Here is a 72,089-nt window from a genome sequence, read left to right as displayed (position 1 = left end):
GAGATCGAGGTGACCCCAGGAAAGCAATTCTATAAGCTTAATGCATCTCTTGCTATGTCCATACAAAATGATTAATAATATGAATACTTATATGTTAGTTGGTCAAGGAGAGGAGAAACACACCCATGGGACTCTGCTCTTGGGTGGGTTGTCCTGCTGAAAGAGAATCTGTCCTAGAACAAGCATCCCCTGAGAAAGAACTTTACCCCTATTGATTTTGACCACACCTATGTGTAAGTCCCAACCCCTCATGCTTGGGGATTTAACTAGGTTGAAACAGTGGGTTGGGGGCCAGTCCCAGCGCCCGATATGAAGAAGCTAGATCGAGATCCAGATCCAGAGGAGAAGGAGAATGCAGTAGGATGGGGGAGGAAGAAGCAGGAGGAGAATCAGAGGAGAATGGAGATGGGAATGGAATAAACTGCAACTGAAACCAACCAACCTGGCCCTCATTCCTTCCTTCACCTTCCTCATCATTGCTATCAACCTCCCCAGGGTGGGGGAAGTGGCTGGAGACTACCGAAAGTGGGCGGCAGGAAAGATAGAGCCCTACTGCCCTTGCCCGGTGTGGTGCCCCCTCCCCTCTCTTTTGTGTGTGTTTACACAGCTTTCACTGGAAACTAATGTCTTAGCAACTAAACTGAAAAGGGACAATTTGAAAATGTCAAAAATATTGGAAATGTAACCATTTTAAATTGAATTTTTGAAATATTAACTTTAAAATATGAATAAGTAATAAATTATAATCAGAATCTTTGGGGTGACTGATAAATAATGCTGATCAAAACAGTGGAGAGAAAAATGCTAATTAAGAGCATCTAGTTATTAAAATAGGTTAATGAAGTCAATGAATTCCAAAGGTCAATCTAGATATATGGAATTTTGACAATACTATATAGAAATCATTTAAATATATTTTATCAGATATATCTTACCAGATATATTTTAAACATATAAGCACATATAGATATCTCTATATAAAAACATATAAATACATGTATATGTATGTCTGTCATTCAGCCAAATGTTTGGAATGAAATTTGTTAAAATCTTAGGGTTCTTTCAAAAATTGTAGAGCATTCATCTGACTAGATAGTTGAAGTATATAAAAAAATATTTTACAAGCTTGCATTATACAAACTGTTTTTTTAACAGTATTAACCGAGACATTTCAAAATATGGTTCAAAGACAAATTTATCCAACACAACAGACGAGAATGATTTTACATTATTTACAAATATTTTCTATATTTGTGGGTTACATATTAGCTCATTAATTGGACTAATTTGAAGTGTAAATTGGGTGGCAGGGATTTAGGCCACCCCCTGCTGTACTTAGGGGCTTTTCCTGACTCTTTGCTCTGGAGCATGCCCCAGTGTTGCACAGGAGAACATACATTGGTGCAGAGAACCAGATACATTGGCATGGTTGCCATCAAACACGTTAAGCCTGGCATTATAGCTTAGACCCTGAATTACAAAGGTTTTATTTATTTTTTCTTTTTGGGTCACACCCAGTGATGCTCAGGGGTTACTCCTGGCTCTGCACTCAGGAATTACTCCTTGGCGGTGCTCGAGGGACCATATGGGATGCTGGGAATCGAACCCAGGTCAGCCTCATGGAAGGCAAATGCCCTACCACTGTGCTATCGCTCCAGCCCCAAGTTTGAATTTTTGATGTAACTTACCTCTTGTCTGTGATTTTAATGTTATATTAAAAAAAAAACTTATTGTTATATTCTATGTCATTAATGTTAATCTGTTTCTTGTGAGCATTTTATAGGTTTAACTCAAATTTTTTGTATGGTCTACACATTTTGGGTTGGTTTTGCATAAAGTTCTTGGTAAGGGTTTAGCTTCAGTCTATTTCCTACGGAGATTCTGTTTTCTAACACCATTTGTTGAAAAGACTCTGTTCTTTCCATTAAATAAACTTGGTAATCTTGTTGAAAACATTTTGCTATATATGTGAGAGTCTATTACAAGGCTCTCTATTGGTTCAACCTCTGTTTTCCTCTGTTTTTATGCAAATATTGACAGTCTGATTACTGTACCTTTCCAGTAAGTTTTGAAAACATTAAAGTTGAGCCCACTGGCTTTGTTCAAGACTGGGTTTGTTATCTGGAACCATTCGTAATTCCATATGAATTTTAGGACAGATTTTTTCCAATTCTAAAAAAAATTATTTGTAATCCAGGTGGAGACCCTATTAAATAGATATATCTCTTGGAGTACTGTTTATAAGTCACTAATATTAAGACTTCTATGTAATAAACTTAGGATATCTTTGGATTGATGGATGTTTGCTTATTCAACAATGTACTATGTCTGTGTATACATTTTTATCTTAAGTTTTATTTCTAGAATTTTATTCTTTTATGCCATAATCGTACATTAATTTTTTACATCAAGTATTTTAATGATAATTATTGCAGAGGTCACTGAAAAGCCTTATATTCTGTCTTCTGCTTTGTCCTAGACTTCCCATTTCCTACTAGAATCAATCTTTACCTTGTTTGATACTTATAGTCTTAAAATGGAATGGTAATAATTTACATTAATAATATATCTTGGGTTAATTATTTGTTAAAATTCAGCATAATGCATTCCAGATTTATTCATTCTAATACAAACAGATTGAGTTCATTATTTAATCACTGTAATAAATTTTAGCATATGACTCATAATTTATATATTTATTTTTCTACCATTATTTATTTACATTTTTCATTTCATAAATTGAACACTTATTTGTGTCAGTCTTGTTCTTAGAGTTTGTATAGTTTAAATATGGTTTTTGAAAATGCATGCTTCCTAAGAAAATCAGTATGTAAACTTATTTGGAAATAAAATCTTTCTATCTAAATGAAGGGTCTTGAAATGAGATCATTCCAGATTTAGGGTCAACTACACATCCAGTTACTAGTATCTTTATACTAAGAAAGATGACCAAAAAAACATATGGAAAAATGCCTTATGAAGACAGAGGAAAAGACTAGATATGTGTACATAAGACAAATAATGGCAAGTTTACTGCTTACCCCCAGAACCAATATGCCTATTCTCAGGCATAGCTTCTAGAAAAACAATGCAGGTGACATTTTCAATTTAGACTTTAGGTAATGATATTGCCAAAAAAATCTCATGTGTTACTTTTAGTCAATTTTATAGTAATTTGTCCCATTATTCTTGGTAATATAGTATATTATTTTATAGCATTATCTCCTTTATTCATTGTAAATATCCTGGAAAATATTTATCAATATTATTCATTTATTTTTTAAATTTATTTCACCTTTTTAATCAAGAAACTATGATTTACACTACTTTGAAAGATAGTTTCATGCATGCATTGTTTCAAAGTCACTAGTCTACCAGGGAGTTGATAAATCCAGACATGGGAGCTACTAAGTAAAGGATAGAATTATATAGTAAAAGATCAAATTGGACTTTTAGTGAGGAACTTAATAAATAAATTGTGTACTTTACAATGAGCATTCATTGATCATTAATAATGTACACCTAAAACTTATATGGTATAATCATGTTACTTAAATTTTAAAAATAAAAAATAAAAAAATTAACAAAATAAATAATGTTTCCATCATAAAGTTGTATTCTTGAATAGGAATATGTCTCTTTTGTGAAAACTTAAGTCATAGCATGAATCAATAAAGTTTAAAAAAATTGGGACAAGAGAATGATTGAAACATCTTTTCTTCTGCCTCACACATCACAAAAAGATTACTAGTTATGTTTCCATACTTAATAAGTATTTCCATAAGTTTATATAAAGGACATTTTTTCTATCACTAAGATTTAAAACTTGTCACATAATTTAGTGGAAGTTTACTCCAGCATGTTTTGATTATATATATATTTGGACTTTGCTTTTTAAAGAGTACTACAAGAATTTGAAAAACTGAAGCAAATGCTAAAAATCATTCAGGCAGGAAGTATCAGAGGAGTGAAAGCTGGTTTTCATTGTCCAAATAATCATTCTACAATTCTTTAACATTTCACAGTGGCATGTTACATGTGTCATTTTATTTATGTGATGGAAAAGTACATGGCAGTACAACCTATTTAGTAAATCCAGATTTTCACAGAGCAATTATCAAGAATAAAATCTATTATAATATGTACTTTGAACCTATCATAAATTATTAAGCTATTCCTAATAAGATTTAGAGGAAAGTCATCTAAGTTTAGATAAGTTAAAAAAAATCAATGCCTTAGATTGTCTATAAATGATTTTTTCTTTTTTTCTTTCTTTGCATTTTCTTCTGCATTTATTCCCTATAATCCTAGAATTTGAACCTTCACCACTTTTACACATTAAATATTGCAGGTTTAGCTTCAGTATCACTGTAAAATTAATCTTGCACTTTGTTGTTACATTAGGAATCAAAGTTAGTTTTCCAACAAACAGTTTCTTTGAAAGAAAAACTTTGGGCCAGAGAGAGAGTTGGGTCAAGAACTCTTGCCTTGCATGTGGTCAGCACCACATATGGTTCCCCAAGCACAGCATATGTTTTCTGAGCACTGCTGAGAGTGATCCTGGAGCACAAAAACTGAGATAACTCCTGCTAAGTGTGGTCTAAAATCTCCCCTAATTAATAAATAATAAAAATAAAGAATAAAGAACAGAAATCACATTGCCTATGCTTTGATATCATTCTATTTTTTTTCCTTCACTTGTTTTTACACTTTGCAATACTGCCATGCTGCCAATGTACCAGGGTAGTACTTACTGGGATCTGTATAAACACAACAACACTTTATGTTTTTCTTGTTCTCTCTTTTTGCTCTCTGCACAGTTTTGTATGATAATGAAATGGAGTTAGAAATGTATATCTTATATTCTTATATTAACAATTTTAGAATTCTTCACTCAACAGATTTTAACTATTATATGCAAAACTTTTATGTGCAGTGGATAAACATATATTGAAGTGTTATTAGTGTTCATAAAAGAAAAGTAAATTATTTTTGTTTGTTTGTTTTTTGGGTCACACCCAGCGATGCACAGGGCTTACTCAGGGCTCTACACTCAGAAATTACTCCTGGTGGTGCTGGGGAACCATATAGGATGCTGGGAATCAAACGCAGGTCGGCCGCGTGCAAGGCAAACGCCCTACCCACTGTGCTATCACTCCAGCCCAGAAAAGTAAATTATTCTTAATTTACTACTAAACAACTATATTTTCATTTCTAAAAATAAAACTTAACAAAGCTTCTTCAGAATGTCTAAACTTTTAAACATATTAAGTAATAACTTTAAGTATGCCTTTGATTTCCTTTCCCTGTCTGATTATTGTTTTTAGGACTTCTAATAAAGTACACACAGATAAGTGGATCATGAAGACATGGTATATGTACACAACAAAATATTATACAACTATAAGGGCCAATGCAATAATGCAACTTGATACAACATGATTAGAACTGGATGCCATTGTGCTAAAATGAAACAAGCCAGAGGAAGAAGGATAAACACAGGATAGTCTCACTTATATGTAATATTTAGAATAACTGGATTTGGGAATGTAATAGTTTAAAATGGGGAATGCCCAGACCCACCTAGGTCTCAGAGTATAGGGAGGAGAAGGAAAGAAATAGAGTAGAAAGAAAGGGGAGAAAGACAGATGAGAAAAAATGGGGAGCATGCCAAGGGGATTTAGGAAAATCAGTGGTTTAAGAAGTGACAGAGCCAACTATTGCCAAATATTCAAAGCACAGAGTCAACAGCACTGAAATCATGGACCCAAACTTAAAAAGACTTCTGCCAAGAGGGAAGGCTGGAGTAGAATGGGTATGAAAGGGAACCTGGGAACATTGGTGAAGGGAAGTCGACTGTGGTGTTGGGATCAGTGCTGGAACACTGTTTGTCTAAAGTCCACAAATAACTTTGTATATAACAGTGCTTTTAAAAATAATAAATATTTTAACAAGTAATCCAAACATAAAAATTCATTGCACTTAGGGCTCTATTTCTGATTTAATGTACTGTTCCAAAGTTGCTAATAATTTTTAGCAAATACACAGTAGCATGCAAATTCAGTACTAATAAATATTGATTGGCATAACATAGAGAATGTATGTAACCAGTTACAAGTGCAAACTACTTTTACAGGTAAACTTCCCAGAAAAAGCAGTGAACTGTGAATAATAGATTGGGAAAGAAAAGCAGTTCAAGGCCAGAGAGATAGGACAGTTGGTAAAATGCTTTTCTTGCTCACTGTCAGTCCCAGCTTAACCCTGTGTCCCATCATGGGCACAGAGCAAAGGTAAGGACTGAGCACAACTTGGTGTGGCCCCCAAACAAAAAAGGAAACCATCAGGGGCTGGAGCGATAGCACAGCGGGTAGGGCATTTGCCTTGCACGCAGCCGACCCGGGTTCTAATCCCAGCATCCCATATGGTCCCCTGAGCACCGCCAGGAGTAATTCCTGAGTGTAGAACCAGGAGTAACCCCTGTGCATCGCCGGGTGTGACCCAGAAAGCAAAAAAAAAAAAAAAAAAAAAAAAAGGAAACCATCAAATTAAACAGGAGGGCAGGTGAAAAATAATTGTACTACTAAGAAACTTCACTGTAAATTATTATTAAACATAATTATAAAATTTTAATGATTATTATTGATATTACACTGATAACCATGTTTGCTTATCAAGTCATTAAACAGGAACTGAGCTTAAAATGTTGGTACATAATATAGTAAATGTTAACACTATTGTAACAGTATTACCTAAATTATAAAAAAGTTTCAAATGAAATTTGTATAATATAAAACTAGAGTGTAAAAGCTAACAAGGGCAATTTTATGATTCAAGGTACTTTTGGATCCTCAGACCAAGAATCATGAAATAACAAAAGATTTCATAAGTTGTTTACCTCTGAGGTCATCACAAGATTTTAGAAGTAAAATTATTGTCAGTTAAATTATTTAATTTTTTAGTAGTTTGGCTAGAGGTAGTGATGGATGGAGCTCAATCTCTACTTATAAAAACAGAATAAAGGGAAGTTCTAAGGAATAGTATGATGAAATGGTAATTACTAAAACACAGAAGACAGAATAAACTACAAAAGAGACTTTTTGGTCACAAAACAAGTGTTCAACTTTGGCTGGCTAATCACTGTTCTTAGTGTGACATTGTACACTTAACGGCACATGCAAAAATATGAAGCTCCTTGTTCAAAAGATTTCATTTTTAAATACCTTCACCCTCTTTTCTGCCTCATCTTAGAAGCAGAAGGCAAAATGCATTTCTGAATGCTTTTGCTGCTCTGCTGCTTTGTGCCAACAACAGTCAGTGAGCTGACTGGCCATCCATACTCAGGAAAAGGTTACAGATGAATCAGTGTCAGCCTCTGGAGACATAACAAGTGATGTTTGGAAGGGGTCACCTTTGGCTCCAGGGCTGTTTAAGTGTTTCTTCAATGACCTGGAAAATGGAATAGTGAATAGGATCATCAAATTTGTAGATGAGTTCAATCTTCTGAAGAGAATAAAGATAGGGCCACTCATGAAAGATAGATTTGGAACTCAAAATGAACTTGGCAAATTGAAAAAGCAGTGAGAAATGAACTGAATAAAGTTCAAGTGGGTCAAATTCAAGGTAGCGTGATAGAAAAGAAGGCCCAACCTGAAGAATGCACAATAAAATCTCTAGGATAATGGAGAAAGGGTGATTTAGCATTGTACTGAGAATATTCTCTAAAACAGTGCCCAAAGGGTGGAGAATGGTAAGTATATGCCAACAGGACACACCAAAGCTACTCACCACATGTGCTTTCTGTGATTTTAATTAAGAGCTCAACATAAACTCACAGTTTTCTACTTAGCACTACAGCAACAACTATATCTTCACTTGTGGGGTCCCATCCTGTCCCGCAGGGAGGACCCTTCGTGGGGCTAAGGAGGGGACGTAACCGAATGAACAGACGCAGCGCCAGAAGGAGGAGGAGAAAGAGAGAGAGAGTTTATTCACAGCAGTTACAATACTTATACCTCTTGGTGGGAGGGGGCGGTATGCATGCTTGGACCCCCATGGAACAATAGTAAAATGCAGATCAGGCATGGGCGTTGGGCAGATCAGGCATGGGCGTTGGCTAGTGAGAGGAATGGCCAACTGATAAGATCAGTAAGGTCAGCAGTGGTGACCTTGTTACAGAAATCCCAAGTAAGCCTCCACTTGACTAGAGGATAAGAGCCGGGCTTGTAAAATGGCTCCCTACATTCACTATTATATATTTATATATTTTTTAAATGCTACAAATTCAAATAATGTTAAGTCTCATTCAGCAAGCAGTTGGAGAAGAATAAAAAAGAATAAAAAATATTGGGCATTTTGTATATAGTGCTCACTGTAAAAGAACAACTAACTTCAAGGGCCTATCATCTTGGACAAGAAACAGCAACGTTTCAACAGAGACCAGATACTAAATATCCTTACCAAACATCTTATCAATGTAGTAGAGATTTATTTCTACTGCTATAGTGCAAAACCCCATAGACAAAACAATGTAACAGGTCTCAGTTCCCACAAGGTTTATTTACAAAATACAGAAAGTGGGATAATGGGTAGTTTTTCAACCTCTATGCTAGTAGTTAAAAAAAGGCGTTTAAATACATAAATACATGATATTAAATATAACAGAGTACTATGTTAAAGCATTTCCATAGGTGAGCAAGGAAATCTTTTTAGAATGGTTTCTTTGGAGTGGGTTGTTACTGAGAAAATGACACTTTAGATAAGAGCTAAAGAATGGTTCCTATTTTGTCACTAAGCCCCAAGGGAGCAGTGGTACAATTTTTCCAGATTTGAAAAGTGTTTTCTAGGCACCTCTGAGGGAATGCCTAGAAAAATTCCCGGCAGCAAAAGATATCAGAGGACCTATTGTCTTGGATCTTTTTAAAGTTAGTAAAATGCAATATCAAAGAAAAAAGGTCTCTACCCTCCTGGATACCGTATTCCAAATGAAAGAATTGGTTTATAATATTATGATCATACAAATTATTCGAAGACTACAGATACTGAAAAGTGCTCTGAAGACAATAAAACATATTGCTATGATTGAGTTTGCAACTAAAGAAAAAGCGGAAGGCATCAATTATTAGACCTGAAATTAACAGAGACAGGTTTTAAAACTGAATGAAGAGAGTTTCAAAGGAATGAGTATACGGTCAAGATTTAGAGATGAGAACAGCAAGATAGGCATAAAAAATTTTAGAAAGACAGCTGAGGTGACCTGAACAGGGCTTCGGTGACATTACAAGGGTCAACACTAAGGAAGTCACAGACCTGGAAAATAAGTTATGAATTCTGCTTTGGCTGAGTAAAGCTTGAGCTAGACATTAAACCAGGGATTTTAATATGGAATTGGACGTGAGTGTGGCTCAGAGTTAAGGAATATATTCTGACTGGAAAAATATATCTGGTGGGATTCATTAACATAAAGTCTTTGTGTTTGGGAGGTGGTTGGTGAAGAAGACTCTGTCGTTAGAAGTTGAAAAGGTAGCAGGGTGACATTACATAAACTACTGTTCAGCGAATTCTGAGATGCCAAATACATGATGCTATCATCACATGATTTTTAAGAAGAGTGCCATGGTTAACTTTATAACCTAAGCCATGCTAGTTGTAAATTCCTAATTATATATGGATTCTGTGTTTGCAAGACTGTCCACTCCCTTAAATTATACTTGCAATTCCAAGTCAATATCATGATGTGTCCATAGCCACTGCCACTTGAGAAAGACTGGACGTTTGAATTTCTAGAAGCACAGATTCCACGCTGAGGTGAATATGGAAAACAAGAATAATTTTTTTAATGGTCTAGTTAGCATATAGTTTACAATTTCCTGGTGTTGTGTCCCTGATTAATGATCCACAAATGAAATGTTGATCTGAAGAGCAAGGCGACATTTTTTGTTACTGTTTCAAATGTTGGGCCATACCCAGAGGTGCTCAGGCCTTACTCCAGGCTCTGCACCCAGGGATCACTCCTGGCAGTCCTGGGGGAGGGGGACACATGCACAGAGTGGGGTGCATGGAAGACAAGCACCGCCCCCACTGTGCAGTACTCTCTCTGGGTCTAGACTGTTTTTCTAAATTCAAAAAGCTATGTGTTTCGATAAACTGCCAGGCATGTGTTACATTAACTCCGGCAATACATTTAATGTTAATCAAGCAATAATAATTTCTACATAAGATTTTTTAAAAATCAGAAATACTCCTAAAACAAGATTATACATTGATCTGTTTTTGACAATTTTATGACGAGACATTCAGAGGAACATAATCCTGTATTTTCCCTTTGAAACAAAGGCTTACTATTCATTAATTCAGTAGTTACAGTAAGTGGTAGAACATAAACTACCATGAATAATGAGAATTGACTGTGTGTCTCAAAAAGGCTACATTGAATTGCACTGTGAGACAGTTAGGTTTATTATAAGGAAGTTTTTCCTGTAGTTTTATAAAACATTGGCAGGATTTCTTTAGGGGAAAAAGAAGCAATTCCTTTTTCAAGTTTATAGTATATATACATACTACACGCATACTCAACAATTTCAACCAGTAATTGAGAAACCTTAGCCCTCAGATTATATAGAATGTTTGGCTTACTTCATCTGCCATTAGATAAAATGTAAAGTGAAGTTTCAGTTGGCTTTTTCTACCCTGACCTTGAAATCAACAAATGCAATTATGTGCATATGTGAGACTAAAGCCAAATGCTTAGCACAGTGCATGGCAAATAATCCTTTTTCCAATAAGTGTTAGCTGTTGAAGCTGCTGTTGCTGCTGCTGTTCCAAGTGCCCTGAGTTAAAAAAATATCCTCTTGTAACTCTAAACTATACTCTCAAGGAAAGGGGATGACAATAACTAAATGCTTTAACCAGAATATTTTACCAAAAGATTAAGTGTGACCCAGGAAAATTCCCTACTCATGCCTATTCTTCTAGTCACTGTCCCCTTCTTTTTGATGATGACTTTAGGTACAATACATTACAGGCTCAGGATACCCAGAGTACATTCTCAGCAATGGAGAGCCATCAAATGCTTCCTTGACAGTGGGACTGTCTTCTCTTTTTTGGGGGGACACCCTAGCAACAATAGTGAGTTATGTGTTGAAACATGGACTGTAACCAAGATAAAGTGTAAACGAAGTGAAACTTATCACTTACAAGGGCGGGGACTGGGGGGGCGGGAGGGGGCGGGAGGTATAATGGGGTGGTTGGTGATGGAATATGGGCACGGGTGAAGGGAAGGGTGTTTGAGTATTGTATAACTGACATAATCCTGAGAACTATGTAACCCTCCACATGGTGATTCAATAAAATTTAAATTATAAAAAAAAAACTAAAAAAAAAAAAAGGATACCCAGAGTCAGCTTGTAAATCCAAACATAATAGTCTGCACCTAGTGCAGGAGCTACCACTTAGAAGTCAGAGTTAGACTAAGTAGTAATGGATATGAGCGTGTTCTAAACTCCTGAATTCTAAAAATGAAGTGAGCTAATGGATGACAGAAGAGTCAGAAGAGATGTTGGAGCTAAAATTTTGGCAGAGATAGAAGCCATTAGATGTTGTAGTAGGGTATGGAGGTCTGTGTTTCTGATGACAGCCTGAAGAAAAAGTGGTAATAGGAAATATTAGAGAGGGCTAGAAACTCACAAAGTGTTGGGGCCTGAACGATAGTACAACAGGTAGAGCACCTATCTTGCATGTGGCACATACGATTTCCCAAGAACATCAGGAGTGATCTCTAAGTGCATAGCCCGTGAGCATCACTGAATGTTGCCCTGAGACCAAAATACATGAATGAATGAATAAAGTCACAAAATGTAGAAAAAAGATATTAAATAGAATGTAAGGAGAAAATGAAATATAAAATAGTGTCATTCTTAAGGTTTTTTTTTCTTAACCCTCTCTATTTCCTTCTGTTCCATTTTTTTCTTCTTTATAATATCTACTATTTCAAGAACTATGCTGAGCTCACAGACTGGAGCGATAGCACAGCGGGTATAGCCTTCACCTTGCATGTGGCTGACCCAGTTTCAATATCTCCATCCCTCTTGGAGAGCCCAGCAAGCTACCAAGAGTATCCCGCTTGCATGGCAGAGCCGTGACGTATTTGATATGCCCAGTAACAACAAGTCTTACAATGGAGGCATTACTGGTGCCTGCTCAAGTAAATCGATGAACAACAGGACGACAGTGTGGCAACAGTGCAATACTGAGCTCACAATCCTCTATTCCAGGGTTCCTCAATGTTTTACAATAAAAACTTACTGAAATTCTGCAGCTTACAATGATATTAAAATTATTTTTTATGCACGTAATACAAACCTGCACCAGCAGTTCTCATCCTGCAGAAAGTCATTGTTTTTCAACCTCCCTACACCTGAATTCCAGCACTCATGCACTGGAGGTAGAAGACAGCAGAACTCTCTCTATATCACTGTATCACCGTCATCCTATTGCTCATTGATTTACTTGAGCAGGCACCAGTAATGTCTCCATTGTGAAACTTGTTGCTACTGTTTTTGGCATATCGAATATGCCATGGCTAGCTTGTCAGCCTCTGCCATGCAGGTGAGATACTCTTGGTAGCTTGCCAGGCTCTCCAAGAGGGGCAGAGGAATCAAACCCAGGTTGGCTGCATGCAAGGCAAATGCCCTACTGGCTGTGCTATCACTCCAGCCCGATCTCTCTCTCTCTCTACCCCTTGTATTTCATTCTCTTTCCTTCTCTATGTCTTATCTTATTTTTGAGGGGTACTTATCTCTTTTGTTTCAATGTGTTAAAATACAATATATAGTAGTATTTCATTTTTTCTTCCAAAATGTTTTCTTAATTTATTTTATTGAATCACCATGCGGAAAGTTACAAAGCTTTCAGGCTTAAGTCTCAGTTATACAATGATCGAACAACTATCCCTTCACCAGTGCACATATTCCACCACCAAGAAGCACAGTAAACGTTCCCCCTACCCCCACCCCCCTCAGCCCCCCACCCTGACTGTGTAGCTGATAAATTTCACTTCACTTTCCCTTTACTTTGATTACATTCATTTTTTCAACAAAAAACTCACTATGAACTGCATTCCTTACAAAGACATACACTCAGAGTAATTGCACAAGCATGTGTGTGCACAAGCACACACACACACATACACATAAACACACACAATTCTTTGCTAAATCAAGCATTTTGCATGTTAAATCTTTCTGGCAATACCCACTTCTGCTACACCTAAGGCCATTCTCCTTAAATTGTAGCCCCCAGGAGTTATTTTAGTTGCCCATTAGACCCAGGTTTTGTTAGTTCAAGGAATTTTGCATGCAATTCATTTATCTTTGAACAAATTTCCCCAATCTTCATATTGTCCCTATCTTTATTTTTCTTTTTTTCATGTGATTTCTTCAGACACATCTTCCTTCACTAAACCTATCAGCTCATATTCATGATGACCTGTTATGCAGCTGTCATTGTCCTGGACAATGAGACTTTAGTAGTGGAAAAGGCAAAAGCCTAAGATCTCCTGGTTTTTACAATTAAATGGGAAGAGAGGCAGAAAAAGATTACAGAAATTAATATGAAGTTAAATAATCAGAATCATTGGGACAAAGAAGGAATGGTGAGTTCCTTCACTTTTCTTTACCTTCCACAACTCCTTACTAAAGTTTGAAGTTTAAACATATTCAAGGAAGTCTTTTCTGGAAATATACTTTTGGCACACAACCCTAAAGTCTAAGAAAAGGAAAATTGCCATATAGAAATTCAGGGAGTAAAGATCAGGCTGAAGAATAGTTAAATCAAAAGGTTCTCAAAGGCAACAGCAAGGAAAAGGTAGCTGAAGGACAGTGAGCTAGGGCTTTAGAGAGTCAAGAAGGAAACTGGCAGTAGATTGTAGATAAGCACTGCCTCCACTGTCTCTTACCCTGATGTGCTGTCTTAACATTTAAACTTAACTATCCTGGCATTTGAATTTGGACTACACTCAGGGAATCCAGGAGGCATTTAAAGAAGCACTCTATTCCACTTGTCCATCATAATTTTCATTTCATGGATACACAATTATCTTCCCAGAGAACATATTAAAATATACCATTATGTATTTAACTTGATTTTAGTTGTTGAACATCATATTAGATGCTATCCATTGGCATCGATGATTTAAAAGCATATGGAAGTCAGGGCAATATTAATTCCACTTAAAACAAAAGAAATGGGCCACACTTAGTAGTGACCAGGACTGAATCTTGGATCTGTGCTCAGGGGTCACTCCTGGTAGGGCTCCAGCAACTGCCTGCAGTTCTGGGAATAGTATTTGGGTTTACTGCATGAAATACAAGCATTCTACCCACTGTATGCTAACTCTGTAACCCTCCATTTTGTTGATTAGTGGCATTGTTAACAAAGTTTTCCTTTTCTTTCTTTCTTTCTTTCTTTCTTTCTTTCTTTCTTTCTTTCTTTCTTTCTTTCTTTCTTTCTTTCTTTCTTTCTTTCTTTCTTTCTTCCTTCCTTCCTTCCTTCCTTCCTTCCTTCCTTCTTTTCTTTCTTTCTTTCTTTCTTTCTTTCTTTCTTTCTTTCTTTCTTTCTTTCTTTCTTTCTTTCTTTCTTTCTTTCTTTCTTTCTTTCTTTCTTTCTTTCTTTCTTCTTTCTTTCTTTCTTTTGTGGTAATGGAGATTAAATTCAAGCTTTTCACACATAGAAGGCAATAATGACACAAATCCTTGGCCCAACAAATGTTTTTATATTGACTAATGTTGATCCTAGCTTAGCAGCAGTACTGTTTAAGTAGCCAAGGAATAGGTACTTGATGAATAATTGTTGGAAAAGTTTTAACAACCCTATGATGCATTATCTTCACTATGGAAATGAATTAGTGGACCTCTGTAGAGTTGGATAGCTTGTTCAAATGTCAAGAAGCAGTAATAATTAAATTGAGGTACTTTCCTAATTCCAAACCCAAAGTGGTTTTAGTCAAATCAGTTCTCTGATAATATACTTTTCTCTAAAACTGTAAATCAAAATTTGAATCATGACTTACCTTAGAATACATTCAAATTCAATTGTATGTTATACTACTAACTCTACTTCTCTCGCTATATGTGTATATATATTCATATGAGATAGGGTGGGGTCAAACTTATCTAAAGAAATATAAAAACGTTTCAAAAATAATTGTGGTTTTTGTTTTGTTTTGTTTATAGCAGCAAGCAAATCTCCTGGGATTGAATCTTGCAGTGTATCTTAGAGAAGGTAGTGTAAAATCACATTTCCAGGAGGTTACCTAATATTATAAAAGGCTCTTGCTAAATCTCAAGTGATCTGTAGTAACATTTTACTGCCTGTTGCTATAGCTTTCCACATGTAAGTATATACAAGCTGTCTGAAACTCTTGAAAAGTGAACTTTGACTGATAATACATCATTGCTACATCTGTCCCATTAAAAAAAAAGCGTATTTTTTTACAGATCCTAAAAATTCCTAACTGTGTATTTTTTCGATTTTTTAAAAATACTGCAAAATCGGCCACACCACTAATTTTAAAGTTATTTAAAAAATATCAATCCTTTCAGTAATAATTTCCATGCTTGAAATTACCAAAAAAATAAAAACCCTCTTGATTACACAGCTTTATTTAAGTAAATAAAATAATAGGGAGGAGAGCTTTGATATCCAGAATTCAGTAAGAAATATACACTTAGAATATGGAAACTCATAAAAATGGTATAATTTGTACCAGAAAGTTCACATATTCAGTTGACAAACAATTTTATAAGGAGAGATAATATAATCAGGAGTGGAAATAAGTATTCTATTAGCAAAATTTTTCTGATTGAGAGTCTTGAAACTATGACTAAATACTTTTTACTTCAAACTGCAAAATTTGTTAGACATATTCCTTTATTTGAGTCATCAAATAGTGTAATTTTATGTATTTCTTTTTACTTAAACGTGTTAGTTGCTAGTCAGACACAGTTTTCAGGAGAATAATATTTATTTCTGAAAGATTGTTTATAATTTTACCTCTTCTTTGTTTCTTCCACAAAACTTATTAAAATCTATATACATAGTACAGATAATATCTGTGAAGCTCTCTGAAAAATATCTCATGTTCTCATTACCGTGAACCAAACTCCTAAACATACTGTTAATCAATCCTAGCAATTCAGTCATCAATTTTGTTAGCAATTTAATTAACCCAGATGTTGTTTTTTATTATAACAAGATCCATCCAGATAGCTAATTGCATTTTAAATTAAATTTTTATTTTCTGTAGACATACTCTAAGTTTATTTTAAAGACAGTAGTGATCATTTTAAAATTTCAGAGTTTAGTCTTTCTATAAAAAAATAAAGTGAAATATGAGTTAGGAATTTTACCTAGAAACACATTGTTCATAGAATTCCTTAAGACATAGTTGTTCCCTAAAAGAGTCTTTCTCTGTTACCTATAATTTCTCTTCCAATCAAATACTGCCTCAATGCTATAGGCACATCATCATTTTTATAGCTTCTGATATCCGGGATCTGGTATCTACTTCAGTCACAGTTCTAGTTATTTCTTCTTGATGTCTTTCCATTTAGGAAGAAAATCTATTTTATGAAAAATACTTGTTCTTCCCTCTGGGAGCCTCAAAGAAAGAACCAAGAGATTGAGCTGGCCCGCAGCATATTGTTTATGACAATATCCTACGTGCAGGATTTTGTGTCTACATATGGTGCAAGTCTTGTTTTAATTCAACCCTTGGGACCTTGATACAAATATTCTGCCAAAATACACTCTTCTAAGTTTAGTGATGATCAAACCTGAGGAAAATACTTCCATGATTTTAACTTATAGGTGGCTTAAAATAAAAAATATATATGTGTGTGTGAATTTAAATTTATGTATATATTAGTTGAGACTTTTATGATTGTCTGACTTCTGGTGTCACAAGAAATGTCAGTTTACATTTTAGTCATAATACAAAAGTATGTCCTTACTATCTTAGGGTATTTTTCCTTTGTTTATAGTGTATACAAATACATGTGACATCTGTTCTTCTGTTAGGTGTTTGAAGCCTTGTAAATAAAGGTACACAATCTCTTTTTAACTGAATGCGTCTTATACACAATGAAATATGAAATGTCCAAACATATTGTAATCTCCCATCAGAATTGTTGCTTTCTCTGGATCAGTTTCAGGGTTTTTTGGCCTAAGCATAGAGGTGTTCGTTGATTTTACAAGCCAAGCCTGACATACATTTTTCAGAACTATAGAATGAAGTAAAGAAAGTTATTCATATGTAGGTCAAAGTGATGCTCAAGGGAACAGTAAGTGCATTCGCTACATGTGTACACATGATATATTAGACTGTACATCAAGAATTTTAGTTTATGATTTTCTAGATTATGGGTATTATTACCACAATTGAAACATGCCGTTATCTTTATATCCAGAATACTGTGATCCAAGTAGCCCACAGTTCAAGATAGTTCCTACGAAACGACAAATGGTGTATTTTTTTTCCTTTTCAATGCCATAATTAAATTGAAGAAAATAACTATAAATACCCAAATGGCATTTTTCCCTATAATTTTTAGTGTTGAATAAATGAAGGAATGACTTGGAATTATATATCCCTGTCTGTAATTTCTTATCCTCAGTACACACTAGAACTAGAGAGATAGCACAATTAATTGAGGACATACTTTGCATATTTGAGGACAAACCCAACCAAGTTCAATTCTAGTACCAAATAGTCCCATGAGTATCACTGCAGCAACCCCTAAGCACAGAGCTGGGAATTCTCCTGCTTACCACTAGGTGCAGCCCCCAAACAAATAAAAAGACTTGAAGGAACTAGAGAGTGTTTTTATACTTCATTACTTATATAGCATGTCAAATAAAATTTAATAACAAAAATATTTTTATGAAAATTTGATATTTTAAAAAATTTCATATAGTGTCATCACAATCTTACGAGAAGTTCACTCACACAACCTTTCACACATACATTAAACAGAGCAATATTTGTAGAACCTGAGTATTAGAATCTAATATTCTTTTCTTCACTAACTTACATCATATAATTAATTTCTGAAAATCAATAGTTCTAGGTAAGTGAAAACTGATAATCTTATCCAAATGGGAAAAATTATGATATATTACATATCTGTGTAAAAACACAAAAAAGAAAAAAGAAAGGGCACCACACCAGGGAGGTTGATGGCGATGATGAGGCAGATGAAGGAAGGAACGGAGCCAGGCTGGTTCGTCTCAGTTGCAGTTTATTCCATTCCCATCTCCATTCTCCTCTGATTCTCCTCCTGCTTCTTCCTCCCCCATCCTACTTCATTCTTCTTCTCCTCTGGATCTGGATGTGGATCTAGCTTCTCCAGATCTCGCTCTGGGCTCGCACTGGGAAAGGCTGGGGACAGGAACTCGACCCTAGCCCACTCTTTCAGCCTAGTTAAATCCCCAAGAATCAGGGGTTGGGGCTTACACATAGGCGTGGTTACAATCAATAGGGGGTAAAGTTCTATTCCTCAGGGGATGCTCCTTCTAGGACAGATACTCTTTCAGCAGGACACCTGCCCAAGAGCGGAATCCCATGGGTGTGTTTCTCCTCTCCTTGACCAACTACATATAAATATTCATATTATTAATCATTTTGTATGGACATAGAAAGAAATCCATTAAGCTTATAGAATTGCTCTCCTGGGATCACCTCAATCTCAGACTAGAGTGCTCAGGCCAGATTAGTCTTTCCTATCCCTAGCAGGGTCCTAGTCTCGTCGTTGCTTTTGGATCATGACATGACATGTCAATGACCAATCTCTTAACATATAGTTAAGCATTAGGCACTTTGGCCAGGCCCATCTCGATGCCAGGGTAGCACATAACTCACCGCTTGCCCTGGGTCCGTCCCGTTGTCGGGACCCTGCTTTTGGGGGTGCTAGGAACTGAGGGCAACTAAGGCTTAAGTCAAGAAAGCAGATGCCCGGGAGTGAATAATATTTGAAGCCAATTAAATCCCATGTTACCAAAGCATATTAACAACTGCCTTTCTTTGTCCATATAAAAGGGATATTGCTTTAAAGTAAACTCTTCAAAAGACATAAGGAGTGAAGAAAGGCAATATTAACTTACAATACAAGTACACTGTCCTAGCAAGTCTGACCTTACAAATTAACAGAGTTTGATTAGAGGAAGAGCAGATAAACTGGTAGAAGTGGTTACAGATAAACAAAGGAATGGTTTCCTTTTATTTGTATGGTGTACCACATAAATTGATTTTCACATATTGAACTATTCTTGCATTCTGGGGTGGAAGCCTATCTGAATCACAATATATAATTGCTTTAATATGTTATGGCATTCAGTTAATTTTGATTTTTTGAGTATTTTTATAATGTACATTAGTGATTTGTCTGTAATTTTCTTTTAAATAGTATACCTTTTTCTCCTTTTAGTAGTAAGGTCATGTTTGCTTCACAGAAGCTACCTAGAAGCTTGCCTGTTTCAATGCTTTGGGAGAGTTAAGGGAGTACAAATAGTATGTTTTACTGAAGATTATGTAGAAATTACTAGTGAAACTGTCTGGATCAGAGATTTTGTTCTTAGGGAAAGTTTTTATTATTATTATTTTTTGAATTTCCTTACCTGTGATTGGTTTGTTCAGTTTTTCTACTCCCTCCTCATTTAGTCTTGGGAGATTATATGATTCTCAAAATTTACTCATTTCATCAAAGTTTCCCAGCATAGAGTTATTTGTAGTAATTTCTTGTGTTATTTTGTATTCTGTATTTTCTGTCCTAATACCTTCCCTTTCATCCCTGATCTATTTAGGCTTTCTCTCTCTCTTTCTCTCTTTCTCTCTCTCTCTTTCTGTTTTTCTTTTATTAGTGAATCACCGTGAGGTACAGTTACAGGCTTACAAACTTTCGTGCTTGCATTTCAGTCATACAATGATCCAGTACCATCCCTTCACCAGTGCCCATTTACTTTCTCTTTTTTTTTCCTTTGTAAGTGTAGTTAAAGTTTTGTCCATCTTATCTAATTGTATCAAAGAAAAATTGCATTGTTTCCTTGATTTCCATATTTTAATTTTTAATTTGATAGTTCCCTTCTTCTAATGACTGTGGAATTAATTTCCTGTTCTTTTTCTAAGTTCTTCAGATGTGTGATTCCATCATTGACTTTAATTTTTTCTTTTTTCCTAATGTTGGCCTGCATTTTAAGATCGTTCCCTCTTTGTAGTCTTTCTGCTTTTCTGATAATTTGTGTCCTTGTTTTTTTTCACTTTGAGGTTCTTTTTAATATTTTTTTAATTTCTTCTTTGATCCAGTAGTTGTTTAGCAATGTGTTGTTAAGTTTCAAATGCTGCAGTTTCCCACTACTTTTGTTTTACGGTTAATTTACATCATCATAAAATTGTACTCTGAGAAGATACTTGATATTACTTCTATTTTTCAAACTACTGGATACTGAAATTGTGCCCCATCACATAGTCTATCCTAGAGAATGTTTCAAGTGCACAGGAAAAGAATGTGCATCTATTGTTTTGAACATCCATACATGGTCTTTCCAAGATTGCTTAGGTCATAGTAGTTAGCCTCTGATATGAAACATTATAAGGGGACACAAACTATAGCTTTCTTATAGAACACATTTTGCGACTGGTGTTTTGACTTAAACTTTAATTTAGCTACTACACCCACTCATTTACATTTTGTCAAGGTTTATCTATAAAACCAGTGTTTAATAGTTATTACATATAATGTAACTTTAATGTATTTACTAAAAGACAAAGGCCACTGATTGCTTCCATACCAATTGGTTGGGATAAACTGTTACTAGCTGAAAAGAGCATAAAAAATTGAAGAGAGAGAAAGAGGGAGAGAGACAGAGAGAGAAAGAGAGGGAGGGAGAGAGAGAGGGAGAGTGAGAGAACATTAAGGGAAAAAAGTATGAAAGAGAAGTAGAGCTGTAATTGTCACTGGGTGTGGATGATAATGATGTGGGTGATCTGAGTCAAAGAGGATAATTTTGGTAACCTTCAGCTCAAATGATTGAAGTTAGAATTTCCACAAGTTTTGTGTTTCTGTTGGCATTACTGAACAGAAAATTTCTGGAGTAATTTTATGATATTTTAAAAGGGTCATTCAATTCTGCATGAACAAATAAAGCATTTATTACATTTTTTTACTTTTTCTGTTAGCATCCATTAGAACAAGGCTCAGGAAATTCGTGACTTCCTTCTGAAATACTCATGGAGTAGTGAAACATTGGGTGTGGGGGAACTGAACTCAGGAGGTCTGATACAGCAGGTTCTTTACCCCTTAAGATAATTGCTTTGCATATAACCCTTTTTTTTAATAGAGATCTCTAAATGATGTTACGAGAATATCAGATGTATCTTTAATGATGGTACTTGATATAAAACCTGCACATCTTTAAGCTAGAACCCAGTGTTATGAAAAATACTCTTTTAGGTTTTTGATCACCATGCTCTTTGTAAGACTAGTATTGTAATTTTTCTCTGGATGCAACCTAAAAGCTCTTGATATATTTTTCTTTCATCCTCAAACCCATTTACCATCACAAATGCAAACAATTTTTTCCTTGGCATCAGCTAGATTTTCAAAACATTTGAAATCAATGACAAATTGTAGGATTCATTTCTTCCATAGACTGTTCGGAGTTTGTAGAGAATCTCTGCCATGACTTTCCAGTGAACCCTAAATGTTTTTTTTAAGGGAAACATGTTTCCCAAAGTCTTTTAATGAAGTTTTTAGGTGGTTATTCAAACTTAGATTACCTATTACATAATTCAAACAAACATAAATGTCATAAAAGATGTAATATCCACCCACTCCAGATTGAATCTATGACATAGGAAGAAGAAAAAAAAACATTTAGATATTGTCACCATGTTAAAAGACTGCATGGATGTTCAGGAGTATTGTTCATAATGCATAAAACCTGTGTTGTGGGATTTTGCCTGGTTTATTTTCCTTCCTGGATGAACATCAGTTAGAATTGTATTGAATTCACCAAAAACAAAAATAAACCAAAACTCTTCTTTCAATCAGTGTTGATGTTGAAATTTTACCAGCTGGTAATGTTCTTTGAAAATTTCTTGAGGGAGTGAAGGTCACTCTAAAGGGTCAAAATGCACCCAGCGCTGGCATAGTCTCTTCTAGATGCTGCGTGATCAGATTTTTTAAATTCTAATATAAGATTTATGCTGAAATACATGCAGGCCAATAAAAAAAACAAGAAAACAAAACACTTAGCAGTTGTTTGATGTTATAGTTTTCTTTGTTAAAACAGTTAACTGCCTACATCACTCTGAGCTGTTGCTGTTTTCCCTATTGTTCTAATAATAGTTTGGTTTAGCCAATGGAGTATGGTTTAAATATGCAGCAGCGCTTTGGCCTTGCTCCTCGATGACTTTGCCCTTTTCCACCCACCACAGCCTTTACCTTTTGCTTATCACATCTGTTTACAGACTTTCCCAGAACAAGCAGACTGTCATGGTCAATCTAGGTTAGCATCCCCTTTTCAAAAGCCTTTTTTTTTCCTGTCCACAAAGTGTAATTTTATTTTATTTTATTTTTTTATTATAATTTATTTATTTTATTAAATCACCATGTGGAAAGTTACAAAGTTCTCAGGCTTATGTCTCAGTTATACAATGCTCAAACACCCATCCCTTCACCAGTGCCCATATTCCACCACCAAAAACCCCAGTATACCTCCCACCCTCCCGCCCCCCACCCCGCCTGTGTAACTGATAAATTTCACTTCATTTTCTCTTTACCTTGATTACAGTCCATATTTCAACACAAAACTCACTATTGTTGTTGGAGTTTCCCCCCAAAAAAGACAGCCCTACTGCCAAGGAAGCATTTGATAATTAGTTTTCCATTGCTGAGCATGAAGAGATATGAAATCCCGCTATTCCAAGTACATAACTTTTTTTTTCTCCTTCCAGCGCCACAAAGTTCAGGCCTGCTTAATAGTCCTCATAATATGGTGGATGCCACGCTGCTTCCCCAAAAAAAGGGAAAAAAAAAACTGAGAAAGAAGGATATTTCCCCTCCTCTGCCGGCGTGGGGCTATGGCTTAGCTCAGTCTAGAGACATGGCTGCAAGCAGTTTTGGGACCAAAAGTAGTTTAGTTGGCCTCTGGATCCTGGTCGATCAGCAGCAAAGCGGCCACACAAAAGTGTGGCCACTCGGGTCGAATCTCTGCAGAGTGCGCCCCGGTATCGGCCCCAGCTCGAGACTGCCCAAGCGTCCCGCTGTTTCAAGTACATAATTTTTTTTCTCCTTCTCACGCCACCAAGTTCATACCTGCTTAATAGACCTCATAATATGGCGGACGCCATGCCGCTTCTCTCCGAAAAGGGAAAAAACCGAGAAAGAAGGATATTTCCTAAAAAAAAAAAAAAAAAAGATATTTCCTCTCCTCGGCTGGCGTGGGGCTATGGCTTAGTTCACAGTCTAGAGACATGGCTGCTACTTTGATTACCTTCAATATTTCAACAAAAAACTCATTATTATTGGTTTGGAGTTTCCCCCCAAAATCAGACCTGCTAAAAAGGAACGGTTTCACATTGCTGATAATTAAGAGATATTAGGCTTTGGATTTCTGTATAAAGTCCAGGGAAAATTCTGCCAGAAATTGCATCACTGCAAGATTTACTTCCCTTTTGTAGTGCTCATAAGATGAAAAAGCCTGGAGAGAGAAACCCCACCCCCCTGGCGCTGCATGGGGCAGTGACTCAGTTCATAGTCTAGAGGCATTTCTGTGAGTTGTTGGTGTCCAAAGTAGTTTAATTGGCCTCTGGGATCATGCTCGTGCAGCAGTGGAAAGGCCATACACGTGTGGCCATTGCACTTAAATCTCGTCGGAGGGCGGGGCCGGTACCCCCCACCCCCGGGATCTTCCGTATGTCCCGCAGCAGCCGACTGGTACCTTCATTTTGTGCTCAAAAAGCGGTGATCTCCATGCTGTGCCCAGAAAGGAAGGGTTGAGAGAGAAAAACCTTTCCCCCTAGCACCGCATGGGGCAGTGGCTCAGTTCACAGTCTAGAGGCATTTCTGCGAGTTGCTGGTGTCCAAAGTAGTTCAGTTGGCCTCCAGGATCATGCTCGTGCAGCAGCAGAAAGGCCCTAAAAGCCTTTTTATGCACTTGTTTTTCTGTCCTCAAACATGTTTACTACAAAAATTTACTAGAACTTTCGCTTCTTTTTCCATTATTTTAATGGCTCATCAGGTGCTGCCTTTGCAATTATGCACTGTGCCCAAGAAGTCAATGATTTGACTAATAAAACTAAATTAATTAAATTTTTGGTGCTAGCAGTATTTTATGGACATATATATGTTTGTGTGTGTTATGTATATGTATATACATATATATACAATCTGTTAATATATAATCATTATTTGGAATATGAAAAAATTTCCAGATGATTTTGTAAGCATTTTAAGTAACATGAATTTTTACTTAACAAGTATGAGCAAAAAGATAACTGAGATCTGCTTAAATTGCATAAAACTTTGATATAAAGGACTAGTAGTAGTAGTAGGGCAGAGAAGGGAACAAGAATAGAATCATTAGTGTGCAAGGGCCCCTGAGATAATGGTCAAGGAAATTAACACTCTGGTGGAGGATGGGATATTGGAATATTGTATGCATGAAACCCTGTCATCAACATTGTTAAGTCATGATGCTTCAAATTAAAAATATAATGCTCATAAACAGTAACAATTAGGTAGAAACATATCAAAAGAGGGTCACCAAAAGACATGATATACATGATGGACTAAATATAAATAAAATATAAGTATTTTTATTTATAAAATATATATAAGAATATTTCAGTAACAATTTGCCTAAATTTTATGTCTTTATAATCACTTGCTTAAGTGTATATAGCCTTTGTTAAACTTTAAAAAATAATCTTTAGGGGCTGGAGCAATAGCACAGAAGGTAGGGTGTTGGCCTTGCACGAGGCGGACCTGGGTTGATTCCCAGCATCTCATAGGGTCCCCCCGAGCACTGCCAGGAGTAATTCCTGAGTGCAGAGCCAGGAATATGCACTTTCTAAAAAAAGTAAATACAGGGGAGCAGGAGGACTGGTCAATTGTTGTAAGCTTGCCACAAGTGTGTGTTTAGTGGGTGGGGGTTGACAAAGGGCAGTTAGAATAGAGCAGGGACCAGTACAAAAATAATAGTTGGAAAAGATCACTCTGTGAAGAGGAGGGCAGGTTAAGGGTTAAATTTGCCTTTCTAATTGCTTGGCTACTTAGTTTATTTTTTAAAATATTTTCACTCAATTTGTAGTTTAACCACATAAGACATAAATTTATTTTTAGTATGCTCATATATTAAAAATAAGAATTCTTATCCAGCTCTGCTCAGGGCTTACTCCTGGCATCATGTTCAGGGATCACTCATAGTGATGCTCCAGGGACCATTGGTGGTTCCAAAAATTGACTTACCCAGGTGTGACTTACACACTGTACTATATCTCAGACCTCTATATGAAATTACTTCCCCACTGGAAATTGTAAAAGTGTATAAACAACTAATGCCATATATGTTATATAGGTGCCCTCTTGAGCAAATGTGTCCACTTGAGCAAATCAATGAACAACGGGAGGACAGTGCTACAGTCATGTTTTATAGATGTACACTTCATTATTCTAGGCATATAGAAGACTGTTAGCTGAATGCAGTTGAGAATAGTTTTCTTTCCTATCATTATTCCCTTGCTTATGTACCCATTTTTGTGTAGAAAGCAATTACATAGGACAACACAAAATTCATCTCAGGCATCAATGACAATGCATAACTTTCATGTTTTTACCTTTTTAAGTTAGGCTTAAAATACCAATTAAAAAACATCATCCTGACACTGATTTATCTTGTCATTGCTCTGATATTCTTTTTATTTTTTCTTTGATAAGAAATTATAAGAAAAGTACCAGTGTGATTTTCAACTGTTATCCCACAAATTGCAATTTCAAATTCATTTATGATGCTTCAGACCATATAATTAACAAAAAATTAATTTTACAATATTAGATTGATATGACAAACTATTAAATTATTCGTACTCTGCACAATCAATAACTTTTATTATGTATATAAACAGTATAAATAGGCTAGCACAGTCTTCAAATACACATATAAAGGAAAAATGTATTTATAGATAAATCAGTCTAACCATATAACTTTTAAAAATTGTACTTCACTAGAGGGAAAGTGTAATGAATGCAGTATTCATGATTATTACCTGCACAGAATAGGAACTATAGTTGTTTTTATATCTTATGTGGCTAAACCACAAATTGAATGAACACATTTTGAAAAATAAACTGAATAATATGCTTGTTCCCAAAATACTGGTTTCATTAGTGGTTTAAATCATCTCTTTCTTAAAAAAACAAAACTTTTTTTAAAGCTACAATTAGAAACATGTTTATATAATCACACACTGTCTAGTGTCATATGTAACTATAAATAAACAATAATACTTAGTAGTTCTTTCCCTATGTCACCACACACAACACTTTACTATTAACAATACTAATGACTTATATGAACACAGAGGTTGAGAGCAGAGCTGTTAGTTTGCTGAGTCATCTTCAGAGTCAATTTTGGCATCCATTTGAGTCAAATGGCAGAACATGTATAGTGATGTCTTAAAAATAAATCAACAAAACTAAAAAAGAAGCAGACAAGAAAGAACTAGACAGTTTGCCAAGCGTTCAGATGCCAAAAATTCTTTCCAGCAATCCATCTCCCTCCTTTACAAGGGAAAAAATTATCCAGAAGGAAGAACATCACTTTTGAAACACTTTCCAGTACCCATAGTTATGCTAGAAATTCTTGTTAAAGTTAATGACATATCTTGAACATTCCCTAACATAATCAGTCTGCCTCCAGATCTCGCTCTTATTCCTTTAATTAAAATAGAGGAAGAGATCGAAGTGGACAACTGTGTCTCTGGGGATACTGATATAGAAATTTGAGATGAGGATTCCTTATTCAAATGTAGGTGATGCAAGGCATTGTGTATATTACCAAACTATAGTAGTCTTATCTGTCCCACTGATACAACATTCACATTCCGTTTACTCCTTTTAACTCATAAATGATATCTTGAACTTTAAATTTTACCTGTATTATTTTACTATTACTAATATTCTCTTACTATTCAGTTTCTATAGTCATGTGAAGATATTCTAGGAGAAAAATTGGGATATTACTTTAATTTTAGTTCTATTATAGTACATTATTTTTTTCAATCATGGAAATAGGTTATTTTGTAATTTACATTGTGTTAAGTTTGCCCAAAATAACTTGCAGATATGATTATTTGGAGAGTAAGGGAGATATATTTCTACCTTAAATCAACCCCTTTACAGAAACACTTAAAATTATAATATATTAGGTAACATGGTTACAACAGTGTTATCATTTATGGTTTCAATGCCCAATATTACTTGGCCTTCACCATCTACAAAGCATCCAAGAGGTTACATCATTTCTTTATAACAACTGTAATATTAATTTCCTTTCCCCCCACTTCCACATAGTAATGTCAATTTTCTAATCCAAGGTCAAGGCTTTGTCGTTGTTCTATATTGTCTACTCCTTTGTTACTACTCTGTATATCACAGAGGAAAGAGATCATTGGCTATTTGTCCTTCTTGTTCGGATTTATTTAACTTAACAAGATATCCTCCAGTTCCAATCTGAGGGCAGCAGGCTGCAATGTGTTTTTTTTTTTCTTTTCTTTTTTTTTTTAATTCCAGAGATCATTTTATTTTCTTTAAATACACATGAGATTAAGATAAAAATGTTGATTTACCATTTTTTTTCCTTTTTTCAACAATGTAATTTGCTACAAAACAAAACATGCATTTCTTTCTTTCTTTTTTTTTTTCTTAGGCAGAGGCACAACCAGCTGTGTTCGGTGAATAGCATTTGCAGTACTCAGAGCCATATGCAGTATCAGGAGTCAAAACAGGGCCACAGTCACATGGTGAGCAAGCACCATAATATTTTACTGTCTTTCCAGAGCTCTTTCCATCATTTTAAAAGAATCGTCACATTAGAACAATCAAATCCCTACAAGTTATTTTATATACATACTACAATATATATAATAATACAAATATATGATATAATACATATATATATACATACACATATAAACTGGAGTGAAAATTCAGTTTTACGATAATAGGCAATTAACATAAATTCTATAAAGATTAAGACTATCTTTGGTCATTATAGAGATGAAAATACAAAATTTGTCTAATATCCTTGAATGCTGAGAATTAGTGTCAGGATGCCATTTTGCTACAGACAGCTGAAAAGGAAAAAAAGGAAACATCTTCTCCAAGGATTACATTCTTTTCATACATATTGTTTTAATTCTCCAAATTTATTTTATTATTTCCTAAATATGTTAAAGTAAAACCAGGAGAAATTAAGATAATCTAGATAATAATATATACATGTTTCTTAAATTTTAGTTTAAAAATAGTGTTTGTGGCAACATAGTTCACAATACCACCAATGATAGTTTCATTCTTACAATGTCCCATCACCACACCCTCTACCAGTGTTGCTTCTCTCCAACATTGTCTCAGGGACCCCTCCCTCCACCTCTCAACCCTTCACTGTGGTAAACTCAGTTCTGTAGACCAGATTTTTGCCCATATAAAGCATTCATAGTTAATTCTGTAAACAATGAGCAGCTATATAAATTTTTAATTTCATTAACAACTTTAAAAATTATTTAAACAATTTAAATTTTAAACCATGTCTTAAATTTAAAAAAATGTTTATTAAAAATTATTTTAAATTTTTAAATGCTATCTATCCTGACTCCCCCACCCCCAAATGATGCTTATATGCAGGTAATTTGACAAGGCTTTTAGAAAGAACTTAAAAAAAGTGTCTACTTCCCCTGGACCCCAATTTTCACACCTAACAATAAATGTGAAAGAATAGAATGAAATAGTGATAGTGATTCACAGAAATAGCTATAGGATTTTATTACTGCATTGTTTATGATAGGAAATTTGACAATAGTCAAAATATAAATGATATTTAATTAGCTATTATTTGGTGACTAACATGATGTCTTTCACATTTATTGAAAAGATTACTGTGTATTATCAAGCAATTATATTTATATTATATATATGGGTTATATATGTATAAATATATATATACAAATATATAGTATGCCGGGTACAGTTTTATATTTTATAAAATATACATACAATCATGAATAATGTATGAAATTATATAAGATCTATTAAATCATATAATTCAACACCAAAGACTTAATATAACCCTTTTGTTATAGCTATGAGAAGATATAGAATACTTTATTTTATTTCTAAAAGAATGTTTAGTAGTTAAATTAAAAGTACTTTTCTACCTGGTATAAGGTTAAATTAACAAAACATTTATACATGCTCATGAACTACAATCTTTATCACGTCACTAATGAAAGATTTTATGACACCAGTTGAAATATTCCAGATAAATGTGGCTTTAGGTAAGCAGTTTTTGGCATGTAAAGAGGAACCAATAAAATCAGTAAGTTAGAGAAGAAATCACTGAAGATTTCTTCAGAATAAACATCTACTCATATGTGCTCTTCTATTTCACTTTGGATTTGTTTATTTGATTAAAAAACTCAGCCAAGACCTAGTCTTAAGAAAGAAACTATGGTAAGAATGTTGGACTTATATTTAGCTCAAACTATACCTCTTTTCTCAGATTTACTCCATTAACTATGGTTTCCTTATTAAACATCGGAAATTTTGCTTGGAATTGCCTTAAATTTTTTCATGCCAATCAAATTGAATTTGAGAGGAAACTGTTTTTGAAAGATTTAAAAAAAATTAAAATGAGCCCTTGCATTTTTCCACTATTTTCTCTCTGCTTTTCTAATGATGTAATCATTAAATTAATGCCAAATTTAGCAGACCTGTTCCAGAGATCACAGTCTACAGAATATAATACTGAATTATCAATAGTTAGATCCTGGGGTGTTCTACACTGGAGGTTTTGTAAAGGTATTTCAACTGTTATGGGAATATTTATAAGTCTAAAAATGTCCATGCACAGACGACAGAAGCAATAGTACCTGGGACAGGACACTTGTCTTGAACACATGGTCAACCCTGGTGCAATGCTCAGTATCACACATGGTGCAGTGAGCACAGAGCCAGGTGCAAGCCCTGAGGAATAGCCAGATGGGACTTAAAAGCATCTCTCTCCCAACCAAAAAAAGAAAAAAAAAGTATCTGCAGTGCTGAATTCACATACAATTTTGCTTTACATTTTTTTAGGGGGTCATACCCAGTTGTGTTCAGGGTTTACTTCTGGCTCTGACTCAGAAATCAATCCTGGCAGTGCTCAGGGACCATTTGTAGTGCAAGGAACAGAACCCAGTCTCCTCCCCACTGTACTCTCTAGGTCTGGAAATTATTTTTATTTACACATAACTTTGGTATTTTGTACATCAAATACTTTGTGCTATGATTGAAGGCTACATTCCTATGGGAAGGAATAAATGAATAGGATTTTAATATGAAAAGTTATAATTAAGTTGAAACAAATAGGAAGGTCATGAATGGTTTAACGTTATTTATTGATTTAAAGCCTGTAGTTAAGTGTTTCCTTGGGGTAAGAAATATGGAGAAGGTATTAAAAATCACATTGAAATAAAGAGATGATGATTTTTGGTAGAAGAAACTAATCTTAAATATATAGACATCACTGTCACTGTCATCCCGTTGCTCATCGATTTGCTTGAGCAGGCACCAGTAATGTCTCCATTGTGAGATTTGTTGTTATTGTGTTTGGCATGTTTGATATGCCACAGGTAGCTTGCCAGGCTCTGCTTTGTGGGCGAGATACTCTCCGTAGCTTGCCGGGCTCTCGAGAGGAGAGGGGCGAAGGAATCGATCCTGGGTCAGATGCGTGCAAAACAAATGCCCTACCACTGTGCTATCACTCCAGCCCATAGAATGACATATTAGTAGAATTTATATATGAGTCTGAGAGCCATAATTTTTATTTTATTTTTGCACTTAAAAAAACTTGTAGTTCAAGGTGTTTGAATAATCAAGTCTTATTCAAGTCACATAATAGTATAAGATTAATAACGCGTTTCATATGACAGTAGTAAGCATTATGGATCCAGATGTGAATATCTATGTCTCATTACTAGTTTTAGGTTAGTATTTTCCCCTTCTCTGTCAATTCAGCTATAATTGACAATAATTAATTTCGTCGATGAAATAATGAGTTTATAATTTTTTATTTTAATTAGAACAGTACTATTAACCTCTATATTTTTGCTATTTAAGGAGGATTTAAAAAATAAATTATTATCTATTTAAAATACATTAAATTTTATATATTTTTTAAAAAGTCTTGTGCTGAACATGCTATCATTGACCTGAGTTAAAAATCTTGGATTTTTCTTTAAAGAAAGAATTTTGCTCTGCTCCAAAGTGTTTATGACTAAGGAATATATTTCCTTCCTTTCTCACTGATGTGGGGTTATCACATACAAATGGCTTAAACAAATGGAAAGTACATTACTATCACATACCCATCTCTCAACCCAATGAGAAACAAAGCAAGTGGACCATAAATGTCATCATTAGTTTGATTTTATATATATGCACATATATTGAATGTATGCGTAGTGTACATATTTGGCAATAAGTCAAAAATAATCTGCTCGCATCTCTAATAACACATTTTTAAAGCAAAATATGGCATGAAGATGTAATATGATCCAGAACTTTGAGTAATCCCAGCCACAGTTCACTAGGATTTTCAGTAGTTATTGAAGCCTCTGAATGTTTCTAACTTTTCTCTGAGTCCCTCTGAAAACAGGTCTGTCCTTGAGGTGTCAGATTAACACTCCACTCAGAAGACAAATTGTTCATGGGCACACTGGACATATGAGAGCCATTAGATAGTGTGCTCTGCATTCTTGAAAAATGAAAAATTCTAGTCAACATTACATTTTATAAATGCAAGATGTTTATTATTACAGTACCAGCAATAAATGTTTAGAAACTGGAGAGGGTTCACAATGGTTCTGACTAGGAACATATGCCTATTGAGTTCATTGGAAGCGGAGCCATTGATTTTTGGCATTAAACAAAGGGTCTGGAAGCTATTATGCATTTAGGCTTCTATGAGTATTTAATTATATCAATAGGAGAACACAATTTCTGTTGTGTGCATAGTGATGAATGTCTCCATTTATTCATATTACTATGCATGATAGATGAGTGTAAACCAGATGCTGTAACTTTCTTGCAATTTGATCAAATTATTTAAATCACATATTCTTTGAAAATTTAGAGGACACCCTCATGGACATCACTGAGGAAATCTTATCCTTTGGAGTATATTCAGAGATTTCTTTTTAGTAAAATATATAATAAAAACCAAAACCACCATCTATATATATATATGCACACACATATATATACATATATATAAACTTTTCTACCTCTTCATGTAAACTGATAAGTGCTATTATATTGATTTTACACATACCTACCTCCGAAGGTCTGTCATATTTCTACCTTGCAACAATGTCAAATCCACAATCACTACATTGCAGTTTGGTTGCTGCACAAGCATACACTATCAATGATAGAAACCAAAGTCTGCCTCTTGCTATATGACTATATTTGAGATAGGAATTCAGGACCAATTCCTCCAATTGACTGATGGGATGTTACATAAAGAATAAAACAGCTCTTTTAAAACTCTTCTCTTGCTGTGAATAGAAGAATCTAAACCAACATTTGTCAAGCTTCTGAAATATTAGAACAATTAGTTAATTTCTTACATATCATAAGAACATAAAAGATTGCATCTACTAAATGAATGAATGGATTTCTAAATCCTCCAAACAAAGATCTGAAAAAAATTTAAAAAACAGTATATGAGACTAGAGGGTACCAAGCTGAGTGAAGTCAGTCCAAAGGAGAGTGACAGATATAAAATTGTCTCATATGTTAGATATTAAAATAAAAACATAGTAAGGGAATGCAAATGGCCAAGGGCATAGAACCTACAATTTGACCTATACAAGTGAGTTTTTTCTGATGTGGGACAATGGGTAGTGTCATATGGGGGTATAACTGTGAAGGGTTGTTGGATCATTGGTGGACAGAGGTAAACATTGGTGGTGGTTAGTTGTTGGAGTAATATATGCATAAACCATCATTAACATATGTAAATCATGATATCTTAATAGAACTGTGAAAAAAATCACTGTCACTGTGAAAAAAATACAATAATAAAAGTAGACTTAAATTTCATGCTTAGTGAAATTTAAAATTAAAAAATTGTCTGGCAAGTTTTTAAAATGTCAAAAAACTGGTATAACAGAGACATTAGCTTTAACAATATCATAAACATGTTATCTAACAAATAATAAATTCTTATATAATTAAAACTGTCGGGGTCCTGGCCAGTCAACCCCGGCACACTGAAGTATGAGTCCTGAAGTCACCGGACTTACTCCCTATGGGAGAGGGAGTGGGAAGGGGAGAAGCCTCTGCCCTGGCCGTCTGCTCGCTGCAGGATTCCTACTGCTGAGTGAAATGAGTCAGAAAGAGAGAGACAGACATAGAAGGATTGCACTCATATGTGGAATATAGAATAGCAGAGTAGGAGACTAACACCCAAGAATAGTAGACATAAGTATCAGGAGGTTGACTCCATGGCTTGGAAGCTGGCCTCACATTCTGGGAAAAAGGCAGCGCTCAGAGAGAGAAGGGAACACCAAGCAAAATGTGGTTGGAGGCCACTGGGGGGGAGAAGGGTGAAGTATGCTGAATATAGACTAGAGACTGAACACAATGGCCACTCAACACCTTTATTGCAATCCACAACATCTAATTAGAGAGAGAGAACAAAAGGGAATACCCTGCCATATTGGCAGGGGAGGGTGGGGGGAGATGGGATTCGGTGGGTGGGAGGGATGCTGGGTTTATTTGTGGTGGAGAATGGGCACTGGTGAAGAGATGGGTTCTCGAACTTTGTATGAGGGAAACATGAGCACGAAAATGTATAAATCTGTAACTGTACCCTCACTGTGACTCACTAATAAATAAATTTTTAAAAAATTAAAAAAAAAAAGAAGAAGAAGCCGACCAAGAAGGTCACCGAGCAGAGCGGGAGATCCCGGTGATCAAGCAGACCCCGTTTATTGATTCTAACACAGGGGATTTTATACACACAATCTAGGGTGGGGGGACATTCCACACATGTATCACGTTTACCCCGTGGAAGTCAGTACAGATGCCAGTTAATGATTTGTATTCCCCAATCTCAGGACCATGTTAACTAGCTCAGGCAAATGTTGACTGTCACAGCCCTCATCCCATTGTCTCCTCAACCAGAGTGCCTGCGTGTGGGGTGCTGGAGTGTATAGAAAGCAGAACCCCTGGGCCCCTGTAAACAGGGCTGACTCTTGCTTTCAGGGGCAGGGGGTTTAGTCAAAGTCTCAGGCCGGCTACTGAGACCCCAACATAAAACATGTTTAGAAAGTCAGTTTTTTTATTGGAAGATAGAAAATCTTTCTTTGCTCCTTTCTATATCTTCTTTGACTTGACTATAATGGATCTATGATTATGACCAATTGTGATTGTAATTGTGAGATTTTAAAAAAATAAATAAACAAACTACATTAACTTTGATTTTTTAAGAAATCGTAAGTTCTGTTTTTGCACATTTGGGTAATACTATTGTAAGTTGTTCATTGGATAATTCTTAGTTTTTTTTATCATCTTATTAAGAGTACTTGGAAATGATTAATTTTTAATAAAATCAAAAGCATCCAAATAATTAACAATAAAAAATTGATTAAAAATGGGAAAAAGATGTAATTTTTCCAGAGAATTCCTACAGCATTCTAGGACAGACGTAACAAAATGTTCAACATAATTATTAGGGAGAAATGAATCAAAATTACAAGTAATCACCTCAAAACTGACCTATTAGAGATTATGCAGAGGATGTACTCAGACATTGCTAATGAGAGTGTGGATTTGTGCAGCCTCTATGCAGAAGTGTGGCAATTCTTGCAAAAAATTAAGAGTAAAAATGTTATATGGTTAGTCATTCTACTTTTCGGTATTTATATGAAGAATATATATAAGTTTTATGTTCAGTAATCAAAACTTATAAATAATCTAAGTATTCATTTTTATATAAATTGATATAAACAAACACCAAATGTTATAAACTACTCTTTTTAAAATAATGTTGCTAGATTAGAGAACAATTCCTAGGAGGATGAATCCTTAATACATAAAGCAGCATTTCCTTTCAAAAAAATGTTCCTATTGGTCCACGGAAATATGGGTTAAGGGTTAAGGAACTTACTTTGCCTTCAACTAACCCTGGTTCATTACTGTCACTCATCTAGTTTCCAGAACACTGCCAGAAGTGTTATCCTGAGAATAGTACCAGGAGTAAACCCTGAAATACCACTGTTTGAGGTCCCAAAACCAAAATGGAGAAGAATAATAGAAAAAAGTACTACTTACTGGAATGATATTTTAATAATGAATAAAATAATTTTTAAAAATCATTACCAATATATAACTAATACAAATTATAAAAGGAAAATCACATAATCTTGAAAAACTATCTCTGAGATGGCTTAACTGCAAGGTGCTATTGTAATAACAATGCACACATCTGTTTACTTAGCAAAAATAAATGATACTTCTAAAAGAGGACTGCCTACAATCAGGATCTGAAGACAAAATGGCCTGTTCACAAGAATGTTCTGTTTCTTCATACATTTACTATTCATAATGTTCTATTAATTCCAAACTTACTTTTTTGTCTTTAAATAACATTATTTTTGTTTTTTTCTTTCTTTCTTTTTTTTTTAATCATTGTAAGCTACTCTTACAAAGCTTCCATGTTTGAGTTTCAGTCATACAATGATCGAGCACCCATCTCTCCACCAGTGTACATTTTCCATCATCTATATCCCCAGTATCCCTCCTCCACCCCCGACCCACCCCTCCCCTGACTCTATGGCAATTTCCCTCTTACTCTCTCTGTACTTATGGGCATTATGGTTTGCAATACAGATAATGACAGTCCATCATGTTTGTTCCTTTATCTACTTTCAGCCAAACTTACGTGTCAATTTCACTGACTACATTTCAAATTTGCAATTATTAAATTACATTGCTGAAATGTGGAAGTGGATATTTGAATATAAAAAGAGAGAAAAGCTAATATAATCATTATGAAAACTTATATTTTCCCTTAGTGGCCACCTGATTACAGTTGTGAGGATACTTTATACTACTGTGGGTTTATCAATTATTAGAGAACATGCTCTCTTTAAGCTAATTGTCTTATTTGTGTTCCAATTTTTTTCATACTATATTACTTCCATATTTTGAACAAATGATTCTCTACCTGAGGGAACTTTATAAAAGACAGAGATTTGGCTCTCTCCTCAGAGATCTGCTATAAGTAGAGTTGGAATGACTCTCCTATGTAGCCAAAGTTGAGAACTGCTAGCTTATCTGTCCTTATGGACACATTTTTTAAAACCTTAATGAAAGAGGAATATAAGAATATAGAAAGCTTTTCACTGCATCTGTTATCTAATTCTTATAGAAATATACTATTTTTAAAAGATCTTAAACACATAAACTGAAACATATTTTTAACACATTCCTTTTTTTATTAAAACTTGAGAGTTCAGGCATTGCTGATATGTGAGGATTTAGAGGGAAACGAGTATTCCTGGCACTGAGAGAGCTAAGTGGGGAAAACTGAAGGGACAAATAATCAGTATACAATGATAAAAATAATTGATGAATCAACACTATGAAGAAGTACTAATAGAGAAGGTTGTAGCTAAGGAATACCTAACAAATTCAATCGTCTTTTAAATTTTATTTTTATTCATTTATTTATTTTGTTTTTTGAGTCACACCCAGTTATGCACAGGAGTTACTTCTGGCTCTGCACTCAGGAATTACTCCTGGCAGTGCTTGGAGGACAATATGGGATGCTGAGAATCGAACCCAGATCAGCCGTGTGCAAGGCAAACACCCTACCTTCTGTACTATCATTCCAGCCCTGACAAATTCAATCTTGACAAGTATTCTGTTTTAGAAATTTTTCAGTACTAAAATGTTTGGAAGTTAGGACTCAAATTAATTGTGATGCTCTTAGGGATTATTAGAAAGAAAGCAGTTATAAAATCAGTTGAAATGTGTAAGAAGAAGTAGTTTAATAGGTTTGAGAAAAATTTAAAATACTGTTTATATTGCATTTTGATATTTTCAGGATGATCCGTGTGTGTGCACATGTGCGTGCACACATTTGAAATAATATTGATATTTTTTAAAATTATCATTTTTTTCAGTCTACCTGGCTTATTTACAAGGATTAAGACTGTGAATTTTTAAATAAAAATGATTGATAAAAGATCAATACTGTGAATAGATAAGTAAGTGAGCAAAACATACAAAGTTTTTTTAGTAGTTTTGAACTTAAGGATTTTTGCTCTAAGTCATTAGAATGAGAAATAAAATAAGAATGAATACAGAATGAAAATACAAATATAACAGGATTCATATTGGCCTGTTAGACATGGAAGGAACCACTGGAATTTCTAATTTCATTTAAGCTTACATTCTATTCAAATTTTTCTGGATCATTGCTATTCAAAGAATATTAGTAGCTATTATTCATTTAGGCATTTTGCTGCCTCCATCTATTTCTGATGTCTTTGGATATATAATTTATTTGTTCTATATGCATTACCCTTATTTCAGACTCTATGGTAGAAAAAATTCCTGATGGAATAAAATCTACAAAGATTTTGAAATCAAATGTAGCAGCAGCAATACATTTTGTATGTATAAAGTAAGCATAATAATATAACTTAGAAAATTACATTGAAACTGAAAACAATTACAGGTATGAAAGTACATTTTGTATGTGTAATGAAGTTCAAAATCAAACAAAAGGAAAATAATATAAGAAATCTTATCATATTTGTGGATTATAATACAGTAGAATCAATGACAAATTTGCATACCAAGCAGGAGATTTTTGAGCTCAGAAAAGTTAAAAACAGCTGTTCTAAAAGTTAAATAGTGAGACAATGTGCTTAATAATAAACCATGGCAAGTATCACTGATAAAATTCAGAAAAATGTCCCTCTAGGTGGCTAGAAAAGAATGAAAATGAATTATTTTTCCAGTGTTGTTAGCATAAGCCCATGTGAGAAAAAAAGTTGATGAAACAGAGGGGCAAGGGGGAGTTATAAAATTAGGTCATTACTAATGGGTTAGAAATAAGATGATGAAATGCAACATAATTATTAACTGCAACTATTAAGTGATCTATTTCCTTTAACACTTTTTAAATTTATTTTCTCCCTTGATTTTTTTTTTACCCCACATGATACCACAGGACATCAGAGACATTTAAAAACAGTAAAAATCAAATAAAAATAACCTTTTTTTTTCTTTAGGTTCATTTATCTATGGTAGTATAAGAATTCAGACGAACTCATTTTATAGCTATTCATTGTGCATCAGGCCAAATAAATTATTTTTTTTATGTGTTCATGATAGAATAAAACAATTTCTTTCAACGGACATAGTGTTTTTAGTTGTTTCTGTATAGTTGCCTCCAAAACTTGCATTTGAAGTGCTGTAATTACAACTGAAATTTCATGTCAAAAATGTTATTGCTTTATTTATAGTAAAATAAATCTTTGCCATTGAAGACAGCTTTTATACTCTATTTCTGATCAAAAAAAATATGGTTTTTTGTATAGTTGCCTCCAAAACATGCATCTGAAGTGCCATAGTTACAATTTCATGTCAAAATTTTTATTATTTTATTTATATATAGTAAATGAAGTTTTGCCTTTTAAGACAGATTTTATATCTTATTTCTGATAAACAAATATGTTTAAATTGTTTGGGAATGTAATATTAGCAATGACTATATTGTTTGCAACATTGCAAATTCTTTCATCTATTTTATTTTACTTTTCTTCATTTCATCTTTCATTTTTATTTCTTGGGGGTTGAGGTGACTACAGCCAGAAATGTTAAGAACTGTTGCAGGTTTTGCTTTTGGGACAAAGTGGTGATGTGTAATATTTCAAAATTTGGGGTCACACTAAGTAGTGTCATAGACTACTCCTGACTTTATGTTTGTGGGCTACTCTTTGTGGTGTTTAGGGTACCATGTGGTGCTGGAGTTTGAATCAGGGCCTCCTGCAGGAAACAATTGTCCTTAGCCCTTTGAGGTTTCTCTCTAACCTATATCAATGATATTTTTAAGATGAAGCAACTGAATTTTGGAGAAATCATATAATATGCCCAATATCATCTAAAAAATAAGCAGTGATGTCAAGTTGGATATTAATATTGTTACTCATTAAGATATGCACTAATTTTGGCTATTGATGAGTCTTATGATTTAACTAGAAGACTCATTGACTCCATTGGTTAAAAAAAATCATTCTCTTTTGGAAACTAACACTACATATATTTTCTACCTATGACCATGAAATAATTATGCTTCTTTATATAGTATGTCACCTAGGGAGAGTTTATATATATCCTCCTGCAATGCAAAACTTCAACCTGGCATTTATTTCTAACTTCCCTAATAGCTATAGGTCTTGGGGGCATGTAAGTTTCCTCTTGAAAATGGAGGAATCAGTCAGGATGGGAGATGCATGCTGAAAGTAGATAATGAACCAAACCTGATGACCTCTCAATGTCTGTGTTGCAAGACATAATGCCCCAAAGTAGAGAAAGAGTATGGGAAATATTATGTTCCATGGAGGCAGGGGGAGGGTGGGAAAGGGGGGCTATACCAGGGATATTGGTGGGGGGGAATGTGCACTGGTGGAGGGATGGGTGTTTGATCATTATGTGATTGTAACCCAAACATGAAAGCTTGTAGCTATCTCACAGTGATTCAATAAATTTAAAGAAAAGAAAAGAAAATGAAGCAATCTGCAGCTGATGCATTACATGTTGATTATGTTATATGTTCATACTGTTATGTGCACAATAGTTATTAGGTACTTCTATGAACATGCAGAAAAATGTGTTGGTGACTCCTGTTGGTGACAAATGTGTTGGTCAAACATAAAATTGTATGCACGGGAGATTTTCCTGCAGTATTATTGACACTCCAAATCCACGCTTGGGAAATGGTCCATTATAGTTGCATCTATTGAAGGTTTCTGTACAGAGAGTAGGAGGAACACACTCCACCTGGATTTATTGAGAGGCTGCACCCTCATTTTGAGGAATGAAACATCTGGCTATCTTTCAATAATGGGGCTGAATCAACATAATTAGACAGAAATGAGCAGTTCAGGAATGTTAAGAGGAGTGAGTGGTAATACCCAGAGCCAATATTTAATCAGAATTGACAGCACAATAAATCACTACTGCTTGAGACTATTTATTCAACAGATTACAGAGTATCTTTTCCATGATATTGTGACTGTCTAATTGACCTGACAGAGACATCCAATTCTGTAGGGTATTTTTCAGCTCACTAGACTATTTTTACAGCTCTGTAGGGGAATAGTTAATAGATTGAAAACTGAGAACACTCTGATTATTTTCTGAAACAATGCAAACCTTTCCTGTTTCTGGCAATAAAAATAACTTTGTTTGATTGAAATGCAATTGGCTTCTATCAGGTTGGAAATATGACTCGCAATAGAGCATGGGTACTATGCGGATGGCCAGAATGAGAGGAGCGCTAGGAGAGGTTACATAAGCTTAGGCCCCAACCTACCTAACACGGGAGAGAGAGCTGAAGTTCAGAACAGGTGCCAAACCAGGGAAAGCTAAGAAGGGCATGTCACCTTGGGGTGATGGAGAAACACTATATAGCATATTATTTTTCATAGCACTATAGCACTGTCCTTCCATTGTTCATCAATTTTCTCGAGTGGGCACCAGTAACGTCTCCATTGTGAGACTTGTTGTTACTGTTTTTGGCATATCGAATACACCACGGGTAGCGTGTCAGGCTCTGTTGTGCGGGCGGGATACTCTCGGTAGCTTGCCGGGCTCTCTGAGAGGGACGGAGGAATTGAACCTGGCTCGGCCACATGCATAGCAAACACTGTACCCGCTGTGCTATCGCTCCAGTCCATATGACATTAAAATACATATAAATACACACATATACTTGAGGCATCATAATTTATAATAGTATTAATGGTGGGGTCTCACACATACAATGTTTCAATGCCATCCCAGACTGACCACTTCTCTCCACTGTAAACCCTTTATCATCTGTAAACCATTCCATGAACTCATTTATATTTGTATAAAGGCCATTTGTAAAATTTTTTATTTATATTTGAACACTTTTTGGCAAGGGCTATTTTTTACCATTAAATTTTGCTGCACACTACAATTAATAATGTAGGTGATTTATTATTGCCAAGCTGTAGATATTTTTTATTAGATTTCATTTTCAATATAACTTAAAAACTCTGACTGTAAATATGCAATCCCTTCCCACTTCTAGCCAGGTAACTTTAAGTGGTAGATGATTACTGGCTAGGAACAGATCAGGTGTCTGGAGAGATACAGGAATTAAGGCTAAAGCAACAAAAGAAAGTAAACAATTGTGGTTCAAGTTTCACCATCACTTTAGAGGGCACATAAAGATATGTATCTTACAAGAGTAAGTTTTACAAGAGTAGTATTACAACCAGGAAACAAACAATCAAACAAAAACTCACAGAATAATAGAGAAATTTATTTAGAAAAATCCTAAGGTTCTATATGAAATTGTTAATCTGAGTCACGTGTCATCCATTAGTTTCCTATGGCTACTATAATGTATCACAGGCTAGGTGACTTGAGACACAGAAATTCATTCTCTCGCAGTTTTGCACCCACAAGTGTGAATCAGAAGTAATATTGAGCTAAATGAACATTGCTTAGCCAACAGAAGGCTTATGCCTGGGTTTTAATCCTTCCAGAAACTCTAGGGGAGAATCTATTTCTTTCATACTTGTTTGTTAGTTTTTTTGGGGGGGCCAAACACGATGTTCACAGTTAATTACTAGTTTGCATTCAAGGAATTGGGGGACCACATGAGATGCCAGGGATTGAACCAGGGTCACAGGGAAGGCATGGCAAGTGCCTTCACTGCTGTACTTTGGCCCTGGAGAATCTGTTTCTTGACGGTGCCCACTTGGTGGCTGACAGCATTCAATTCACCTTGTCCCCCTCACCCTCTCTCTTTCGTAAACCTCCCTTTGCTAAAGTGACACATGATTTTCTTTAGAGTCCACACAGAGCATGCAGGCCAATTAACTGATCTCAAAATTCATAACTTAACCATGATTGATAAGATTCTTTGTCCAAATAAAGTACCATTTAAAATGTTATATTTTCAGGAAATATCTGTCTACTACAAAAAACTTACTTTACATGGCAAACTCAATCGATAATCCAATATGTAATGACCAGAACAATTAATACAATGTTATTAGTTATATAGATGTTATATAGATTTTCAATGATATATCAATAGATGTATCAATGTTATATAGATTTCTAAAAAATCTATTATGTCAAGATGTTAAATACTATAAGTGCTATAACCCAATCACTAAAAAACAAATCTATTTATTAACAAGCAGTTGCTTTGTATTCTGTAATTTTTGACAACTCTTCAACATCATCATTTCCTGAAACTCTTTCTTCAAAACATCTTGAGGGGATTCTGGCAACTTCTCCCTGCCTTTGTAATATAACTGAAGACTTTCTTTAAACATCTTTTTATTGTTATTACTTATTTTGTTTTATAAGAATGTAAAATTATAATCACCAATAATATTTTCAGGTGGTAAATTAATGTTACATAAGAGATGTTTGTTTATTGAAAAGAAGAAACATTCTAACTTGGAATATTATTCAGAAAAGTATTCTATGGGAGATGTCTTTATTACTATGACCATATTCTGAGAGTGAAACAAATAAACTAAAATTAAATATATATGACTAAAATACATAATAATAAATTTGTTTCCTTAGAAAGAATAATTCCCAGTTGAACACGTGACAGTTGATACTATTGTGACTTTTGCACCACCTAAATAATCTTATGAATTTTTAGAACATTTCAAAAATATCAAAGGCTGATGGTGATATAATCTGTGTAAGCATTGATCAGTCATCCATTAAATGCAAATAACTAATTGTATTTTTGTAGTTAAGATTAATTATTATCTTCCTTCCAAAAGGGTGTTATCTTAACTACTTTAATAAAAGAGTTTTGACACTAAATAACAACTATTCTATTGGGACACAAACATTGTATAAGTGGAATTATTTCTGTAGTTGTGCCTACTCTTAATATTTTGATGAAACTAGAAATAGTTGTCCAATGTACTTTTAAAACTTAACAATGATTGTATAATGTCTGTTGCAATGCAAATGCTCTTTGAGTGTAGTTATTGAATTCAGTGTATTTAATGAGTAAAGATGATTAAATTTAGTGGCTTGTGGTAGATTCTATTAAACACCTATTGGTCAGCCCCTTTTGATAAACTTACAGACACTTTTAAACATGCAAAATAAAGTTCAATTCAAACAAAAGGAGATGAATTCATAAGTAGCCCTTTATTTCTTTTCTGTTTTATATCAGGGACACCTGTAAGTAGCCAAGATTATTGTCAATTGTCCAAGAAGTTAAAGGAGTCTTTATCAATAATATACTTTTATTTAGGCACCTTGATTTATAAAGTTTCTCATGATTGAGCTTTGGGCATACAATGCTTATTATCATTGAGATTGTTATACTAAACTGCAATTTTTACAACTAAAAACCATTCTTTTCACTTCTGGGGCTTCAAATTATCTCTTGTAATTCACAATATCCCCTACATATGGGAAATTACATTTTAAACATTGTAAATCAGTTTCTTTGGTCTAGGCAAACTATTGAGTTCATTTTCATGTGTAATGTCTACTTTGGATAATTTGATATTGTGTATTTCTTTTCAGATGAATCTTCAAGAAAGCTGCTCAAGTAATACTTTTCTGTTCCACAAAAAAAATATCATTTTTGAAATTATTTAACATAGTTGATAGGGGCTTCTTAAAAATTATGACACTACATGAATCTTCCTAATACAGAATAAGTGCATTTTTTTCATTATTATAAATCAGTAAGTTAAAAAAGCATTAGGTCAGCATTTAGTAACCAGATCCTAGTTCACCTTCTGAACTTAGGAGGCCCTGCTTTTCTCTTGGCAGAAAGCAAATCAAACAAAGAAAACCAAGAGTTACTATGTGGGACCAGTTTCTTCTTTCCCAAATGAGATGAGACATAAGAAAAATCTTAGGTAACTGTAGTTAAGAGCCAAATTAGGCAGCATGACTAAGATAAATTCAATCCAGCTCAGCCAACACTTGACTTGATAAATTTCCATTCTAAGCTAAGCTGTTTTTAAAGAACATATAAACCCTATGAAAATTTTCTGGAAGTGCAGACATAGATTCTAGACTGACTGGGGGTGGGCGAAAGACATGATGAAGGAGTCTAATATCAAATGATCAGAGCCTAATGATTTACAGAGTAGCCTTGTTGGCTGAGAAAATACTACCCTAAAAATGCATTTCCTTTATTGTCCTTGAATTTCCTATACTGTTATTCAACTCTCATGCTTAATATTTCACATCTTAGTCTACTGAACTCAACCAGGTATGTTAGAGATGCCAAAATACAAGGTTAAAGTTGAGTTAAAACACTTCTACATGAAAACATTGCACAAGTTTTGTGATTTTTCAGCCTCTCAATTTCACGTTTCAATACAATTTTAAAAATAATTATTTTTATGGAGTTACTAATTTTAATCTGGATAAATAAGAATAAAAGCAATAGCAATATTATGCATAAAGATAATCCTTTAAAATATTGTTTAGTAACAAAAAAGAATCATTTTCTTATTCTAGCAAGCTGTAGGAAAGCATTACATGAAATACCTTTTATTTTATAGTTTTTATACTGCTTTCAGTTTTCATTTGTCCCACATTCAAGATTTTCTTCAGCTTGACTACACTAGAAAACTCCTTCTCTAACTTGCCAGCTTTTTCCTCACCATTATTTTTTTCGCTAGAATTACCTGATAGAACCATATCTTCAAGCAGTTAGGTTGACTCAACTTCCATTCTGCTTCTGGTTTTCATTTGCTTATAACCTTAAGCCAATACTGATTTTAAAGTGTTCAGCATAAAACCTAATTTGTGCTTTTATTCATTTACAACAGATGAGGTCAGAGTGAAAAGGGGGAGCATATTATAACTTTCCCCTTTTGTATATTCTTTATTAAAGTCACTTGCATTGATTTTATAAGGGCCAACTTTATTTATTCATTTTTCTGAGATGTGATTCTCATAAAGGATACACACCTCATTTAAGAACAGTTTAGTAAGTTATAAATCTGACTCTCACAATCTCTATAAAAAGTTATAGCCAACCTGAACTTCACCTTAATCACAATACCTTAATCTAATAGTTTTCAAACATGCAGAAGCCCTAAGAAAAATAAAATTCCAATATGATTTTCTTAAGCTGCTGACAATGAATGCTGCCAGTTCTACCAGCACTGAGAAAAAATTCTTTTCTCAGGGTGAGTAAAGGGGTAGTTATGATGGACAATAACTCATTTTAACTGAAGGTAAGTTGTCAGTCTGACAAAAGACTAATACGTGAAATTATTTTTAAAATTAGACCTCCAAAGGGCTGGGGAGATGATATGTAGGAGTTGAGGCACTTAGCTTGCATGCAGCCAACCCTTATTCAATCCCTGGTCCTGCATACGGTCTTCTGAGCACCACTGGAAATGATCCCATAGCAGGGTCAAGAGTAAACCCTGCATACATGTAGCCAGGAATAACCTAAAAACAAATTTTAATAAAATGATATCTTTGACCATATTAATAACTGCCACTTTCAATTAATGTATCTTTAAAAAAATTGAAAGACTCAAGAAGAATCTAAAGAAAGGGTTAGAACATTATAAGGAAAAATATTGGATGAAGCTGTTTGAAAGAGACATACACCCTCTCTTCACAAAAACAGACACACCTCTCCTGGTACATATTCCACTAGACCATAAAATATTCCTCTGAATTGTTCCTACATGTTGTCATTTAGTTTACAATATACATAACATAGTAATATATTATTTTTGTGGACTAATAAGGAAATACACACATACATAATATATGGATCCTTTAATAGGTCTTTGTGATAACAAGTTAAAGACTTCAAAAATCAATTAGCAATGATAATATCCCTTCAACACTTACATAGAGGACTAAAAAAATAATTTCTATTTTATAAGGAAAAGTACAGACGGAAATAAGATTCCATTTTTTATCACTTGTTATATTCCTCAAGGAACAATTATATAACTAAAAGCAAGTGTATATTTAAATAGCAAGTGGTAGAAGAAAACTAACTTTAGATGCAGAGTTTTTACATGCAGAGTAGTTTAAGAAAATGTTAAGTTGACTGAATTGACTGCATCGGGTAGGAAGCTCACCTGCACATCTCCTCAGCCTTGTCTAGATTCTTAATTAAAATAACCTTATATACTTAAAGACTACAAATACATATTGTAGAAAATTAGAAAATAATGAAATTATACAAAACAATTTTCAAACTAAAAGGATATTTAATATTGATTTCCAGGTCTTATGTAACTAATTTTGAAATGAGAGCTTAATGTGATATCATTTTGTGACTCACCTAGTTAGCATTTGCTTCTGTTTCTCTCATTTCTATAGATTATATTAATCTAGGTTGACTACAGAATTATTTAAGCACTTCAAAACACAAATAAAGCGTTGTTTTGTGCATTGATGTTTCCTTTTTTTTAACTTAGTCACGTTATTTTCATTCACCTTTCATATATAAGCTCTTTTTTATTGAATCATCATGAGATATAATTACAAAGCTTTCATGTTTGAGTTTCAGTCATACAATGATCAAACACCCATCCCTCCACCAGTGCACATTTTCTACCACAAAAAAAAAATGTGCCCAGTACCCCACCCCATTCCTATCCTCCCCCTGCCTCTGACAGACAATTTTTCCCATACTCGCTCTCTACTTTTGGGTATTATGGTTTGCAATGTAGATACTGAGAGGCTATCATGTGTGGTCCTTTATCTACTTTCAACACACATCTCCCATCCTGAAACATCCCTCCTAGCATCCACGTATTGATCCCTTCTCTATTCCAGCTGCCTTTTCCCCAGCCTTTTTATGCTTCTTAATCTCTTCTTTTATTTGTTTATGAACCACATCATATCGCTCAGTGTCTGTGAGCAACAATCTTGTATAAGTGCTCAGGGATAACTCCAGGTAAACTTGGGAGAGCACATTGGGTATCAGTGCAGCGGGTAGGGCATTTGCTTTGTACTTGACAGACTGGGTTTGATCCCTGATACCCTGAACACTTCCCACCCCAAGGGACTAGCCCTGGCAGCTGACCTCCACTTCCCAACCACTGCTACGCTCCAGGCTTCTTTCCGGATGCTCTGTCCAAGCCTCACACATGAATGAAGTCCCAGGGAACCCAGATAGTGTGGAACTTTGTGACTTTGGACTCTGGACTCAATGGGACCCAGAAGCAGAGATCCTCTGCCTGCTTCCCCCAATCTCTGGTGACCCAAGGATCACACCCATAAGCAACACCCTGCCACACCCTGCCAGCACCAGATAATCTCCTCATCAGCCACCCTCCAGATCTCAATGGCTGCTGCTCCCAGATGGGAGTATAAAATGTGGCCCCAGTAGCCATGCCACCGGACTCTATGACAGGCCGTTTTCACTCGGGGTGCTCCAGAGGGAGGTGGGTAAGAACCCTCCCTGCCCCAAGGAACCCAGCCCCTGCAGCCGACCTCCACTATCCAACCGCCACCGTGCTCCAGGCCACTTTCCAGACCCCGCAGCTGGTGCTTTGCGGCTGCGTGACACATTATAAGACACTTCCTACCCATTTTTCATAATTACCACACTATAATTAATGGAGCTCAAACAATAGGCAATAAATCATAGAGAGTAATATATGTATATATACACACACATACATATATATGTATACACACACACACACACACACACACACACACATATATATATATATATATATATATATATATATATATACCTTTCAGAGAGCCCGGCAAGCTACTGAGAGTATTCCGCCATCACAGGCAGAGCCTGGCAAGTTACCCATGGTGTACTCAATCATTTTTCTAGCTAAAAAATGTTTCTCAATTTTAATATAAAATATAGCTTACATATACATTTATGTAATGCATACAATAAATAAATACACTATGAATATTCTAATACTATATATGATTATATAGTATTGGAACATGAACTATTCTATATGTATATATCAGTAATCAACATGTCACATATTTTAACATATGCTAATGACGCTGAACATATGTACATTGTCCCAGTATCAAACAATAGGGAATAATTATTTTCTTCACCCTACTCTACCTAAGATTTACATAAGTATATTTAATATACAGAAGAGAAATTATTAGTAGCTCTTAGAAAAATTATTTTTCTCATTTTAGTCCTTTCCGTGTTATTTTATTATTCCTGCTCAATAAATTTATGATCATTACTAATGAACACCTTTCTCTTTGTCTTTATAATTCAGGTACCACTACTATAAATAACCCTGTGGATTTTACTTTTCTTACATACTTATCCATTTATATTTGGATATGCTCTAAAAAATAGAACTATTGGGTTATAAGACAAATGCATAGACATTAGTAGAATTTAATTCCAGTATGGTTTCAACGTTTTGCATTCCATTACCAATACAGGAAAATGTCTTATTCATCCTTACACACAGAGGTTATTGCCAAACTTTTGGATTTTAGCCAATCTAATATGTGAGAAATGGGAGATCAGGATAGTTTTATTGTGCAATTTCTTATTATGAGCAAAGCAGAACATCTTTTTTATATTTCTAGGGTAATTTACACTTTTAATATTTTGTAGTTGTCTGTATATTTCGCCAATTTAGATTATTTTAATGCATTGTGTATACTACCCTTTATTGTTCAAATTACATTTTTTTTTACAATTCGTCTTTGGTCTTTTTATATTCCAATGGCATGATGTTTTTTATTTGTACTTATGTATGTTTCAAAAATAACATACAGAATGTATTCACTGTATCACTGTCACTGTCATCCTGCTGCTCATCGATTTGCTCAAGCAGGCACCAGTAACATCTCCATTGTGAGACTTGTTAACTATTTTTGGCATATCGAATACACCACGGGTAACTTGCCAGGCTCTACCGTGCGGGCGAGATACTCTTGGTAGCTTGCCGGGCTCTCTGAGAGGGGCAGAGGAATCAAACCCAGGTTGGCTGAGTGCTAGAAAAATGCCCTACCCGCTGTGCTGTCACTCCAGTCCATTTAATGAGGTATATTTAAAAAATCAGCGGATCAAAAAAGAATTAGCAGCAGTAATACTACTATATTAATACCTTGATTTTGGTGATGAGAAATATTGTAGGTAATTTTTAGATATCTAGTAAGCTTTATTTAAGTTCTCTTCTACCACCTGTTTGTCATTTTTGAATTTTTTTTTTTTTGCTTTTTGGGTCACACCCGGCAATGCACAGAGGTTATTCCTCGTTCTGCACTCAGGAATTACCCTGGTGGTGCTCAGGGGACCATATGGGATGCTGGGAATCGAACCCGGGTCGGCTGCATGCAAGGCAAATGCCCTACATACTGTGCTATCACTCCAGCCCCATTTTTGATTATTTTTATTTGTTGTTTTTGTGTTTGAAGTTAAAGAATTTTAAAATTCTTTAATAATTTACAGATCACACTTGTTGGTTCTCAGGGTTACTCCTGACTCTGAACTCAGGAATCATACCTGGAATGCTTGAGGAACCATATATTATGCCAGAAATTGAACCTGGTCTACCATGTGCTACGTAATTGTCCTGCTTTCTGTACTATCACTCCAACCCTCTTGATTCTTTTAAAATTTACAGATCATATTTGTTTAGAAGTTGTGGATATAATATGAGGCCTGGATCCAAACATATTTTTCTATATAACTCTCATTACACAATAACTTATTAAAAACTTCATCTTATAATAATGAAATGCCATTTTTACCTAATAGCAAATCTGTTTTCTCAACTTGGGCTCAATTTAGATTTTTTTTTAATACAAGATACTAATCTGTGTGACAGGGACTTATTGAAGCAAAGAAGATAGTACTAAAAGAAAAAAGCTATTTTCTGAAGACTTTTTAGCATTTTCTATTTGATGTCTTTTTATTGCACATTTCTCTGATATATAGGTATATATACTAATATGTATTAGAAATATATATATATATTATATTTGTTTGGGGGCATACTTGTCTGTGCTCAGGATTTATTCCTGGTTCTGTGTTCAGGCATTACTCTTGGTGCATTTGGGGATCATATGTGATGCTGGAGAGCTTGCTTGCATGAAGCCAACCTGTGTTCAATCCTCTGCATCACATACATAAACAAAATTAGCCCACTATGCATCAGCATGTGTACATTATTTCGAAACGGGTTAAAGTCTTGATGTAAACCTCAAAGCATAGGAGGAGTCATGGAAGAAAATTTAGAAAATAGACTCCCTGGTATCAATATTAGGATGTTCAAGAGACTTGACTCTAATGACAGTGGATATAAAAAGCAAAAATCAATAAATGAACCAAGTCAACTTTCAAAAACTTCAGACAGTGAAATAAAACATCAAAATAAAAAGATACCCTAGTTAAAAGAGAAGGGTAAATACATACCACATATTCAGCAAGGGGAAAATATCCAATATGGACAAAAAATCAGTTTTAAACATTAGAAAAAGTAAACTCTCAATTAAAAAATAGACAGACAAACCTAAATGGACCCTTCTCCAAAAAAAGACATGCAGATGTCCAACAGGCACATGAAACTATGATCACCATAGCTAAGTTTTAGGCAAATGCAAACCAAAACTATAATGAAATACCTCAGACTATGAGATAGTGTTTATTATCTAAAAGGAAAGAAACAGATATTTTTAAACTGCTAGAAAACTTGGCGCTCCATGCTGTATTGGTGCAGACAATTATTAAGCACCTCCTATATGCAGAGGTGGCACCACCTTGAGGATTCCAGAGCTGTTTTCATACAAGATCATCTGAGGACATGTCCAACACCCAAACATGAAAGATGGAGAAATAATGGAGATTTCAATCCATTGAGATTTTCTGCAAAATGTGGCGATGCTTCATATGACTGTTATGTTCTCTAAACACTTATCGAGGAAAGGTTCTTTAGTAGCCAATTACGATATAAAGTCCAGCAGAGAGATAGTACAGAGATGTGGGACAATTCTAGTTTAAATCCCAAACAAAAAAAATATAGTAAAATCCGGACTAGGAGATAGAACAGGAGGTAACTGTATGTGACTGTTCTAAGCACAAAAATGAGTGATCCCTAAGCATAGAGCCAGGACCATGCCCTGAACATTGCTGGGTGTGACCTGAAAATAAACAAAAAGTACAAAACCAAACTAAATCCCAATTACATGATCCTCAAATTATAAAGACAAAACAATTTTATAATCCAAAGTATACCAAAAACTGTAGCACTGTACCACTGCACTTTCGTCCTGTTGTTCGTCAATTTGCTCAAGCGGGCACCAGTAACATCTCCAAGTGAGACTTGTTGTTACTGTTTTTGGTATATTGAATAGGCAAGCGCCAGGCTCTCTGAGAGGGACAGAGGAATCAAACCAAGGTTGGCCGCGTGCAAGACAAACTCCCTACCCACTGTGCTATCGCCCCAGTCCAAAAACAAGTATTTCAAAATAAGGACAAAGTTAATACTATAGGAAAACAACAATTAATAATACAAATGTACTCAACATTGCAGTTCTATTAATAGACAAAGATTTGCTTCATTGCTTCTGTGTTTACTACACTAGAGATTTTTATACATAGAGTGAATTGTATCAGAGCAAGACTCAAGATGTATGAGAATAAGTGAAGAGGGTGGTGGTCTAAGAAGGGAACTAGCACACTATCTTTATTGCAACTGTGTCCCTTGACTAAATTTTAGAATATTGTTGAAATTTGAAAATTGTAACTTTCAAGTTACTCCCTTAAAACATCTCTGCTTCAGTCTTGGCTACCATGTTCCTAGGGAATATGTCTCACTCAGAAGAAGTGCTATCACAATTCATACTGAGTCATACATAGTACCTCTTGAACTAAATATAAATGTAAAAAAAACTGATTAGCTTTGAGAAACTAAGTTAGTAGCTAAGTTTCAAATTGTCTACTTCACTGTTTACCTTGATCTTCAAAATGCCTATATGTTCTTTTTATTCAGACTAAAATTATTTTGTTGGAATCTGATGTTGTTTTTATTAATATATTTTATCTAAATAGCAGGTTCCACATAAGAAATTTTGAAGTTTCAAGAAGTCGGAGTCTTCACTTAGATCTGGCACTAGCTTTTCTCAATAGTAACAATCTTTATAAGGCATGAGATAGGTATAGTAAACTTTAGAAACTATTATCTCCAGCATTGATATAGCAACATTTATTATGTAGAGATTAGGCCTTAATGTTTTAACATGTTGAACTAATTGGGGCATATGCATACTTAAACATTGATATAGATTATATTTCATAAATAATGTATTAGGCATTGATGCCTAGCAGAAGACTACATGCACTTCCACCTAAACTTTGGTAATTTTTTGTAAGCTAAATGTTTAACTATTTTGTGAACACTACTATTATTACCAACTTAGATTACTTATAATAAAAGGAAATCAGGAAAGCACTGGTAGTAGAATGACATGCACATATCAAAGTACTCAAAGTCTGGCGTTAAAAAGATAGTACTACTTAAAAATTAGACAGGGATGACAAACTGAATAGAAAACTTTAAAGAAGGTTGAGCATGAAAAGATTATTCATGCAACTCTAAAATTTAATAATTATTTTCACTTAGGCACAAAATCATGTGTGTTCAATTTTTATTCGTTAGTAAATATGAATTACTTTTGACTTTCCCTATCTCCCCCTAAAACCAAGTTAAATGACTTATCATAGAATATTCAAGGGACCATTTGAACATTTAATATCTCTGTTTAATCCAAAACACTCAGACTGCTTCCTTGAAAATACATATGGGTGTAAATACTAATGGAAAATGTTCTTGGCAAGGTAACTTTGGGGCTTGCCAAACCCCAGACATTTTAGAAATGTTTGAAAATTTTATAATGAACAAAACACACGACTAATTCACTGAACCTTGGAGTTATGTGTCATGAAAGTAGACAAAATACCAAATATGTTGTCATGCTTTCATTACTCAAAGTCATTTCTTTGTGTTTAAACTTCGACAGAAGGCTTTACCCATTTTTAGTTCAGCTGTGAGATGAATTCGTGTGATTAAACTAATGGCAGATTCTAATAAGACTTGCCATCAGTTTCTTCTCATCATCTCTGAAGTATAATAGTGCATGCATTTTTGAATACTTACATAAAAGGATGTGGCACTACTTCAAGTATTGTCTAAAATTTCTATTTGGAAGTTAATTTACTACCAGAGATACATAAAACATTTTTAATGAGAAAATCAGCCAAACATATGCCCTGTAATTTTTCTGAAAGGGGTTTTCATAGCCTTATAAGTATATCCTTACTATAAACCACAGGACAGTGAAATTTCATGCTTTCTAGCAGTCCCTGCTGTTGATGATGTTAAATGTGAACAAATGAGTAATAGTAACTCATTTAAGATTTGCTTTCTCCTTCAATTTTTTAAAGCCTACATCAGATAATTATTATCTTAACTAAATTAAGATTTGACACGTCTTATACAACATTAGCACCTGAAAACAATGGATATTCCACCAGCCACTACATATTATATAAAGCTAGATGGGAAAGGAGACTGCTGTCTGAAGACTACCCAGTGAATATTTTCTTCTGTTTTGTTTCAGCCTGTTTAAATTTCTTTGCTTGTGAACTGATACTCTAAAAATTCTTTCTTGGGGTTCATTTTGAGGAATTATTAAAAGTATTATAACTTATAGGTGAGAAAAGGAAGGAATATGGAGGAAAGGAATGATTGCATCAGGTTAAGGGGGGGATGTATGGTGAAGGATATTGTTTGATTTTTAGTTTTAACTTAGTGTTAGTTTTCAGTGTTGTATACCTGAAAGAAACCACAATACTTTGTTACTTCAATTTCATATGTGTGTTTGTATATGTGAACAGCAAGTAAACCTAGTAACATGCACTGAATTCTAACTTAGAAGCACACAGAAAAAGGGATCACTGTTGGTAAATAATTGGAACCAATGTTTTAAAAAGACACAAATTCTAATTAGCTTCAATTGGAAACTCAGCATGAGACTAAATTGCTGGTTTGATGTTAGAAGTCATTATACTGGACTTGTCAGTTGGGCTGCACAACAAATTTGTGATAACATAAGTGTAAAACAAATCAGCCATTTAAAACTTCCTACATAGTACTTTACAGACATTGCAGAGATTTCCCCACCCCCATCCCCCTAAGTTGTAGTGTTACCTTCACTGTATTCCCTAAGGATTTTTAAAAGTTTTTTTTTTTATACTAAGAGGAAATCTGGACTGATCATTTCAGGCCTGTTTTCTTTAGACATTGTGGAGTGCAAGTTTACTTTTGAACACCTAATAAATCATGATCGAACATCTAAGAAACAGACATATTACTGCACTGTTAAATCAAGGCGAAGAGAAAGCCATACAAATGTTAGAATGTTTGGTTTGTCTTTCACCTGTAAGAAAGTAAAACATTTTGAAGTGATATTCTCTAGCAATGATATGTTAGATTCTATCAATGATATGTTTGTAACCTAGACTTCTTATGTGGGGCTCTAAATGGTTTGCATTTGAAGATGTTAAGCCCTCCCTTGTTTGTAGCTCACCAAGAAATAGGACCATATGTAATACTTTTCTATTTCAGGCAATGCCCCACTGCTGGATAGATTGCTGTTGACAGCTTTTGACCAGAGGGAGCCATTAGATTTTGCTGGCTAGCAAACAATTACAGTTTTGATATGAGCTACAAGGTAAAGATTAAAAGGGTTACCAATGCAGAAAAAATATGTTAGTTCTGTGTGGTCTCTAAAAACACTTCATGTGAAAATAAAAAATAAAATTAAATATAAAAATACCAAGAATATTGATTTTATAACAGGTGAAAACAACTCAAAAGTGGCATGAAAAAGATAGTAGAAGCTCCATTAGAATGAGCCAAAGGACTCATTTGAGGATAACAAATACTTTTTGTCTAGTGGTAAAATTTGAAAATTATTTCTATATTAGAAAATAAATCATTTATAATTTTAGTCAAGGAGGTCTCTAGAAAGTACTTAGATCTTCTATATGATGGATGCAATATCTTTTACACCAAATTCTATTTTTGTTCAATTAATGTATCTTCTTTTTATAATTCATGGGTTTTTAATGTAGTTAACATGCATGTGTAATATCTACATATCAGTTTATAAAATGATAAAATGAACACCTGAAACGTGTAGTGTATTATATAGCAATGTCACATCACAATTTCTAAAAATTCATTTAAAATTGCAAAAAGTATCCATTGCAATTCTTTTAAGGTTAATTATTGAAAATATATTTGGTATAAGACAAAGAGAGCCGTGGTAGGGCTGAATCTTTAAAAGTTCTTTTTCACATTAAAATGCACAATTTCATTTTGTTTTGCTTTTTTCTTTTTGGAAGGCCACGTGCCTGCCAATATTAGGTCTTACTCCTTGCTCTGAACTCACGGGTCACTTCTGGCAGGTCTTGTGGTGCTAGGGACCATACAAGTGTCTGCCCAACGCAAGGCAAGCACCTTTCCCACCAGCCCTTAATTCCGTAACAATTAAGGAATTGTTTCTCTTTACAATGCAAGCACACTATATAGGAAACCAAAGTTTGTGGAGAAAAAAAAATACACATTCAGACACATAATACTATGGTCCAAAGAGTGCTCAAAGAAGAAAACTTACAATTTGAGGTTGGCAAATAAAGTGTTATGTCATGAGAATATGATGATACATTAAAGGACAACAAGGGTTTGCCTGTTTGTGCAGTCCACAGCACTAAGTGGTTGGTAAGCTCAAGAAGAAAAAAAGAGAAAGGAAGATATATCTTAGAACCTACCTTGGGGGCTCTTTAGAAAGCTACTTTTCACAGCTGATTAAGATAAGGAATAGAGAAGATGACTTTTCCCATCAATATAACTAGAAGACATGACTAGGCTAAAAGTTCAGGGCCTGTTGCTTTTTCCATGATTTCTTCTTAATTAAAAGGGAGAAACTTTAACCAAAAAAAAAAATTTTGAAACCAAATTGTGATTTGATTATAACATAAAAGCACTCAAAGTGTTCTTAATCTATTTGTATTTTGGGTATTCTAGGTTGGTTTTTGGTTTGTTTTGTTTTACAAGAAGTAATTCTATGGTATAATTTAGCAAATACACAAATATTTATACACAACGATGTTCATAAGAGCATTGTCATAAAGTTTTACCTTTTAATTTAAATCTTCATCGGTGAGATGGCTTGTTAAATTTCCATTAGAATTTTATCAGTGCTTCACAGTATGTTATTTTTTGTTATGCAAGTACTTTAAAATTTTATCATAATATCATTATTATGGGGGTTGGAGAGATAGCACAGCGGGTAGGGTGTTTGCCTTGCACGCGGCCAACCTGGGTTCAATTCCTCCATTCCCTCTGGGAAAGTCCAGCAAGCTATGAGAGTACCTATCCCTCATGGCAGAGCCTGGCAAGCTACTTGTGGCATATTCGATATGGCAAAAACAGTAACAACAAGTTTCCCAATAGAGATGTTACTGGTGCCCGCTCAAGCAAATCGAAAAGCAATGGGATGACAGTGATACAGTGGTCATTATTATTTTTATCGCATTTTTGTCTATTTTACTCTAATATATTTTTATCTCTTGGTTTCTATATTTTGCTGTTTAGTTTTGGCCTAGAAGTACTCAAGGCTTATTCTTGGTTCTGTGTTCCAGAATCACTCCTGTTGATACTTGGGGGACCATATGCTGATCCAGGAATCTATTGTAAGCCAGTTGTACACAAGAAAAGTACTTTACTATCAAACTATCTCTCAACCCCTTATGTTTTGTTTCGTATCACTTCCCCAATACAGTTTACTTATGTTTCCCTGAAACTTTAAAGTCAATCCATATATTTTATTTGGTACGTTTGGGAACATAAGTAAAATTTATACTTCTAACATTAAAATTAATAGATAAAAAAACAATCATTGACACATCTTCAAGATATATAGACAGAAACACAATAATAAAAAAGAACCTCAACAATCATTTAAGGTAACGAACAGATACTCCAGAAAACATATCAATAAGACAATAATTTCAGAATTTAGTAGCTGATGAGATCGACATAATATGTACCTCCAACAATTTTCCTCTTCCAATAAATTCAGTACACATGAAAGATTCTCAAAAATAAGTTAGATTTTGGGATACAGTATAAATAAATATATGAGGAGTGAAGTATTATTAAGCATATTTTCTTATTTCAACGGCCAACATCAACGGCCAACATCCAGAGAGAGACTTAAAAGCAAGCTCTCAGAAGAGAGTGATGCAGTCTCTTGCCCGCACGCCTAGCTGTCTTTCCTGGGGCCTCTCGCCTAGCTGTCTTTCCTGGGGCGTCTCGGAGGGGATGAGCTCCAGCTTCTCTCCCCACCCCGAGCAGAGCTCCCAGCGGCCGAAGACCACTGGAACCTAGCTACAGCCATGCTGAAGGCCCCTCTCCACACGTCTGGACAGGCCTCATGCATGAAGGTACCGCAGAGTGTGTAATCCCATCAACGGCCAACATCCAGAGAGACTTAAAAGCAAGCTCTCAGAAGCGCGCTGCCTGCTTCTCCCTCTGGGAGAAACTGGCAATCTTCTGAGAGTTTCCTGCCCACATGGGACATCCTTGCAAGCTTCCCATGGTGTATTCATATGCAAAATCCAGTAACAAGCTTGATCTCATTCCACTGACTCTGAAGAGCCCCCAGCGCAACATCCTTAGGAGGGTCGAGTCGAGATGGACTGCTAAGATCTCAGGGAAAGGACGAAATGAGATGTTACTGAGCCCACCCGAGAAATCGGTGATTAATGGGATTTCGTGATTCGTGATTTGTGATTTTCTTATTTCAATGCTATTAAATTCATTTTAATGCAAGAGGATAATAGTATTAAACATGTGGACAATAGAAAACATGCATGTGAACAATTCTTGTGTCAATAAAAAAAGTAAGAAAGAAATTAAAAATTATCTGAAGAACAACAAAAAGATAAATGAGCTATCTTTTTGCTACATCACATCCTATATGATGTAGCAAAAACTGTAACAGCAGAGAATTTTTGTAACACAAGCACACATGCATAAACAAGAAAAAGTGTTTTGTAAAAAATCAAATGTTATATACGAAAAAACTATAAAAGGAAGACCCAAACAAAAATCTTTGGAATGATGAAAATAATATGTTCAATGGAATTTAATAAAATAGAAGTGAAAAAATTATGTAAGTATCAATTATTATAAAAGCTGATTCTTTATAAGCTTCACTAAAATTAATAAGTACTTCACTAGGTTCACCAATTTAAAAGAGAAAGAGAAATTCCAATTTAAAATGAAAAGGTTTAACTTTTGATACTGCTGAAATGCAAAAATAAGGTGATGAGTATCATATATATGCAAATAAATCGGCAGCCTTAAAAAAAAAGCTGGACAGGTCTTAGAATTATGCAAAGGTTTAAGGTTGAACCAGGAATATACATATGTGTCCGTGTGTGTGTGTGTGTGTGTGTGTATGTGTGTGAGATACATATTTTAAAATCACAATCAAAATTTCCTTCAGGACAAGATGGCTTCACTAGTAAATGAAACAAAACTTTAAAATAGAATTAATATTCAACTGCTCCTAACTGTTCCAAAATTTGAAGAGGCTAGTCATTTGTAAGCACATTTTATTAGGTCAAGACACTTTTATTCTGAAAAAAAAGCATACATAGATAAAAATAAAAATCACATATTATGATACATATATATGCATATATATGTAAAAACCTCAGAAAAATCTTGGTGACCTGACAACAAATCAAGAATACCATTCTTCATGTTCAAGTGGGTTTCATCCCAGAAGGGTTTAAGATATGTAAATAAACTAATGTAATATATCCTATCAAAGGAAGGAAGAGTAAAAGAAAGGAAGAAAAATAAAAGTAAAATTTGTAATAAAATAAAAAATATCACCTCAAATCAAAAAATATTTTGATATATTCAAAACTTCAAAACCCATACAAGACATAAATAATACACTTCAGATCCTCTACAGGATCTGGAGACCCAAGTTTATTAGTAAGGGATAGCACTGTAGCACTGTTGTCCCATTGCTCATCGATTTGCTCGAGCGGGCACCAGTAATGTCTCCAGTGTAAGACTTGTTACTGTTTTTGGCATATCGAATATGCCACAGGTAGCTTGCCAGGCTCTGCCTTGCGGGCGGGATACTTTCAGTAGTTTGCCAGACTCTCCAAGAGGGGCAGAGAAATCAAATCCAGGTCGGCTGCATGCAAGTCAAACGCCCTACATGCTGTGCTATTGCTCCAATCCATTAGTAAGGGGTGAAAAGGAAAAACAAACAAATGGGACTACATCAAGTAAAAAAGCATAAAAGAAACTTTGGGCATTTTAGTTTGAGAAGATTCTCATATCAAATATGTAATAGTAGGTCACTATTCTATAGATCAAAAGGAGTTTTGGTAAATTCTCAGTTCTGATAACTGTTCTATGGGTTGATGAAGACTTGAACACAGAGGAAACAATTCATGAAGACTTGGCTAAATAAGCTGACTAATAGACAAGAGACAAGCATATAACTAACTGGTTCTCTGTTGATGAAGACCTGGTAGTTCTTATATATGTGGATGAAAAAGAAATCAATATAAAAAAGGATTTCAAACTAAAAACAATTTGGGCTGGAGAATACTGTGCTTAAGACACTTGACTTGCATGCTACTGAAATGCATTCAATCCCCAACATCTTATTTGATCCCCTAGGCTGCTAGATGTGATGCCTGAGTGCAGGGCCAGAATAAGTCCTAAGCACAGGGATCACAACTAGCAGCCTAGGGGATGTTCCCCCCTCCCTCCTCCCCCTCATCTCCCTTCCCAAAGTACCTGAGTGCAGAGGCAGGGGTAAGTCCCAAGTACCACCAGGTATGACACAAAAAGGAAAACAAAAAAGAAGGAAGGGAGGAAGAGAGAAAAGGGGAAAAGGAGAGAGGAAGGAAGGAAGGAAGGAAGGAAGGAAGGAAGGAAGGAAGGAAGGAAGGAAGGAAGGAAGGAAGGAAGGAAGGAAGGAAGGAAGGAAGGAAGGAAAGAAAGAAGGCAGGAAGGAAGGAAGGAAGGAAGGAAGGAAGGAAGGAAGGAAGGAAGGAAGGAAGGAAGGAAGGAAGGAAGGAAGGAAGGAAGGAAGGAAGGAAAAGTTATATACCAAATGCTTTTGTTCAAATGTTGAATGCAAATAACTAAAGCAGACTAACTGGCAAAGAAGAATAAAATTAACTGCTGAAATAACCTGAAACTCTAGAGGTTGACAGAGGAAAATGAGAGAGAGGGGTGGGAGAAATGGGCAGATGGATCTTGTTAGTGGTGTGAAGAAACTAGAACTTTAGTTTTGAGTTCAGTGAAAACTATATACTGTTTTCTAACATGCAAGTCTAAGGTATCCTGCTGACATCCTTGTATTGTTAGCAAAAAATGTACCTTAAAAAATTAAGTTTTGCATATAGTGAGATTCATCACAAATACTTTTACAAATAAACAAATACAAGTATGTCAGAAATGTAATCATATTCTCTTGCATTTGTATGAAAATATGGAAGGCATGTACCCTAAACCTTCGACAGTATCACCAGCCCCTAGAGACTATTCTCAACACAAAAACACATATTAAAATAATTAAAACTTTTAGAAGTAACCTGAACATACTCTAATTTTTTTTTTGTCAAAAATATACCCTTTACCTGAACTAGCTTAATTTTTACAAACTGGAGTGTGATAGTACCTGTTTTGGTTTGTTGAAAACCTCATGGAATAAAATGAATGCTTAACTGGGATATAGGGCATGCAATAATGACAATTATGATGAAATAAGCAGAGTGGGACCCTAAGAGCAATATTTAGTAATTTGAAGAGAAAGCTAAAATTTAAAATTTATTTCATACCAAGCATGTATGCTCCCCTTCTTCTTTTCAATGATCATTTTCTTTCATTGCATTGTTGAAAATGGCTTATTTCGTTTTTCTTTGTTTTATTCTATAGGAAGTCTTTGCTTGGACTTGACTCTGATGGTTGAAGCTTTGGCAGGATATCTCCCAACTTCCCTTGCTGCTAGTTTCTACTATGCTACCTTCAAATGTTCTCTTACTTAACAAAATGTGGCTTGGAATCATGATATAAAATAATAATGGCCTACGCTAAGTGTGGTCACTCGACCTCATACCTCTTCATCCTCAGCAATGGAAAACAAATTATCTAATGCTTCCTTTTCAGCAGGTCTGACTTTAGGGGAGAGACTCTCCAAACAATAATAGTGAGTTTTGTTGAAATATTGTATGCAATCAAAGTGAAAGTAAAGTGAAATTTATTAGTTACACAGGCGGGGGGGGGCTTAGGGTGGGGGGGCTAGGGGCGTGGGGGGGTTAGGGGTGTGAGGGGGCGGGGTGGAGCTATACTGGGATTCTTGGTGGTGGAATATGAGCACTGGTGAAGGGATGGGTATTCGAGCATTGTATAACTGAGATTTAAACCTGAAAACTTTGTAACTTTCCACATGGTGACTCAATAAAAAATTTAAAAAATAATAATAATAATAATAATGGCCTAACCTTACATCAGTCTATCTTATTTGCCACATCATGTCTTAGTTTTTAAGGAGTTTTTCTGATTGAGTTGGTCCAGTAGAATAAATTTCAGAAGATCAATATATACAATATGTATGAAATATCTGGTACAAAGGAACCATATGATTGTAGCTACAGAGATGAACCTAAGGTCTCATAATGACTCTGATCTAACTGATTAAACCTGGGTCAGCCACATGCATGACACATAATCATACTCACTATACTATTTCTCAGGCTTCTGATCCTAAGTTTGTGTAACCTGCTATCAAAGATGCCACTTTCTCCAAATGTCCATGGTTTGGTTTCTATATACCATTTCATCATTTCAATTCCTTCTTACAAAAACTGTCTTTGACTAAGAACTTTCCTCTAGTATTAGATTTCTCTATATTTGAATCATTAAATAAAGACCAGAGTCTAAAACCCATTTCCTGGTAAAAAACAAGTTGAGAATGAGAGAAAAGACAAAAGTTTAGAGAAATCTGGAGATAAGATTCATAATGTAGCAAGAACAGATGAGGATTTGTCTATAGTAAGAGATTCTGGACTATTGTAAACCTTTCCTAAACCCCACCTAAACATGCCCTCGGGGGCAATGTTTTCTTTGTATTGCAAATGTTACTGCTGGTGGTCTGATTTGAATTTCATGAGAAACAGATATCTGCTGGCCAAGGGATATTGTTGCTTCCCAGCATTCCTCTTTGTTACTAGAAAAATTCTGAGAAGGGCAGTAGCAGGACAGATTACAATGACTATCTGGCACAAGGGTTTTTTCTTTCAAAATAAACCCTGTGGTTGAGAGAGATCACTGTATCACTGTCATCCTGTTGTTCATTGATTTGCCTGAGCAGGCACCAGTAACATCTCCATTCGTCCCAGACCTGAGACTTTAGCAACCTCTCCTTACTTGTCTTTCCCTATGATTGGAGGCTCTTTCAGGGTCGGTGGAATGAGACCTGGTATTGTTACTGTATTTGGCATTATCAAATATGCCACTGGGAGCTTGCCAGGCTCTTCTGTGCAGGTGGGATACTCTCAGTAGCTTGTTGGACTCTCTGAGAGGGACGGAGAATGCATATCAAAGAATACAAGCAAGTATGTTAAAACCAAACATATGTGTGCTGATTCAGGCACATCAGTGGGCTAGAATATAAGAGGTCTTCTCTGAGGGGCCCTAGTGAAGAAAGCCTGGCTTGAGGGTAGGAGATTCTTTGTCACTCTCTTCAGGAGCTTTGTTTTATACAGTCTCTGGATCTTGGCTATTGATGGGATTACATGGCGCCAGGGGCAGTTTGTGGGTGTGACTGCCAAGCTATTGGAAAATGGGGGTTTTGGGTGGAGGAGGCCCAGTCCCATTCCGAGCAGGCTTGGAGATCTCAGCCCTGGGTCCTGCATGCCTGGGTTCTTCTGCCAGTTCCTTCATGAGTGAAGCTCGTCTGACCGTGTGGAGAGTGGCCTTGAGCATGGTTCTGGCTGGGTTCTGGAGGCTCTGCTTGGTGGGTGGGGGGGGGGGGAGGAAAACTCAACCCAACCCCCTCCGAGGGGCTCTGGTGAAGAAAACCTGGCACAGGGAGAGGAGATTCTGGTTGAGAGAGATAAACAAAAGAAAACAGATAGAAAAATCACAAGATTTAATCTTCATGATAGTATAGTGGATAGAATGCTTGCCATGGATGGGGCCCACCCAATTAGATCCCTCAAACAGCATAATGGTCCCCCAGTAATCACTGAGCACAGAGACAGAAGACCTGAAAATTACCAGGTACGAGCCAAATAAAAAAGAAAGAAAAGGGAAAGGGAATCATAAGATTAAAAATGTATTAGTGCCATTATTAGCTAGAAACCCCAATAATGTCATAGTAGAGTTACTCTTTGTATCCCAGGTTGCAGGTTTCTTACAGAAGAAGCAGTCTATCTGGCATCCTGCATGAAAGATAGTACTCCAACATGGAAGGTAAGGTTAGATCACAGCGAAGTCGATGAAGCAATACAAAATTAGACTTAAGGCATTAGACGATGGACCAGTGTTCTGAATGATGTCGGTGGGCCCCATGGGTGACTTACGTGAAGCGGGGAGGAGAAAGATGGTCATGTTCTCCCCAACCGCCTCTACCACCTGGGACCCAGAGTTACTGGGTTCTTGTCTCGCTTGCGGAAAAGAATTTCAGGAGCAGACAAGCAGTGAAGTAAATAGATTTTATTTAGAAGTTACTGAGGGAAGGAGGAAGGGATAAGTGGGAGACAGAATAGTAAAAATAATGTGCTCAAGAGAGAATGCGGGCTTCTTCAAGGGTGGAGGAAGCCCCTACACATAACCGAGCTTTAGACACAAAAGTATGAAAGCATGAAAGTACACATCTCAAGAGGGGAGATGCGGGCGACCCATGTGATCGGGTGACACATGTGCTCGGCCACGCGGGTGCAAGCAGCACATGGGCTCAGGCAGCACTCAGGCAGCATATGCGCGCCCTTCCTTTGTCCAAGGTGTCTTTTATAGGGTTTCTTCAACCTTCCCCCATATGGGGTGGGGCTTATTTCCAGGTAAAAGTGCATTGCTCAGGAGGTTACCAGGGAAGTTGGGAATGGTGATGGTCTTCTTTAGGCTGGATCACATTTTAATTAGATTAAGGGAGAGGTGGAGGAAATTCGAGGAACTTCCTGGGGAAGGGTCCAACCTCCTCAGGGTCAGCTGAAGTTCTTATCACGTCTGTTTTCTGTATCCATAGGGTAGGTCAGTCTCAGGATTCTCCTTCCCAGAGACTTTGATAATCTAAGTTTCATTGTCAAGGGCCTTTCCCTATCTACCCGCCTACATCATGAAGATGAATTGTGAATAAGGTGAGGCTCTGAGAGAAGGACGGAGAGTTGAAGGAGGAAGAAGAGAGGCACAGACTTGAAGCATGTGGCAGTGGAGAACAAGGACTGAGCTTTTGTATGACTGGATTGGAGTGATTCCATTAAGGGAATCAAGGCCAAAAATGAAATAAAACAAATGTGCATGACATAACTTTCGCCAGAGTTTTCTATGTATATTTTCCTGAGATGACCCAAAAATTCCTCTCCCAGTAACTCTCCTGATTCTAATTGCTCTCTTAGAAAATGCCTCCCTATACCTTATCCAGACCCCAGAGTTTACTAAAGCCAGTAAGACAAAGGCTTCCATCTTGTTACAAAAGGCCCTGGGGGGGAGGCAAAGTGTCTAGAGAGACCAGAGCCAAGCTTACCTCTGTCCTGTTTACAATTACTAGAACCAGTATGACATAATGGCCTTACTGAGCCTCTACTTCTATAGGACTATTTTTATGGTAAAAGATTCAAATAGCCTCTGTTTCTCTCAACACTGGCTTTCCCACAAGAGCTATTACTGAGTTAACTCTTTAAGATCTGGGGCTTGCTTTGAAGTTTTAAACAGTGCTTCTCTTTTAGCCATTAATTAAATCTGTTAGCAACCAATTCTAGTTCCCTGAAAATGCTAGTATTTTTTTTTTTTCTGTATGCAACTTGCTTATATAAACTGAAGCAAACCTAGGAAATCAAACTGTAGAGAAATTTATTGATCTGGCCTACACACTTCCCAGGACTACATACTGCATTTTGGTTCTGCGTAACCTTTCGATAAACTTCTCTCTTTCTAAACATCAAATTCCATCCATGGCAACGATTATTTCTGTTGAAACCTCAGTGTGGTCCCTGTCACTCCTGGGTTCCTTTATAAGCTGTGAGGAATACATATAAGTTATGCATCTAAGGGAAGTATGGCCTGAGGAGCCTTGTAGAACCAACACACACACACACACAAACACACACACACACACACACACGCACGCGCGCGCAGACACACAGTCCCTTTAAAAAGACAGACACCTATTGTCAGAAGTAGTACAATCTGAACACAGAAAGAGTTAAAAGGAAAATCTTATTTCCTCACAGTGAGCAAAACTCCTCTCTCCAGTGCTATACTTCATTTTGGCAGTCAGGTCAGAAGCCTGTCAGTTCCTTTCCTTTATCACAAGGTTCTAAGGGAACACTTTAGGCCTGTCCTGAATAAGAAAGGAGCTGTAAACTGAGCCGTTTGTTTTCTACTCTCTCAGCAACATCAGCACCAGGCCAGAATTTTTTCATTAATGTTTGCACAGGTTAAATTAAAATTATGGCCCAGAATTCTCATCTTCTTCACTTTCTGACCTGAGGGCCAGGAATATTTTCAATTCTCTTAACTTTTGGTTGCATCGGTTTAGAGTACTAAATAAAGACTTGTTACATAACTTAAACAAGTAGATGTCATATACCTGATAATTGATCTCTAATGTTCAGGCATCAAACAATGACCAGTATTCTCTAAGCTGCTGCATGTAAATCATCTCTCATACTCCAATCCACTGCTCCCCCACACTGCCAACTCCCCACCCCCCAACAAGCAGTGATTGAATGTACTCTGTTCCAGGAATGTGCTAGGGGCTGAGGTTACAAAAACATGTCAGATGTAGTGCTTGCCCTCAAGGAATATTCTAATAAGGGATATGGGCATGTAACTAATGATTATAGTGTCATAAGCACTAAGATTGGAGTGTGATATGGAAGATATTAGATTACACAGAAGTATGTAAATAAGATGAGAAATTTAAGAAAGTTTCCTGAAGAGATGAAATATTCTGTGATATATTATAAATGAGAGGGGAAATGGGAAAGTACAGTACAAAAGTTCACAAAGTTTGTATATAATTAGAAGGATTAATGACCATTGAGGAAACTATGGGCTGTATTTATATATCACTAAATCATGAAGTAACTATATTTTATTTTGTATGGATTTAATTTATTTATAGGAGATCAAAATGATCTGTTTAGTGTGTTTAGTCGCAGTTCAATTGATTCTCCCTAAATAGTTTGCTGACTCTTTTTAAATAAATAGTGCTCCAATTTTTAGTTAGGGTCATGTTACTCAAGACCTATATCTGGAACTGGCCTATGATTAAGCTATGTCCTATATGCAATAAGCAGGTGATATGTCCCTGAAGAACAGTAAGGTATCCTACTTCATGCTTTTCTTCTGTGAGGCAGGAATTCATATTTCTGCAGAAGTCAGTAAAATGGGATCACACTTCTTGGAAAATACAAAAAACATTGAAAGTTGAGGATGACAGAGAAACACAGAAAAAGTCCAGTTCCCTGATGCCATGGAATACCCTGGATTAGCCATTTTAATTTCGCATTATTAAAATTAGAAATAAACATGTAGATTGAAGTTTTTTCTATTAGTCAGTCAGCAAAATTACAGGAATGTATTTAATCTAATATTCCTGATGTATTAAGAAGTAGATGAACAAAGTACATTTGTATATAACACTACTAGTGGGCTCTTTACTACATATGATAGTGTCTAAGTCTCCCCAAATTCCACAAAGGAGGCACTGTTATTTTCTCATCCAATTCACAGAGAAGACGGGTCAAAGTCATACAGTGAATTAAGGATAGAATCAGGATTTATACAATTCAGGCTAAGATGAGTATCTGCCTCTTTTTATCTAGGATGCTCTACCTCCTTAAGTATATATACAATGAAAAAGAAAGGCATCCTCTTTTACCCTACATATCGTAAAGATAATATTTAAAATTTAATAAATTCACCAAGTTTACCGGCATGGCAGAGCCTGGCAGGCTACCCGTGGCATATTGGATATGCCAAAAACAGTAACAACAAGTGGCTACCCGTGGCATATTGGATATGCCAAAAACAGTAACAACAAGTCTCACAATGGAGACATTACTGGTGCCCACTCGAGAAATCGATGAACAAGGGGACAATAGTGTTACAGTGTAGTGCTACTAAGTTCAACAAATATATTTTATATATTTCATTGTTTAAAAGACAATTAGATAAGGCATATAAAATAACAAATTTTAAATACGTATGATGCAATATTACATACCTGAAATGACAGTAGACATGTGTAGCACTGTAGCATTGTAGCACTGTCGCCCTGTTGTTCATCAATTTGCTTGACTGTAAAAAATTACAAAGGCGGTGCATGCGGGAGGGGAGATGCAATGATGTGTCGTGTTGTTCTTCTCCCGTGTCCTCTCGTGTGTCTTCTCCTCTGACTCTTCTGTCTTCTTCTTCTGTCTCCCCCCGTCTTTCTCCACAGTCTTAGTTTATATAGCAAATTACATAGGGCAGTAACACAAAGGTGGGTTGAATATTAACAAATCAACAAAGAAGGGTAAAACCTTTTCTTGAGGAGATTAACAAAATCTCATCTAAGGAGATTACTAGGAGATCAGTTCAGGGTGTGTCCCTTTCTTCCTTCCTCAGCTAGTAATCTGCTTAAATAGTTATAGTAAATTTACTTCTAATATTTTTAGCAATGTCATACTGTATGAGCACAGTAAAAGATAAGACTTAAAGTTTGGTTCTTCTTGAGGACATTCACTGTATATTCTAGACCACAGTCCTCAGGCCAGGTTAGTCTTCCTAACCCCAGCAGGGTCCTAGTCTCGTCGTTACTTTTGGATCATGACAGCATTTTTCTATGACCATGCTCTCAACTTATAGTTGAGTATTTTGGTGCTTTGGCCTGGCCCATTTCAATGCCAGGGTAGCTCACAGCTTGCCCTGGGTCCATTCTGTCCCTCATCAGGACCCTGCTTCTGGGGTGCTAGGAACTAAGGGCAACTGAGTTGAGAAAGCAGATGCCCGGGAGTAAATATTATTGGAGTCAGTAGGCTCCCAAGTTACAAAACATAACATTAACTGTCTTCCTGTGTCCATATAGAAAGGACATTGCTTTAAGGTAAACTAAGTTCCCTGCAGCAAGGCTAAAAGGACAAACCCCATGTTATCCTACACTTGACATTGTTCATCAATTTGCTTACGCCAGTAACATCTCCATTGTGAGACTTATTGTTACTGTTTTTGGCATATTGAATAAGCCACGGGTAGCTTGCCATGTGTATAGACAAAAAATTCTAATAAACAGGCAAATCATAAATCTGTGACAATAAAAACTAAGATTATCATCATTCAAATATAATTTTGTTTTCCATTTTATATAATTCTAACACTAATGTATTTTTTCAACAGACATAACTTATTTCTCTTATTTCATCATCTTTATATTGTCAATATTCAGTGTGAATAAGATATGTTTTCCCTTCAAAAACTACATAGTCAATTTTCACACTGGAATGGACCTTAGAGAAAAACCTAATCCAATCTCTTAATTGATAGGGAAAGTATAGTTCAGAGAATTAAGGAAATTACATATTGCAGCAAGTTAATTATAGCTAAAATTGGAATCAGATTTAGTCTCTGAAATGATAAATAAAGTAGCAGGTTTATTTTATCTCTAGCATGAAAAGCATTTTCTATTTCATTTTTTGGAGAAGAAAGCAGTATGCAAATTCAGCAAGGTAGCACTCCTGGGGCCAAAGAAGAGGCAGAATGATAAAATTGATGATACCAAGTAATTGTTTATTGTCCTCAGTGTATTGGTAGTCCCTGGTCAATCTAGAGAGCTATACTAGGTTTATGAAATACTTAAAATTACATTGTGAAATTATAACGTGGACATTTTATGATGAAAGATTCCATATTTTTCATTTTTTTTAAAAGTGAGCAGAAATCTAAAGACTGAAAAATGATGCCCTTCTCAAATTTTCTGATTTTCCTATGAAACAGTACTCTTCATCATCTACAGTTATTTTCTGTTCTTAGAGCATTTTGTTTCATTATTCCCATTCAGCAAGATACATTTGCATTTTAAGAAATCATTCTATAATTTTGAAACAGAGACATGATCCCAGAGAAGAGTGTGTAGAATAGCCCAAATTATCAATTATCCCAAGATAATTAGTCCATTCAGTAAAGTGGTAAAATATGGTGTTTTCCTAAAGCCTTGTTGTAAGAGTTGATATACAGAGGCAATAGTTGTGAACTGCAATCATATATCATAATAGTAATCTTGAGACTGGGGCCTTGAGAGGAAAGAGTGTTGAATTCTTTTACTCCATAGCTTTAACAAAACAAAAGCAAATCAACTTTGAAATAACACTGTCTTTATTGAATTCCACGAACAACCTCGTTTTATTTCACACATGTACACACAAATAAACAAACATATTTTTAAAGTAAAGTGATGGCCTTGGACCTTGTGAAAAGTTACAAATAAAATAACCTTCTGCATGACTGTCAAGAATACAAGTCACGCCACACAACTCACACTCTTAACCAAGAACAATTCAGCACAGTTAGGGGCCTTCATCCAAAAAAGAGTTTCGGAATAAAATAAACATGGAGAATGAATTCCCTTCCTACCCTTAAAGAGGTCACGTTTGAGGTTCACTGGCAATGCAAGATGGGAAGGTCTGGTCTCTGCCCACCTGCTAAGAATTAACCAGAATGCAGTCTCTTGTGCAATAAATGCCTGGATTTTAATGGGAGGCCCCAAATTCATCACCAGAAACTTAGGAATGTTCATAAATCACTACTTGCTAATTTGGTAAATTTGGGCATCGTGGAATTACTGAATATTCAAAATAACAGCCTTCTCCAAATGTGAGAAAAGTCTAAAAGGAAACAAATCTATTTCTTTGGGTAATCAAGTTCACCAAGCAGGGTTTATGGTATTCTCTCGGCAGGGTGCTTCATATTGTAAAGTCAAGCACATGTTGTAACAATAAAGTTATTGCTTATTGCAGAGACAAGGCTCACAACTAGCAAATGCTGTAGTGACTTATTTCAGGCTTATTGCCATATTTGATTACTATCAGTGTGTTTAGTAAGTACTGTTCAATAGTATTCAAGGTAGTAAACTCAGGGATAAACACATACAAAAATTAGTAACAACAAATATTACCACAAAATAGGAAAAACATTACCTTCCAGAAGCAATAAACTAATTATGAAAATATGCATTATCCATTAAGAAGAAATACACATACACTCTTTCTTAAAGGCATGCATAATGCTAGACAACACCATAATTTTTTATTAAAACTCAGCTTCACAAATAACAGCAAATAATTCTAGGGAACTGACATGTATTCATCACCCTTCTCTTTGATGGAAGGTGTTGATACATTTTTGGTGGTAGCTTAGTTACATCCTTCTTTAACTTCTTCAGAAGTTTTAGATGAAGACTATTTGAACTTAGTGATTTATAGCCACTTAATTCCTCATATTTTTTCAATCAGGTTTTTGTTTTGATTTCTCTGACAGTTGTTCACCTTCATTCTCCTGACAAAGTAACTCCAGAGTAGACACTTCTTCAAAATTTTGGAGTAAAGGCCAGGCACAATGCATCCATTCATTTCCTTTGATTTTTTTGCAGTCTCTTTGGATTGCTTCATTCCCATCCTGAAGTCTAGCCGACCAAGTAAATCTTCAGTGGAATTTATTGCTCTGATATTCTTATCATGAGGGGGCTGTTTTATCATTCACTTGGGGATGGATGGTTATTTATCTTTAAAATATTATTCCTAAAAGTAAACACTGAAATCTTTTGTAACTTTTATTTTATCCTTCTAAATTCCACCAATTTACCTTCCTTTTATTTTTTCAATGCAAATGAATCTCTGATAGTATATTCTTAGACTGGTTCTATGCATTTTTAAGAATTTTCTTTCCCCTACTCTTTGTCTTTGAAAGTTTTTTGACTAATCCCCTCTATTATTTTTCTCTTAAAAATGTTGAGTATCCATCTGTGTACCTCACCATAATATTTTCTGCACACTTTTCAAACTTAATTATGTCATTGCTACAACTAAATTTGTATTTCTCATCAATGAACCAGAAGAAACGGAAGTGGTATATACCAATATTTTCTAAGTCCATAAATACTTGTATTAAAACAAAAACAAAAACAAAA

This window comes from Sorex araneus, chromosome 1 (genome assembly GCF_027595985.1).
Source record: "Sorex araneus isolate mSorAra2 chromosome 1, mSorAra2.pri, whole genome shotgun sequence".
NCBI lineage: Eukaryota > Metazoa > Chordata > Mammalia > Eulipotyphla > Soricidae > Sorex > Sorex araneus.
The sequence above is the reverse complement of the archived record's forward strand: the minus strand, read 5'-3'. Positions refer to the sequence as shown.